This window comes from Sorex araneus, chromosome 3, assembly GCF_027595985.1.
Source record: "Sorex araneus isolate mSorAra2 chromosome 3, mSorAra2.pri, whole genome shotgun sequence".
NCBI lineage: Eukaryota > Metazoa > Chordata > Mammalia > Eulipotyphla > Soricidae > Sorex > Sorex araneus.
The window spans coordinates 150,245,652-150,317,740 of NC_073304.1; the positions used below are offsets into that span (position 1 = coordinate 150,245,652).

At 40.4% G+C, this 72,089-nt stretch overlaps 2 protein-coding genes across 2 annotated transcripts; both read right to left on the reverse strand.

Annotated features, from left to right (window-relative positions):
- Positions 1-8,352: 8,352 nt before the first annotated feature.
- On the reverse strand, positions 8,353-10,740 carry KPRP (keratinocyte proline rich protein). The gene is made up of 2 exons (XM_004618150.2): positions 10,416-10,740; positions 8,353-10,376 (listed from the first exon to the last, which is right to left on the reverse strand). Exons 1-2 carry the CDS (start codon positions 10,738-10,740, stop codon positions 8,935-8,937), a joined length of 1,767 nt encoding a protein of 588 aa, XP_004618207.2. The 3' UTR covers positions 8,353-8,934.
- A 58,150-nt stretch (positions 10,741-68,890) lies between these two features.
- Positions 68,891-69,676, reverse strand: KPLCE (KPRP N-terminal and LCE C-terminal like protein). The gene has a single exon (XM_004618108.2). The coding sequence runs from the start codon at positions 69,674-69,676 to the stop codon at positions 68,891-68,893; it is 786 nt and encodes a 261-aa protein (XP_004618165.1).
- Positions 69,677-72,089: the final 2,413 nt, after the last annotated feature.

The window sequence follows — 72,089 nt, forward strand, 5'->3', positions numbered from 1 at the left end:
AGGGCCACACCTGGTGGTTCTCAGAGCTCACTCCTGACTCTGTTCTCAGGTGGGGCTGGGGGACCATATGGGTGCCAGGGATCAAACCTGAGTTAGCTACATGCAATGCTGTAGCTACCCACTATAATAGTGCTCAAACCCCTACCTTCTGGAGTTTTAAATGAGTTAATGCCACCCTTTCAACTTTCATGAGACCAAATGTAGAATAGGACTGCTGCCTCAGGAAACGGTGTCATTCATCAGCCAGTCTCACTCCCTCTTGAGCTGCACTGTCACAGTCATGCAGTGCAGCACACTCACACCCTTGCCTAGTTATTATGAACAAGATTTCCTTGCTGTGGGCTACAGACAATCTCTCCTTTGACCCAAACTAAGAATTTAATGAACGAATATGTTGTTACGTATGACTCTACATATGCTCATTCATCTACTATGGACAGTTTTTCTTCAGTGTAAATTCTAAACTTCACATTTTATATTTTATTTTGTCAGATTAAGTCTATTATTATAATATTTGTTGAATCACACTGTTCAATTCCCACCAAAACTTAATGTCACCTGACATTTAGGTCAGTTTCTTCACAAGTATTCTTCTAAAATACTTTATTTCTGTGGTCATACAGTATTACAAACTATAATGGGTGGTTAAGCAATAATAAAATACACCTCCCTCCACCAACTGTCTGTCACTAAATCATGTATACTGACAGCATAGCTGCTATTATCTCCACCTATAATGCTCTCTTCTTTACTCCATCAGCTGACTCCTACATGTTATTCTCTGCCTTAGTACCTACTCTAGGTACTTGACAAACACAAACACCCCTACTATGGGGTTCTGTGTTATCTTGTCATGGAAAATCAGGCCCCTAACAAAACCTCCAAAGTTGTGATAGTCCAGGAAAGAATAGACAAGGTAAGGGCAAACAAGTGTGAACCGAGAAAAGGACAGAATAAAACAGTTTAGGATCTTTGAGATGTAGAGGGAAAATAGGCAAAAACAGAATAGGAAATTGTCAGAACTTTAAAGGTGCCTGCCAACTGACCATATGAAATATCCCAGCCTCTGCTCTGAATGTACCAACTGAATTTTGATGTGCTTACTAACTGCCCTTAATGTCTCTGTCAACTTAAACAATGGCTCACTTGTTGGGAGTTAGGGTGGGGAGCAATACTGCATGGAAGAAGTGACCAGCCTGTGAGTTCACTCAGGGCTACTTAGGTGACCTTAAAGTTTGGACTATGCTTGTGTGCTTGTTTGTCTCTGTGTGTTTGTTTGTCTCATTCTCTGCAACCAACCCAATGGATGGAGATTGAAGGTGCCTATTCTAATGGCCTTACCGTGTTAAGTTGCCAAATCCTGTATCTTCCAAGTTGACATTCTCAAAAACTCTATTAATTGTCTCTCAAATTCTATATGAGCAAAACAGTACTTGTCTTGTCCATCACTGTACCTCTGGTTCCCAGTACAGCTCCTAAGAGATAACTGAGTCAATCAATATGTATAAAATTAATGAGTATTTTGATACAAATAGATAAATAATTTTTCCCTGAAAGACATAAGGCTAGAGAACATAGAATACAATACATCAGCTCATGTTTCCTATAACTTGTAGAAACTTTTACTTTACTGTTCTAGATCTACAAGTTTCATCTTTTTGAGGAATAAGTTTAATGGTCCCTAGTCATAAAGAAAATCAAGTACCATCATTTATCACCTTTCCTTCCAAAACAGTCCAAGGTCATTGTCATGTGGCTCTTCTGGTCTGTCAATCCAGAAATCAGAAGAATGCTTTACTAATGGCAAGTATTCTTCACTGCCTGGATATTCTCCTACACTCTAGTCAAGTATTCAATGTGTATTGCCTATCTTCCAGTTCCCATTGTCTATAAACAGCTGAGCTATTCTCTTTTAACTGACAGTTCTATTTGCATATTCATACAACTATTTTGATCCTTAGGACAAACTACAAAATATAGGATATCTTCCTCTTGCTCTTTGGGTAATGTCTAGGTAAAGTAGAAATAGATCAAAACTGGGCCTATTCTCGTCTAGTAAAATTATTTGTAGCATAAGCCAGACTCTCTCTTTCTCTCAGCTAAACCATATTTTTAGGGGTAGCGGAATTGGATATTTAACTGAGAGAAGAGAAGAGAAGAAATTACTCAGTCTTGAGATATTTCAACATGGAATAATCGAACTTTTAATTCCATTTACATATAAAAACACATGAAAATAATCACCTCCATTTTTGCATATGCACATGTAACCCATGCCATGGCCATATTTACCAGTTTTAATCTTCTTTTAGATAAAGAGTATGCTTACACATGATTGCACACATGATTTTCACTGATTAGAATAATTTTAAAAGGAATCTTGGGTTCTCTTTTTGGAAACTCAAATTTAATAGTCTGAGATTGATTTCACAATTCTGTACTCTTAAGTTATTTCCAGATCATTTCCCCTGTATGGTTCCTGTGAAACTAGGAAACATTCCTCTGATCTATGTGGTTTGGAGAAACCTCTGAGAATTTCTAACATGATTTTCCCATTCTTCAATGAGAATGTTTATATCAGGACAGGAAGATTGGAAAGGCAGTGAGAGTGAAGAATTTTATAAATGTTACCTGAATTTCAAAGTGGGAAGTATTTATTTTAGATGCTGCCTGTGTCCATTGAATTAATTAGCCTCTCACTTCTGGCTATGAGGCCCTTTTAACCTAGAACTCCTGCTTCACACTCACAACCAGTGCAATGCTTTGGCATTTCTGAGCAGTAGGCCACCAAACAGAAATGTGGACAATGTTATGAATATGGACATGGCCTCAGATTTGTGTGGGGTCCACAGGTGAAGCTTTCTTGAAGGTTTTGAGAACTTTTAAATAAATTTACAAAATGTCTTTTTTTTTTTTGCTCTGGAATTTGAATCTTCATCCCTACGACTGAGGATACTTTAAATTTGGTTAAAAACACTGATAAAAATGAAAAAGGAGAATGCATGGTGGGAAAGATGTTAACCATGAAAGGATGGAGGGAAAGAGAACAGAAGGATCTTTCAAAGCCAATATTGAAGGTTATTATCTTAAACCACACTATTAAGATTATAATTCCCATTGTCAAATTCTTTTGCTTTATTTTTTATATTTTGGGTTAGGGTGAGGACTCACCTGGTAGTGCTCAGGGCTTACTCCTGGATCTATGCCTAGGAATCTCTTGTAGTAGTGCTCTAGGGACCATGTGTGGAGCTGGGGGTTGAACAGGTTTGGCTTCATGCAAGACAAGTGACTTAAACTTTGTATTATCTCTCCAACCTATTAAGCTCAAGCTTTTAAAGCACCCAGACATAGAATAAACTCTCATGAACTCACAAAGAAGTATGAAAATTCACCTAAACAACATGTGAGTACACATCTTCCCTTCCCCCTTGATGTTGATGGACCCCACAGGTGGCTCATATGGAGTGGGGAGGAGAAAGACGGTCACCTTCTCCCAATCCGCCTCTGCCACCCGGGACCCAGGGTTACTGGGTTCTTGTCTTACTCGCAGAAAGAAATTTCAGGAGTAGACAAACAGTGAAGTAAAACAGATTTTATTTGGAGGTTTTGAAGGTGTGGAGGGGAAGAGATGGGGGCGGAGGGAGAGAAAGACAGAGAGAGTAATGCACTCAAGAGAGAACGTGGGCCTCTCCAAGGGTGGAGAGAGCCCCTACACACATCCCAGCATTAGACACGAAAGCATGAAAGTACACATCTCAAGAGAAGAGATGCAGGGTACACATGTGCTGGGGCACCACATGTGCTCGGCCATGTGGGCACAAGAAGCACATGGGCCAGGGCAGCATATGCCCACCCTTCCTCTGTTCAAGGGGGCCTTTATAAGGTTTCTCCAACATTTGCCCACTTGGGCTTCTACCTAGGTAAAAAGTTCATTGCTAAGGAGATTGCCAGAGAGGTTGGCAACGGTGATAGTCTTCTTTGAAATTCCTTTCCTGGCCTTTTGTTCATGCTGGAGCTTCTTTAGATCTGTTGCTGATGCCAGGTGAGGGTCTTACCAGGCCTTAGTTCCTGTTTCTCCTGCTTTCTGCAAGGTTGGCTTTTGCCATTGCCTTGGAAGGGGGCCCACCCTGTCTACCTGCCTACATCACCCTGAGCTGCTACAGATGAACCCAGGTTCATTTTTATTTTGTTCAAGGTTGAGATTGTCCATAGCATATTGCAAGGATCTCCTGCTCATAATAACCACAGTTTTTCATAGTGGGGTGGAGTTATGACTAGTGTCAAGACTGAGCATCTTGTCAGATTGTGGAGGATTGTTGAGGCCGCAAAAATGGAATAGAGCTGGCTTTCACCTGGCCCTAGTTTGTGATGCAGCTTCAGGCAACTGAGGATTCCCTAGCTTGGTCCCAGCTGACTCACCCAGATTCTTCTTTTTATCACCGTCATCTACTTCCATATCCATGACTAAGACCTGCATTGATTCCTGAAGAACAGATCAGATCTATCTATTCAGTGTGGCAGCCCGTGCCCTGCTCTGGGGTGAGGGCTCAGCATCTTAGGAGTAAGTGCCTTTGTCTCTCTATAAGCCAATGTTCCTTTTGTAACTTCCTGGGATTGGCTGCTGCACATTCATCCTCCAAATCAGGAGGTTCCTTGTCTAGCCATGAATTTGAGAGAACTAGGCGAAAGACATTATAAGGGTTCTCATCTTGGACTCCCAAGTATCTCCTAATTCTGTTTTTCCCACACTCAGGAGTCTGTGTTAAAAGACACTAATGATGCCCATGGACATCATTTGGACACAGCCAGGCCTCTGAGGCCATAGCTTACAGAGGACCTTGGATTTTAGTAGAGGAAACAAATGCAGTACTGGTGAATATAATCTGCGCAGTAAAGAAAATAACTCGGAATTGTATTGGAAAGATGACTAAAAGGCAGAAATGTGACCAGAATAAAGGCACCACATGTTTTGGGTTTGTATTGAATCTGACAGAATGGTTTAGGAAAATCTTATAGATCCACTCTGCTTACCTAAGACATCAGAGTAAAATGACAAGATAATAATACTTGTGCGATGTGCCCTTGAAAATTAGGCATAATACTCATATTCCTGTTTATGTTCTATCTATTCCAGGTATTGACACTGAAGAGGAGGCAGGTTAAGGGTTAAAAACTCGCTTCTGTTGACCGCTAAATTTGCCTTTGTAACTGCTTGGCTGCTTTGAAAGATGTTTTCAAGACCTATCGCTGGGCAGGAAACAGTCACCAAATGGGCCAACAAACTGCTCTAGGAACTGTAAGCAAACATTTTCGCGGAAACAGTTAACAGTTAACAAATGTTGAGACTAGCAAATTAAGTGACATATGTGTGATCCCCTTTGATCCAATATGTGTGATTCCCTTTGATCAAATAGATGTGATCCCCCTTTTTTTTTTTCAAAACGGTACAAAAATTGTTTGCTTTTTGAGTTCGGGGCCCTCAGCCCTGCCGGCTCTCAGGCACGCTGCAGGGTCCCAACATGTTGGCTTGAATAAACCCTGTGTGTTTGCAGAAAGAGTTGTCTCAGTCTCGTTCCTTCACGCCTCCCCCGGTAGAGGTCTGCTCGACCCTAACAACACTAAGCCTATAATGATCAAATGATCAAATATATAATGATCAAATATAGGGCACCAGAAACACCTGGAATCCTCAAGTGCTTTCTAGGCCTCACTCCCAGAGTCTCTGCATCAGTAGGTCTGAGATGATGCATTTGTGTCTTTCAAAAGATTTTAAGTGAATCTAACGTGCTGGTTTGGATGTCACATTGACAGCTAGTATACTAGGCTATAAACACTCTGGAAGCAATCAATGGTTATGTCAATAGATGCTTGACAATTAAAAGAAATTAATGGATAAATTACACATAAAAACCCCATTGTTTTCTGTGAATTCACAAAATAAAATGTGGGTGCATTGGGTGCTGGCCCAGAGCCCATGCCTCCCCAGCTCCTCAGACCTCCCCAGTAGAGAGGGGTTGGGGGAGGGGGTCACAGACACAGCCTGAGGGTGAAATGGCTCATTTAATGCAGAGTTGATAGCATACTTACAGAATGTCTGAGGGGACTAGAGGAAATAGTGTGATTGATCATTTACATACATAAACATCTGAGGAAGTCTCTTGGGGAAATTAACTCAAGGAGACACTCTGTCTCCCAGGGACATCTACATTGCTTTTATCTTTTCCTCTAGTTGTATATTATCAATACTTGCTGTTGTCTGGATAAACACACTAAGAGAAAAGGATCCTAAAACTTACTTCTCTGGGCTATGAGAGGAAGTAAGCTTTTTTTAATACTTAGTTCTCTGGGTTCTGAGTGAGAGCAAGTAAGGCTTTTACCTTAAAACCCAGACTAAGTCCTCAACCCAGTTCTCTTGTCCTTCCCCACGAGCATTCTGTCTCTTAAGTCAAAAGCTTGCATCAAGATCATGTGTTTATGCTTTCTAGAATGTCCCATTTTCAATGCCAGGGTACCTTTGCCATTCACCTGAGGTCCACCCCACCCATGGTGGAACCTCCCTTTTGGGGTGTTAGAAACTGTAGCAACTAAAGCCTGAGTCAAGTAATTATGAGCAAGTAATTATGCCCAGGAGTAGATATATTTTAGACTCAACACAAAGGAAAGGTGAAAGATAAACTTCAACTAAATTAGGGATGCGAGTGAGGGCTGGAGCAATAGCATAGCAGGTAGGGCATTTGCTTTGCATGTGGCCAACCCTGGTTTGATTCCTCTGTTCCTCTCGGAGAGCCCGGCAAGCTATGGAGAGTATCTCGCCTGCACGGCAGAGCCTGGCAAGCTACCCGTGGCATATTCGATATGCCGATATGCCAAAAACAGTCATAACAAGTCAAATAAACATTACTAGTGCCCACTCGAGCAAATAGATGAGCAACAGTATGACAGTGATACAGTGAGAGCATGACAAGCTTCTCTGAGAGGAGGAAAAGGGGCAATTCACTGATGAAGCCTAAGACACTTAGGGTTAATATCCAACATTTTCTGTATACAATCCACAGTTTCTCTTGATGATGTTTCTAGCCTTCATCATTAACATCCGAGAGGTTGATCCCAGGGATGAGAGAAAGACCTTGATAGAGTCAGCCCTTGGACCTAGAGTTTCATACTTCAGAGCTGAAACTGTGAGACCTCTTGGAGGGTGAGGAACTGTTGCCCAGAGTAGAGCCGTCTCCTTATTTCCTCCTAAAAGGAATCCCTTCATAGACTCTATCATTGGTGGTAGCCTCTGAGCACTTTGTATGGCTAAGGAAGGATCCCTTCCCAGGAACACTCATTTGCCAGCCACACAACCTGGCAGTGCTCATCTCATCTTCTCGTGATAGAAGAAAGCACTTCTTCTCCTGCCCTTCCAAGCCTCATCATTATGTAACTGAGACCATCCATGTCTAATGAGATTTGGGAGCAACTGAGGAAGACAGTCAACCTCAGGTGCTCCATTTTCCGACATGCAAAATAAAATAAAATAAAATAAAATAAAACAATTATTTCTTTTGAAAAAGAGAAGGATGTATAAGGGACCAGAGTGATAGTATAGTGGGTAGGGCATTTGCCTCATGTGCAGTCGACCAGGGTTCAATCCCCAGTATCCCATATGATCCCCCCACTGCCAGTATCACCAGAAATAATTTCTGACAGTTGAGCCAGGAGTAGCCTCTGAGGATCACTGTGTATGGCCCAAACCCCTCTCCCCCCAATGGGTGTCACTTGCACAGGCTAGCCCAGAAGGCCTTCGCTACTCCAGGGATTCCTTCCCCCAAGCCGTGACTCCATAAAAGTCACCCCAGAACTAGGTGACAGACCCAAGCCAGGCCTGAAATGTCTGGCCCTAAATTGAGAAACAAGAATTAACTTCACAGAATTATTATATGAATATTATTATTATTCATATAATATTATTCATATTATATGAATAATAATGAGGATTATTCATATTCTTTCTTTCACCCATTCTTTTCCTTCAGGGGCCAGAAACACTGAGGGGACATTGAATATCCACAAGTCAGGCCACTCTGTCCAGTCTAAGGGAAGCTTGGCGCAATAAATTCAAAAAGTTAAACTAAGTTTTTAAAAACTCCCAAAAAGTCAAGAAAGTGATATAAAGATATCTCATAGGATTTAATTCCAAAGAGTCTAGAAAGTGGAGTTAAGACACCTCACAGGACTTAGTTGCGGAGGTAGAATGACATTTATTGTTCTATGACTTATTGTTACATGACATGTCCAGGGCGCTTGGGTTTCCATCACGATATGCTATGGTTCAAGCTACCAACACACAAATCTTGCTAAGGAGCTTTGCATGCCAGGAAGTGCAGAGGATTTTAGGGATATTGTGACTCCATGCAACTGGACATTTTCAACTTAGTGTGCCGAATGAGACAAACATTCCTGGCACAGGAAACAATTCCAGAAATGTTGCAAGACAGTTGCCTAATAGTATAGCGAATTCTTTGAGTTCTAGGAAATCCATACACGCTCCTGCGGTAGGTCTGGGGGTAAGGAAAATGATCCCAAGAGGAGGCTTTGAAAGATGGGCTGGATTTCTGATGTATGAACTGGCGATGAGGTGGCCGTGCAGGGCAAAAGAGTGACAGAAGCTCCGGAGCAGAGATTCAGAAGGCGTGTGCTGGGAACACCCAAGAAGTGCTCTGCTGGTCAGACTGGTCTGACTATGAGGAAGGATATTTGCCAAGAGCAGTCTGATGAGAGCCAGGAGAGAAGCCTGACATACAGGTGGGATGGTATGGTTCCTGGGATGGTATGCAGAGGAGTTGGAACCTCACCTCTGCCGCAGGGAACCTCCTAGTGCGTTTGAACGATCAAACAAGCACATTGGAAATTGGGGCTGCCTGTCACGGGAGGGTTTCTCGCCAGCTTCTTTTAGAAATAGGCTCCCTTCGCTCTGAAACCGGCTCCGCCTTTCGCTCCGAAACTGGCACCTCCTTGGTCTCCACAACCGCTCAGCCCCCGAGGCTCCGGAAAGTCTTCACAGGGTCCGAAGCTACCACTCCCCTCGTGCCACTGATTATAGCCACCGGAGCCGCAGCTGGGGGCCTCGGTGTCCAGGTGGCACGGAGTGGACTCCCGGCAGCCTGCATCTCCTGGGCGCGGAGATGCGGCGGGGCCCGAGCACGGGCTGGAGCACCGCCGGGGCTCGGGGCAGGGCTCGGGGCTGGAGCAGGGCGCCGGCAGGGGGACCGGCTCCGGGAGCGAAGGGGGCTCGCGGCGCTCGCAGGGCTCCGGGAGCGGGAACGGATCTTCGGGCCCACACACCACCGGGCGAGGCCGCGGCCGCGGGGCTGGGCACGGGGCCGGGCGGGGAGCGGGCTCGGGATACAAACAGGGCTCCGAGAGGCGCCGGGGTGGCGGGCACGGGCGGAACTCTGGGCTCGGGCACCGCTGCGGGCGCGGGCGCAGACGGGGCGCTGGAACCGGGCCTCGCTGCACCGACGGCTCCGAGCACTGCTGTTGCCCCCACGAGGGACGGAAGCTCGGGAGTGGCCGCGGCCCTGCGCACGGTCTCAGCTCCGGGCAGGAGGTGCCCCAGGAGGAACGTGGAGCACAACTCGCCGAGCAGCGTCCGATGGGCGGGATCTGAGCTGGGCACCTCCTGGGTGGCACCTGCTTGGGACAGCACGGGGAGGAGATCTCGATTCGGCACTTGGGTCCGCATCGCTGAGAGCTGCCCTGGGAGGGGCGCTGAGCACAGCCACTGTGGTAGATAGGCTCGGAGCGGCGGGGTGGCGTGCAGTAGTTGGCGGAGGAGCCCGAGGAGCAGCCGGGGGGCAGGTAGCTGCCGTAGCAGGGCTGAGCCCGGCGCGGCGGAGAGCAGCTGCGGTAGGGGGGCTGCAGCCGGCGCGCGGGGAGGCACCTGCTGGCGCTCTGCGAGCGGCGCTGCTCGGGGTAACCCGAGTACTGGGGTGCATATGTGCCGCAGGAAGCCCGGGATGCGCGCTGGGGGGCGCAGTTGCTGTAGGAGCCTCCGCACCCGAACTGGGGGGCGCAGCCGTTGTAGGAAGGCCCGGACTGCAGCTGGGGCGCGCGGCTGCCGTAGGACGCCTGGGGCTGGCACGGGGGCGCGCAGTTGCTGTAGGAAATCCGGGATGGGTACTGAACCCCGCAGCCGCTGCCGCCGTAGGAGCCCTGATACTGGCCCTGAGTGGAAAATCTCCCCTGAGGCTGGCACATCGGGGAGTATGTGACGTAATTCGGGACCGCCTGGGGAACTGCGTAGGGCACGTAGGTCTGAGCTGGACATTCCACGAAACACGTTTCTGTGTAACAAACTGGAGCGCATCCCACGTAGCAGGTCTGCAGAGCTCCTGGAGCTCCACTTGGCACGTAAGACATTCCAGTCCCGCCAGCAGCCTGGCATTGCACGTAGGAACCTGAAGGCTGGCACTTCCCTTGAGCTGTCATAGACTGGCCTGAGGTCTGGCCATTCCCCTGGGTGGTCTTAGCCTGGCCTGAAGACTGGCATTTCACCTTGGTGGTCCCAGCCTGGCATGGAGCCTGGCATACTTGAACAGGGCATGGTGCAGGGCACTCCATCACTTGCATCTCACACGGAGCTTGGACCAACACCTGGCTGTTGGCGTAGGGGGACGGGGAAGGGTAGAAGTAGGAGCCCTTCACACAGCACTGGGGCAGCGGCAGGCAGCACGTAACCTGCTGCTGCTCACACATGGTTCTGATGGAGGCGGGAGAACAAGACCTGCGAGTGAAAAGATCAGGGTTAGAACGCGGGGTGGTGTCGGGGGAGGAGGGTCCCGCGGGGAAGGCTGGAAGGCATTCCTCTTCTTCCAGATCCTTTCCTCCTCCCCTCCCGGACCCCAGCCCAACCTTTCCCCAGAAGTTCTTACTGAGTTAACAGGACACAAGATTAGTCATCACTGCCCAAAGACCCCTGTCTTGGACCTTCCAAACGACCAGACAGAGTTGATCTGGGGACTTCAAAGGCACAGCCAGGGCTGCTGGTTAACCTGGGTGATGGGGAGGGGTGGGGCGCAGAGGGGGAGATTCCAGAGTTGAGCATAAGAGGGCGCTGGTGACAAGCGAATACCAACACTGCTCAAAAATCGAAGTACTTGTTGAAAGAAGTCTCAGAAAAGTAGTTAAGACCCTGCTCCAGAGTTTATGGGTAACCTAAAGTGGGGACTCAGCACCCATGAGCTTGGCTATTCTGCACACATACTGGAAGGGCACGCATATGTGCAAATATGTAAAATGAGAATCCCATTTGGGCACCTTTTATACTCAAATTATCCACTGGAAACTAAAAGATCCAGTCAGTTACTGAGCAGTCCTAACCCAACATAAAATGCTCACTTCTCTATATTCTATTTTTCCTAAATGAATTTGATTAGATAGATCCCCAGAACCTTATACAATAAAATAAAGCAAAACAGAAACCATACACAAGCAAGCAAACCTGCCTTGGCAAAGTTCCAAAACAACATGGCAACTTGCCAAAACAGGTTGCTGGTATTAGTCACCAGGAGTGGAACAATGTCTGCTACCTCAGGAATGTTCACTGCAAGCCTTAGAGAGGCAGTTTGGTGTTATAAGATGGGATAAATTCAGAAGGTGCCAGCTATCTAGTCAGAGTGACTTCTCCACAGCACGAACATCAGTGATACATTCCTGTGTATCCATGGGGAACAGAGGCCAACCTCCTCACCTGTGTGTTCCCTAAATCCTCAGTTTGTATTAGCAGTCCAAAGAGAGCAAAGTAAGGGATTTTATTTAAGTATATTCTCCTCCGGGCTGGAGCGATAGCACAGTGGTTGGGTGTTCACCTTTCACGAGGCCGGCCCGAGTTCGATTCCTCCACCCCTCTCGAAGAGCCCGGCAAGCTACCGAGAGTATCGAGCCTGCGCGGCAGAGCCTGGCAAGCTACCCGACGTATTGGGTATGCCCAAAACAGTAACAATAAGTCTCTCAATGAGAGACGTTACTGGTGCCTGCTTGAACAAATCGATGAGCAATGGGATGACAGTGACAGTGACAGTGATATTTTCCCCCAACAAATCACTTCTCAATATGCTCCTTAAATATTGAAAATACTTCAAGTGAAAGACAAATCCATTATCCAAGAGAAAATATCTAAATATATATGGAAATAGATCTTATATATAATAAGGTATACTTTGTATATGTATACTTTATTAGTTTCATCTCCAAAAATCATAAAGGTGGTAACATGATGATTCAAGGGTATATATGCTCTTTGGCATAGTAATCTCCCAGAAACAATTGCTCACCAGAAGGAAATTAGTCTGAAACTTTTCCAGAGAGAATTGTCAAATGAGCTAAATAATGCCTCAGGACGGGACCAAGTCAAAGGCAAATATATTTAGCCCCAATATCCAGATTCCTCACATGATCTTCACAGATATTCCCTAAAGGATCACCAGACTTCCCTCAGACACCACTCTTCTTCCTCTTCCCAATCTTCTCCCCTAATTGTCTCAACTTTGTGAATCTGGTCACTGCTTGAGCATCATTGCCCTCCCCACAACTCCCCAGTCCCAAGACCAAAAATCCTATACTCACCCTTCTCACAGGTAAGCAGTCATTCAGGCTAAGGAATCTGGACAGAGGGAAATCTTTATATAAAGGCTCCTGGGCCTGGCTAAGACCATGAGACAATCAGTTGGCATCTGTCTGGTTCATCACCCAGGTTAACATTCCAGCAGGCAGCTCCCTCCCTGTGTGCCTGTCCTTGTAATCACCTAGGAAGTGTGGGAGTGTCTTGCTTAAATGTCTGCTTCTGGACTATGAAGAAACATAATCTTATTCTCATTCTTTCTATATACCCTATTAATTTCATCCCCAGAAAATGTGAAGATGGTGGAAAAGATAATTCAAGACCCTACCGTTCTCTTTGCCTTGGATTCTTATCAGATTGTTCATAAAAGAGGGCTGTTACCGTAACTTAAAGTAACTGAAATCACCTCAAAGAGAGAAGTAACTCTACACCATGAAGACAAGGTTGGTCAGAGTTGACTCAAACATCCCAGCAACTATGTGGCCCTTATAACCAATTTGAGTATTAATTTACTCATCTACAAAATGGTGATAATTGAATCTTTCCTGCATTGTTGGGAGGATTAAGGTCATCATTTTTTACAAAAATATCCAGTGAAGAATAATATCCAAAACATCCAAAATCTGCTTAGTGAATAAAAGATAGCAAGAAATGAACTATAAGAACAACTGGATTAATGCTTTTTTTGCTACATTCCTGTCATGAGCTCAGCATCCTGATGACCTTACAGCACACGCTCAACTAACATGTTGGAGTTCTTGAAGACAGTATAATGTAGGGCAGAAATATTACTCTAAAATCACATGAGGTACAGTCAAGTCAAGAAGGGCTATCTTTTGCTTACACAATGTTTTCTTACATTGTATTGTAAGCAATGATTACCATTTAAAAGCAGAGATGTTTTTCTAAGATTTTATATATATTCAGATTTTCTTCTAGCCAAAATATCTGGTGTAGGTGAACCAACCCACAGTCATGAATAACAGCTGTAAGATAGGACATATACTTTTATGTTCTGCAATTTTTCATCATCTTTACTATATACACAATGCTTCTTTTTTATTACTATGTGTGCCTTTTGGGGGTGGAGATAAGATTTTAAAATAAACAGTGGATCCTTCTGGCTGTATTATTTCACTTGTTTCTGTAGCCCTCACAGTGTGGGATCAAATAATCCAACTATTCTTCTTGTGGATGTTTACCAGAAGCATACAGACATAATAATTCAAAAATATATATGCATCTTATGTTCATTGTAATGTGTTTTATATATATTATAAAGGAGGTGAAACTTTAGAAATGGTAAAATGAACCTATAGAGACATATTAAGTGAAATAATCTAAGAACAAATATCATATGGTTTTACTCCTCTATAGAAACTAGAGAAGCAAAGCAAATAAACAAAATGAAATAAAAACTAACTCAGATTCTGACAAAAGAATAGTAACTACCAGAAAGGAGGATTAAAATTACCTTAAAATGATTACAGGCATGAATTGTATTGTGGTCAACAGAGACTAGACTTTTGTCAAAATTGTGATCCAAAAATAATACATACAATAATTCAGTATATGCAAATGCAAAAATATAAATCTCTCCACCTGAAACTTATAAAATGTTATGAGTCTGTATTGTTTTAATCAATGTAAACTAAAGATAAAATAGTAAGTAAAAAGAATAAAAGGAGGAGAAAGAAAAAGAAAAAATAAAATAGAAAGAAAGGAGAACTTTTTGAAAAGTCATAGGACTACTGTGTGAATTAAATGAGATAACTAGTGTAAGGTACTTGATACTTTATAATTATCTATAATCTAATTATGAAATACTTATAGTGAGCTTCCTGGACTTCTTTTGTTTCCTCATATAAAGCTGGGAGTGAAAATATTTACTTCACAAAGGAGTCACGAGTATAAAATCAAGTGTACAAAAGTTCTTGGTGACCTGCAGCACAGACTCCAATAACATCTATCAAATCCTTCCTACTGACAAGTCTCTTTAGGATCTGAGTTGTGGTTCATTTCAAAAAGGTCTCTAAGGTATCTTTCCAAAGCTAAGTTAGAACACAGACTTTCACATGTTCAGAGTAACCAAAAGCCCTCCAGCTCTTCCAGAAGCATAATTATCTTATCCCACAATAGCATTCTACAATGAGGACTCTGAAATCCAAAGAGCTGAACCTGTCTAAATTCTAAAACTAAAAACCTATCTAAATTCCAAATTCTAAAAGGACTTGTGGCAGTAAAGAATGGTGCAGAGGGAATATTCATGGTCTCTCTATTCCCATACCAGGACTCTTTCTTCCACAATGTGTACATTTTGGCAAAGGCACTCTAAATTTAGATAGCCCTGAATTTAACATTGCCTAGACCAAGGAAGTAGTAAAAAAGCAATGAAGAAAGAAAACCATGTCTCTCACATGCTTCTCTATAGAATGTACACTTCTTGGAGTGAGAATTTCTTAATAATCTTTCTATTGTGATTCTTTATTTAAATAGTGGATGAATGAAGGGATGGATGGATGGATGGATGGATGGATGGATGGATGGATGGATGGATGGATTACATGAAACTTGGTTCATATATCATAAGAGTTCAATTATAGACCAAGGAGTTCTGTAACTCTTGTTACTTCTTTTTCACTAGGGGGATAAGGACCAGGGGATGGACCCAGAATTTAAGTTAGAGATGTCAGAGTTTTCAATCTTATCTATAGAAAGGGATGAGGCTATTGATAAATATTTATGTAGTTTGAAATATAAAGAGAAATAAAATCATAAAACTATATCAGGGATGGGGCTAGAGTGATAGCACAGCGAGTAGGGCATTTGCCTTGCATGTGGCCGACCCGGGTTCGATTCCCAGCATCTCATATGGTCCCCCGAGCACCACAGGAGTAATTCCTGAGTGCAGAGCCAGGAGTAACCCCTGAGCATCGCTGGGTGTGACCCCACCGCCCAGAAAAAACTATAACAGGGATATGTTTCCGACATATTGGAGTAAACAATATCAATGCAGTGATTTATGATATTGACATAAAGATGTAAAAACATTAAGTACATGGATGTCTAAATATATTAAGTATATGTATAGACAGAACAGAGATCAACTTATATATTTTAAAAATATAAGGATAAAATCAGAAATTATACAGGGCTTAATATACTTAATTTACATGCAGTTGACCCCAGTTTGACCCCCAGTACCGCATATTGTCCCCTGAGCACTGCCAAGTGATCTGTAACCATAGAGCCAGGAATAATTTCTGAGCACAGGCAGATGTGGTCTCCCTACCACACACACACACACACACACACACACACACACACACACACACACACACACAGAGAGAGAGAGAGACAGACAGACATACAGACAGACAGAGACAGAGAGAGAAACAAAACAAAAAATCTGGAAATATATGGTACAAAATGTGATAGAATAGATTTTATGAAAAAGATAAAGGTACAAAAAGAACTTGGACAATATGGATACTTTGGACAATAATTGTATATGTGTTAGGTCTCCTACAATATTTAAAATAACCCTGTGGGGTCATAGCTGTGATTATTTCATAAACAACAGTGGAGAAGTTTAATTAGTAATTTTTGCAAGTCTCCAGCATGAAAATTGCAGAAATAGGATTCAAGCAATAGGGGCCAGAGGAATAGTACAGTGAATAGGGTACTTGCCTTGCACACAACTAATCCAGGTTTGATCCCCGGCATCCCATAAGGGTCCTCAAGCAAAACCAAGATTAATTCCTGAGTATAGAGCCAGGATTAACCCCTGAGCATAGCCAGGTATGGACCCAAAATAACAAGGAAAACCACAAACAATGTTATCTGTTGGGGACTGCTCAGGACCCTGAACAAAAGAGGACCCTGAAACCTTTACCCTGGACAAACCAGAAAATTCCATTACCAGCTTTGCTTGACCTGAGGCACAGGTGCCCTTGTGACAAAGGAAATAGCCAAACTCAAGAGGTAAAAGTAGCCCAGGGCAGTTAACTAAGAGACGCCATTAAGCCCCCCATTAAGTAGAATACCTTCCTCTACCTTGTGCATTCCTCCTGCCAGATGCTCCTGCCAGATAGACCCTTGCCTTCCCCTCCCCACTATTTCTCAATCTACTCTTGAAGAATGTTGTAAGCCCACCTAATACACCCCGAACCTTTCCTTATTTGGTCTGAGAAGACACTTCCCTGATGATTGACAACTTATGTACCAACCCCCTGCTAAGAAAAGTATAAAACCAGCGTGGCAGTTAATAAAGTTGCCCTTGATCGGCATGTGTCGTCTTGGGCCCCCTATTTATTATCCTCACTAGTTTTATTTCAGGTCGGAACCGCTCACAGAACCCACCCAATTAGGAGCGCTTTCCACTGTTGTCTCTCCGCGGGCCAGAGAGATCTCCAGGGGAACGCGCAGTTATCTAGCATTTGAGGCCTTGGAAGCGACTATATAATGAGATGTCATTACCTCAAATTACAGATATACAGAGAAATATTCTGTTTTATTATTTAATGAAAACCTTTTCTATCAGAACTTTTAAGAAATTTTGGTGCCCCAGTTCACTGAACTTTAAAAGAATTTACTGTTTTAGTATTGCCATAATCATTCATAAAGGCTAGGACGTATATAGGTTTTCAGTGTTTACAAATATGTCATTCTAGAATCTTCTGTTCATTTTATTTAGTCTACCTCCCATCACCACAATACCTGGACCTATGAGTGAGATTCACCTCTGAAGTGGAAGCAACATTTGTCATCTGAGTATCTTTACTTTTTTTTAATTGAATCACCATCAGATAGTAACAAAGCTTTCATGTTTGAGTTTCAGTCATACAATGATCAAACACTCATCCCTTCACCAGTGAACATTCTCCACCATCAATATCCCTAGTATACTCCCCACATTTTCTGACCCTCCCCTGCCTCTGTGGCAGACAATTTCCTCCATACTCTCTCTCTACTTTTTGGCATTATGGTTTGCAATACAGATACTGAGAGATCATCACATTTTGGTCCTTTACCTACTTTTCCTACACATCTCCCACCTCGAACAATTCCTCAACCATAATTGTCATAGTAATCCCTTCTCTATTCCAGCTGCCTTCTCCCCCAGTTCATGAGACAGGCTTCCAACTATGAGGTTATCTTCCTGGCCCTTGTGTCTACTGTACTTGGGTGTCAGTCTCCTATTATGTTATTTTATATTCCACAAATGAGTTCAGTCCTTCTAAGTCTGTCTCTCTCTTTCTGACTCATTTCACTTAGCATGATACTCTCCATGTCCACCTACAAATTATACAAATATTTACATTTTTATACAAATTATTAATTTATTTGACCTATTTCCCCAAGATCTAACGTAGTCAGATTTTACCAATCATCAGAAATCCTCTTTCTTAAAGCTTTTTATCCATAGACCTAAATTCAATAGCTCTTATGCTAAGTTAACATTATGCTTAAACCTCATAATACCTGTATGTTAACGAGGAAAAAGGTAAAGGCAAAAGGCTTGCAATAAATTGCCACAATAGGCTATTTAAACAATGAAGAAACAAGGCCTCCTCAAGCTTTGCCAGAGGGAACAAAGCCAGGCTAACACTCAAAAGTGGAAGAACTAAGCAATTCTGTTTGCAACCATCCTGAATAGTAGTATGACATATAAAAGAGGAAGCAAGAACAATAAGAAAAGAGGCAAAGATCATCAAATAGATGAACAGGCAGATATAAAGTTATAGAAAGATACAAAGGGGAGAAGTTGGGGATGGAAATGCATAAATTTAAAAAATGAAAAAAAAACCCAGGGGTACAGCAAACATTAACACAAAGTAGAATCGTGTATTTATTTTAACGATTTTCCATGTTTTGTAAATCTGATAATGTTGCCTTCATTAAGATAAATGATACAGAGCTGGAGTGATAGCACAGCGGGTAGGGCGTTTGCCTTGCATGCAGCCGACCTGGGTTAGATTCCCAGCATCCCATATGGTTCCCTGAGCATGGCCAGGGGTAATTCCTGAGTGCAGAGCCAGGAGTGACCCCTGAGCATTGCTGGGTGTGACCCAAAAAGCAAAAAAAAAAAAAAAAGATAAATGATACAATATGTTTCATTATACAAGTTACACTTTTGCATGTAAAGAGAGCTGCTGGCTTCTGAAAGTTTTGCATCAAACAATAATTCTAAGTATAGAGCATAACAAATCCAACTACTTCTATTTTTTATTTATTTTTTGTTTCAGTGCTACAGGTGGTGCTCAGGTCTTACTCCTAGCTGTGCACAGGAATCACTCCTGGTGGTGCTCTGGGTAATAATAAGGGGATGATAAGGATCAAATCCTTGTTGGTTCTATATCTGGCCCTTACATTTTGAAATTGTAATACATTCCCAAGCAGCTGTTGTCATGGCTAATGGAGATTTCTGAAAACATTTGATGAAGTGCTCAATCTCATAGATGTTAAATTTTTGGAGAGAGTGATGGGAACAAATTTTTGGAGAGAGTTATGGGAACCCATTGGCAAAGGTACACAACAAGCACAGCTTACTTCAGTTATGGGGAAAAAAGCCTCTTGTTACATTTTGTTCCTCACAGTTTCTCCTAGTGTGGACTGATTTAAAATATCTTCATTTAAAATATCTTATTCTCAAAAGATTTTCCTCTCCTCAGAACAGCCTTTTCTATCCTTCTCACCCCACCTACCTTTCCTCCCCTACTAGTAGATATATGCCAGACACCTGACACTTCCATCACATTTAGCTCGTACACTAATATATTTATCAATCTTACAAGGCTCTCCCCAACAAGGTAAAGCAGGGGATCTTGGTACTCCCTACAGTATCTCCTAATAGAACTTACTGATGCTGCTCTTCTTCACTGATATAATGTTTTTTTTTCAATTCATGGTGACTTTCTAAGTAGCAAAAGATTGTGCCCAGAGGAAAGCCAGGTTCCTAGACAGTGCCGATTTAAGAGTGATTGAATTAAATTATGAAAGTCAGTCTAGTAATGTGGCAGGTGTCAGTGAGAGGAGGTGGTTGTCTTCTGGGACATAAAGCACTTCAGTAAACATACTTGACTAGAAAAGTTCAATTTTACTTTTTAAATTGAGTATAAAGATATAGGCTAATTATATTTAAATGATTTGTTTGCTTTTAGTTATTAGTTACAAGATAAACTAATTTTTTGAAGTCTAGAATAAAGCTAAACCTACTAAGTAGAGCTAAATCCACCTTCCCCCCTTAATTTTAGTACATTCTCAGGCAATTGTCACAAGGTCAATAGAGATTCCTACTTGATCAGATAACCTCATAGAGGGTAAATTCAGGTTTATCCTAAGTACATTCTTGAGACTGTTATCAGTATAAAATTACTCTGATCATTAATGTTTTATATCTATTTATTGGTTTGGGTGTCACATATATATTTTCTTAATGTTTACATCTGGCTATATTGTCAGGGATCACTTCTCATAGGACTCAAGAGACCATATATGATGCCAGGGACTAAAATATCTATTACGATTTGGTGATATATTATATCACCAAACGTGATTTCAGTTATATGCAAGGCAAGTGCCTTACCCATTTTACTGTCTCCCTGCCCTAAGGTCTTTTATTAACAGAAAAAGTATGTTAAAATTACACGATATCCACAAAAATCATTTAAATTCACTACTGGATTGTCTAAATTCTGAAGTTATTCTTCAGAATAACTTCTAATAATATCACATTGAAATTATAGGAAGTGATATGGAAACAGAGAGAAGACTATATATTGATGGTTATAATTAAATATACAATTTAGATATTAGTGCCAATATAGAATAAGATATTTATATAATAAAATAATATATATCATTCAAAAAACATAAGTTAAAACAATATTAAATAAATGAAATATACAATTCTTCATTCAACATACAAAATTAAAATAGATCAAGATCAATGTAAGAGCTAACACTATAAAGTTATTAGAACAATATAAAGATATAAATCTGATAGTCATGGGCTGGGGAGATAGCACAGTGGGTAAGACACTTGTCTTGCACAGTGCTGACCAGATTCTAGCATCAGCACCACATGGTTCCCTGGGCCTCACAGGAGTGATGTTTGTAAATCTGAGCACTGTTGGGTATGGCTCAAAAACAAATACATAACCCTTATGATCTTTGATTAAGCAATGGTCTTTCATATTTATCAAAAGCTTAAAAGACTATTAAAAATGCAATGTGAATTTCATTAAAAAAAATTGTGGGGAGGCACACCTAGGGATGCTCAGGGGTTACTCCCGGCTCAGCACTCAGGAATCACTTCTGGCTGTGCTTGGGGGACCATATGGGAAGCTGGGGACCAAACCTGAGTCTACTGCCTATAAGACAAGCACCTCACCCACTGTACTATCTCTCCAGTGCATCACTAAAATGTTTTAAACTTTTGAGCTACAGATGGTAACAAAGGCACGTATCTTCAAATCATATATCTGAAGAGGAATATTTATCTAGAATCATAAAGGAACTTAAAATTCAATAATAAAAGCTATGACAATCTCAGCAAGAACAATGAATTTCAATAGACATTTGTCCAAAAAGACATATGAAAAGATCCTCAATAACATTAGTCATTAAGGAAATGCAAATCAAAAAATACAATGATATACTACCTCACGCCTACTGACATGACTGTACTTTTTTAAAAAAAATAAGCAATGAAAAATATAGGGGAGGATAATAAGAAATTTGAACCCTAAGTACCTTAATAATGGGAATTTACATAGTTTAGCCATGAAAAAAGTTTGACAGTTCCTCAAAAGTTAAACATATAGTTACCACATCCTTCACTAATACCATGTCTAAAAAAAATGCTAACCTGGGGCCCAAGGGATAGAACAGAGAATAAGATGTTTGCCTTGCATGCAGCAGACTCATGTTAAATCCCTAGCACCCAGATGGTCCCCGCACCTACCAGGAGTGATTCCTGAGTACAGAGCAAGGACTAAATCCTGAGCACAGATGGGAGTTCCCCCATGCCCAAAACTAAAAACCTACAAAGAAACAAAATGAAAACATCAATTTCCTCAAAAACGTGTGCCTGAGTACCAATCTTAGGGGGTGATATATTTATACTATATATATATATGTGTGTGTGTGTGTGTGTGTGTGTGTGTGTGTGTGTATATATATATATCACTGTATCACTGTATCACTGTCATCCCATTGTTTGTCACTTTACTCCAGTGGGCACCAGTAACGTCTCCATTCCTCCCAGCCCTGAGATTTTAGCAGCCTCTCCCTACTCTTTCCTAATGATTGGAGTCTCTTTCAGGGTCAGGGATATAAGACCTATCATTACTGTTTTGGGCATATCAGATACACCACAGGTAGCTTGCCAGGCTCTGCCCATGTGGGCGGGATACTCTCAGTAGCTTGCTGGAGTAGCTTGCTGGGCTCTCTCTCTCTCTCTCTCTCTCTCTATATATATATATATATGTATATATATACAAGAGATATGTGTGTATATGTATATATATATGTGTGTGTGTTATGTAATATATATGTAACATATATTATTTTTTATGATTTGTTGCCTACTGTCTGAACTCCATCAAATATTGTGTGGTAATTATGGAAAATGGGTAGGAAGTGTCTTAAAATGTGTCGCGTGGCCATGTGGTCCAGAAGCCACCTGGAGCATGGTGGCGGTTGGGTAGTGAAGGTCGGCTGCCAGGGCTGGGTTCCTTGGGGAGGGGAGGGTTCTCACCCGCCCCCCTCTGGGGCGCCCTGAGTGAAAACAGAGCCTGGTATATATATATATATATATATATATATACATATATATATGTACATACATATATATATGTCTTCAACAACATGTTACTAATCCCTTATAGAAGGACTTAATGGTTCCTAGATGACATACAACAATCTTCACACACTTTCCTCTAAGAAACCTTTTTGTCTCATTTTTAACGAATTATTCACAACAAGCAATACAAAATAAATTATTTGGGTTCTACTTGGGTTTGGGGTACAGGATGAAAATATGGTAGTTGGAAAGTGTAATGATGGTGGAATTGGTGTTTGAATATTAAATGTAATTAAATATTGTGAATAACTTTATAAAAATTTTTTAAATAAAAAATAAAATAAAATAAAATAAATATGCCTGAATATGCCATAAAAGTAACAACCCAAGCACCCATCAATTGATGAATGGGAAGATACAACGTGATATACTAATACATGGAATATTAATATGCAAAAAATATAAGAATCACACTGACATAATACCACAACATGAATAAATCTTTAAATAAGCTAACTGATATAATCCAGTCACAAAAGGCCACATACTGCATGATTCTATTTATAGAAATTATACAGAATAGGCAAATCTTTTTGTTTGTTTTTGGTCCACACATGGCTGTGCTTAGAATTTACTCCTGGTTCTGTTCTCAGGGATCACTTCTATGGGTCTCTGGAGACTGTATCGGGTACCAGGAATCAAACCCAGGTTGGCTGCATACAAGGCAAGTGCCTACCCAAATACTATCTCTCCAGCCCAGGATAGGTAAATCTTTAGAGATAAAGTGTATAGCTGCTAATGACTAGGATATCAGTCTTGATAACAAACCAGTCTAAGTAGAGTGTAATAAAAATAGCATAGCTTTGTGAATACATTATATATGTGTATATTTTCATGCATATGAGTATGTATGTGTACATATATATTCTCTGCATACAATGAAGAACACATATAAGGGTTTAGCCCTAAACCTTGGTTATATTTAAATCATATGCATGCAGCATAGACTCATGGTTTCTTGAGATGTAATCATTCTGGCACACATTATATTATTTATAGTATCCCTAGAGATCAACCTCTCTTGAGCCTCAATCCTATCTTCCCTGGGCACTTTGAGTATGAATCATCCAGACTAATACAGTCACTGGATGCTAATCTGTAAACCCAGGAAATAGGTTTTTTTTCAGTGATGACTTAATAGATATAGATACAGACATACGCTTATACTCATTAGTAGCCATTATTTTAAATACTCAGTACTAATCAGATTAGATTGTAGTTTATAAGTTGTTGTTTATTAAATACAGCACACTCAACAGCTATTTATAAATCATCTATGAAATTCCCAGAATTGGATTAACGATATCATCCATTCACTCAACACTCAACAACTATTTACACCTTCCGCCCTCAAAGTCCTTGCAACTCGTTAATGAAAACAATGATAAACAGACACGTGTAATATAAGACTTTTTGATGGATGCATGTACTGAGTGGGAACATAGAAAGGAGGCATTTAGATAAGAATCAATGTCTTCCAAAGACTTTACCTCCTCACTCTGGAGAAAATACCATAACTATAAGCCAGTGGGAGAATGGAATTCTGAGCCTCCAAATACAAAACTGGATGACACAAAACAGTAAATATCAATGGTAGAGTAGCTAGATGATATAAATAAAAGGAAAAGATGTTCAATTAAATTTCAACTTAGGCTAGATGATAAATATATTTTAGTACATGTATGTCACATGGTGAGAAAGCAATTAAGAATATTTTAATACTCATGCACAATGAAAGGATGATGGTTATGATGATGATAGTGACACTAATTCCATCTTCCTTCCATGAATGCATTTATTAATACATATATTGAATATTTATTTTGTATAAGATCTGTATTATGGATCAGTGACCTAAGGATCCCTGGGTATTCATTAAGGAATATAGAAGAATCCCTTTCCTAGAGAACTTTTTATTGAGTGGAGAGACAAAATTAATCAAATGGCCATACAAATAAATGGTCAATGGCATCATACAGATAAGTGGTTAAATCTATCTCTGATAAGTATTTGGCAGGAGAGCACAGAGCAATGAGACGAAACCAGGAAAGATTTCTGAGTATGCAAATTTGGGTCTGAGATCTAAAGAACAAGGACAAACAAGGGTGTGTGGATAACATACTAGAATAAGGGAACAGTGTGTGTGAACGGGTAGCATAGGGGCAGGTGGGATTGTAGCACATTCTCAGAACTAAAAGTAGTCTATGCATGTGAGCAGAAGGTAGGGGCCTTCAGGGTCGCCGTCTTCAGATCTCTAGACACTCTTAAGCATAAGTGTAACAGGGCTGGTTTCTAGGAACCCGATGAAGGATGGTGCCAAAAACAAGCACAAAGGGTGAGAGCGTGGTCCTACCCTTGGGCTCTCTTCTAATGTTAGGCACAATTGGACACAGCAAATGCTCATTGAGCTTGATCTCAAGACATAAAACCTGGCCCCAAAGAGTTAGCCCAAAAGATACAATGTTTGCTTTGCATGCAGCACACCCTTGCTCAATTTCTGACTCTGCATCTGGTCCCCCTACCACCACAATGAGTGATCCCCAAACATGAAACCAGGGTGAATCCTTGAGCACTGTCAGATGTGGCCCACTAAATTCACCTCCCACTGCAATAAAAAAAAGTTGGGGTGAGCAATTAGTACACTTGTAAATGATAAGATCTTAGGGATATGCAGACCTGCCTGGACTTATCCTCCGAGTCTGACTGCTGTGACAGAGAAAATGTTTTCTTACTGTCTCTGAACCTTAATTTTATCATGAAGTTTAAATAATATTTATCTCAGGCTATTATAAAGGTGAAACAAGAGATATCAAGGGGTTGAGTCATAAATAGGCTCTCAATAAAGACAATTATTGTCATTCTATTATGATTACAGCTGTCCTTGATCACATCATGATGCAAATCTAATGAATATAATTGCCTTGGAAATAGTTTACAATGGACCAGAGTTCTATGGAGAGTGCAATATTGCACTTTATAAATAAATGAAAGAATAAGAGACTGCTGCTTCATGTTCTGATCGCACTGCTTAGATGTCGCATTTTTATTTTTTATTTAAAAAATGTTTCAATTTTATTTTCATAAAGTTGTTCACAGTAATTGATTGCATTCAATATTCCAACACCATTCCCACTACCATTATTCCCTCCCTCCATCATTATCATTTGCTTTCTCACCACCACTAAAGCCTTCCCTACAGGCAGATGCTAAACAATTTATTTTGTATTGCTTGTTATGAATAATATAGGATGTCATGAGGCCACAAGCTCCTAGATATACAGACCACCCAGGACACGAAATGGGTGGGGAGATGGGGAGGGACAGTCCATCCCCATCTCCATGTGTCTTGGGGTTTCCAGTCACTGGTCCCATATACCTGAGTTTTTCTTCTGGAGGTTTGTGGCTGCAGTGATTCATTAGGAGTATGCAGAGAACACCTGCTCCATGTGAGGTGCCCTGGTGAAATCAGCTTGGCACAGGGTCCGGAGTCATCTCTGTGGTGAGCTGCCGCCCTCTCAGATTCATTTGTGAGTCTCAGACATTGCATTTTTACATCACTACATCTTATGTCTTGATCCTGCTGTGATTTTCTTGCTTAGTTTGAAAGTAATATTATTCAAATGAAATGTCATATATATACAAATTAAAATAGATTACATGGAGTATAGAGCAACTTTCCCTCTGCATGCATTTATGGTTTTCAATCTTGGAGTTAGCAGAACAGAAGACCTCTTTTTCAGATTAAAGGAGAGTATCACCGAAGTTTCTCTTGGGTTTTGTCCTTTAAGGTTGTTTGGCCAAAGTAATGAACTCCCAGGGATACTTGGAACCTGAATTGGGAAAGTCACATGAATAGAATAGGGTGCTGGAAAGCATGCAGGAAGGTTATGCCATGTGTAAGACCATCAAAGGCAAGAGCAGGGCTACTGATAAAAGATACTTAATTTTTCCCATGATAGAATTGAAAAAAATTATTTTAAGTTCCATGTTTACAATACTATTAATGGAAGCACTTCATGCATAACAAAATCCAGCACTACAGCCTCCACATGGTGTCTACTTTCCTATACCTTTATTCTAATTTAGTCCCTCCATCCTACCCCTTTCTCCCCTGCTCTGGCAAGCTTCCTGCTGAAGACCAGTTGTCAGTTTCTGTTGCTTTCGGGCATTTTAGGTATTGTGGTTTGCAATATACGTACTGAAAGGTTATCATGTATATGACCTTACCCTCTTTCAGCACTCAGTTCTTGCCCAGAGTGAACATTTCCAACTATCATTGTCATAGTGGTCCCTTCTCTGTCCCAGCTGCACCCCCTCCTACACTTGTGGCAGGCTTCCTACCTCCTGACCCTCATTTTTACTGCCTTTGGATATTAGTCTCATCTTACTTTTTTAATATCCTGAAAATGAGCGCAACTATTTTATGTCTGCCTCACCTCCTCTGACTGGTTTCATTCAACAAGATACTCTGTGTCTATTCATGTATAAGCAAATTTCATGACTTCATTTTTCCTTGCAGCTATGTAGTATTCCATTCTGTAGATTTATCTTAGTTTCTTTATTCATTCATCTTTTCTCAGATCCCATTCCTTCTGATTAATTTCACTCAACATACATGGATAGATTTGGAAAGTATCCAAATACTTTCCAAATCCATCCATGTAATAATAAATTGCAGCATTTCATCTTTTCTTATAGCTGCATATTGCATTGGGTATATGCACAAAAGGAACACAGAAATGAGCCCTGGAAGAAACTGTATTTCATACTATTAATATTTGGAATAAAAGAAATGGTGAGGGGAAGGAAAGTTTTGAGGGCCAGGTACATGTTCCACATTACTGCTTCTTCATGGACAAGATCCAGCTCCTGTTAAAAGTTTAGACATCAGCCCTCGGAACCAAAGCAATCGACTCCAAAGATGGGATAGCAGCTGGCACCCTTGGAGACCCACTCTTGCATCGGTTAAAGCTCTAGAGCTGGTGCCAATGGAAAATCCGGTGCTTGAGGTATCTCCAGCAGTTTCCTTTGACTCTTAAAGCCAAAGCAGCCTCTTCACCAGAGTTGGAGAAGCCTCCAGAGCTGGGGCCACGACAGAAAGAGAGGAATGTGACATCAGGCACTGAAGTTGATGTTAGCACTCATTTTGAGAGAAGAACACTCGCTGGTTCTGCTGGTAAGACAATTTAAGAATCTTAAGAACCTACTTAAATTAACTAGAAAAGAATGCTGGGAGAAGCAAGGCTAGGCAGATTTCAACTCCCTTCACATCCCCACTCATGGAAATTCCCTATTTTCTCTGACATTCCCACCTCCCTGTTTGTCAGATGTCGTCTGCTTGAATAGGCACTCACCTAGTTACTAAGATGCTGTCACTGACAGGGTTGAGGACAAAAATCCAAACTATGACCTTTTAATCTTGGTCCTGGTGTTTCCCAGAATGAGGCACAGCCATTGTTCACAAAACAATGTGATATCTCACATATCACATTCAAAGTCACGAATGAGTTGATGCATCACATTTTATCTTCTTGCACTGCACTGAGTGTGATCTCAGATACCATAGACTATATTGATGTCTTGTCTCCAGTTTCATGCATTTACACTTTGATTAACCCAAGATTATGCATTGTCTATACATTGTAAATTTGTCTATTACAAATTTCTTCTAAGAAATATTTATTAAGGACTGGAAAGATATTTCAAAGGTTATAGTGCATGCTTTGGAGACACAGATTTGATCCCTAGCATGTTCCCTAACATGTTTTTCCAAGGACATGATCCCTAACATGTTTTTCCAAGGACATCTGTGCATGACCCCTAGCAGAGTGCATGGCATAGACCCCAATTACCACCAGGTATGGCCCAAATTTTAATAAAGGAAACTAAATATTTAAGGATTTTCTGAGACTATAAATAAACATAACGCAATAAAATACATTCAGTATATGCAATAATATCGTTCTGTTATCAGCTCAGAACAGATCATAGGCATCAGTATACCTTTCTACTCATATAAATGGAGAATCTGTTTAGAAACAAAATTGTGCTTGATTTTATTTTTTGCAGTCCTTCTGAAGTTCCAGACACAGAATGGTAAATGTGTGGAAGAAATTAATTTTAAAGAATGAATGAAACCCCCATGCTGCACCTCCTCCATCACCTGCATGACTCTTTCCAGGGCTAGAGCGCATACATTATCCCCATCCCTGCTCCCCATCTGGAGCAGCTGGACCACCACTTTTGAATGCTTCTCTCAGATGTGCTAATGGGATCTGGGAGCCCTCTCTTCTGCCCTAAGCAGAGGATACTCCCCTTCAAACCCAGTGGCCCTGCCAACATGATGTGTTAGTGTCCAAGCTACTGTCATACTCCATCTCACAGACTCTAGTCGCTGAAGGGAAGCTACAGGGTCTGAATTCAGAATATCCCCATAAAAACTAAAAGGTAGAAACTAGATCTACGTCTGCCTGTGCCACTAAAATACCATTACATGGCAATGAAAACAGAACAATAGAGGCATAAACAATAGCTTGTGAGTGTAAAATAATGAATCAGGTCAGTATTCAGAGTCCATTGTTAGAACCCACAAAACTCTAGGAACAATGGGAAAACAGAGGAATTCATATTCACGGGTTGACAAGAATAGAACTCCAGTAAGTCCTCAAGTTCATCACAATTCTTGAGCCCAGTCATGGAGCACCTCAAATATACAGTCTATGTGATGGAAGTGGAAACATATAATAACTAAAAGGGAAAATCAAAGAGTAATTGATTCAGAGTACAAAATATCCATACAACATAATCAAAGGAGTTAAAAATGCAATAGCAAGCACAGCAACAATGCAGAGAAGCCTATTAGTAAACCTGGAGACAAAACACAATCTAGGAACAATAATCAAGTGGCAAAAGAAAAAATAGTGGAAGCTAATGCAAAATACCTACTATAGAATAACAATATTTGGAATTATAGGAATACCAAAAGGAAAGGAAAAAAGAGAAAGGGTAAGAGCAACTAGTGGAAGAGAAAATAGCTCAGAACTCCGCCAGTCTCTGAAAGGAGACTTCACAGGTTCAAGAGGCTCTAAGAGTATTAAATAAAATAGACTCAAACAGAACAACAACAAATTGTGATATTGTGATAAAATGGCAAGAAGAAAGAGAGAGATAGACTACTTAAAACATCAAGAGGGAAGAAATACCTCAAACACAAGATAAATAACATAAGAATCACAATGGATTTCCTATAAGCAAGGAAAGAATGGAATGACATATTCAAGGTACTAAATAAAAAATAACCTTTCGACCAATAATCCACTATTCTGCAAAGTTATAATTTAGATTTAAGGGGGAAATAAAAATTCTTAGACAGAAACGAGCTGAAAAACTTTGCTATAACTAAACTAAACTTACAAGAATTACTGAAAAGCTCCTTAAGAAAAGAAAATGTCAATTGTAAAAACAAATAAACCCCACACAGAAAAGTAACACCTCAGTCTCTATATCAATAATGTCTCTGAATATCAATGGATTAAACTCTCTTATGAAACACATAGAATAGCTGGATGAATCAGGAAAAAAATTCACCATTTTATGCTTATATAAAACACACCTAAATTCACAGGTTAAATATTCAGAGTGACAGGATAGAAAATAGTTATACAAGCCAATAGTACAAAATGTTAGGGCAATCATACTTATATCACAACAATTAATATTAAATTTAAAGAAAGTAATTAAAGACAGGGATGAACATTACTTAGTGGTTAAGGGAAGAAGAAGTATTAACTGTTATCAACATATTGCTCCAAATTAAGGGTCAGCAAAGTTGAAAAATCTTTTGCTCACAAGGTATAAAGAAACAAACTGACAAAACACAACAGTAGTGTGAGACTTCAACTCAACTTTCTCTACTAGACAGATTGACCAGACATAAATTTTAAAATATACAAGATCTCTAAAGAAATGTTAGAATAACTGGGATTAATGAGCATATACAAGGTTTTTCATCCTCAAAAAGTTGAATACACATTCCTCTTGAGTACAAAATGAATGGACACTGCTCTGAAGAAGTCAGGTGAATGACCAATAGGCTCATGAAAAAGTGTTCAAAATGGCTTATTATCAGGTAAATCCAAATCAAATGACAATAAGATATCATCTTACACCAGTGAGAATGACCCTTATCAAAAAGAAAAACTGGCAGGGCTGGAGCAATAGATAGAACAATGGGTAGGGCACCTGTGACCAACATTCAAGATTTAGTCCCTGGCACCCCATATGATCCTTCGACTTCTGCCAGGTGTAATTCCTGAGAGGAGAGCAAGGAGTAATCCTTGACCATCACCAAATGTGCCCACCCAGGGAAAACAATTTTTTAAAGAAAAACTGGGAAATAATCGGTGCTGAAAATGAAACTCTCATCCACTGCTGCTAGGAATGTTGTCTGGTTCAGCCTTTATGGAAAACAACATGTAGATTTTTTTTAAATTTTATTGAATCACCGTGAGATAGTTACAAGCTTTCATGCTTGACTTACAATCACACAACAATCAAACACCCATCCCTCCATCAGTGCACATTCCCCACCACCAATATCCCCAGTATACCCCCCCTTTCCCACCCTCCTCCTGCATGTATATTTTTAAGAAAAGTAAAAATAAAGGTACCATATGACTCAGCAATTCCACTTCTGGGTATCTGCCCCCAGTATATGAACACATTAATTCAAAAGGACACATGCACATCATTAGTTCTGCAGAACTTAACTCAAATAGCTAGGATATGGAATCAACCCAGGCATGCAACTATAAATGAGTGGATAGTGAAGGTGTGGCATATGCACACAACATAACACTATGTAGCTAAAAAAAAAAGGATGGAATCATGCAATTCACTGGAAGGTGGATGGAACTAGAAGATATCATATTAAGTGAAACAAGTCACTTGACCTCAATTACCTGTGGTATATAGAATAACGGGACAAAGGAATGTAAGATAACAAAGGATATCCTTGATCCTAGATTATACACATGAGGATAGGGAAAGAAAGAAATCAAGGGCGATGCCAGAGTGATAGTACAGAGTGGGTAGGGTGTTTGCCTTGCACATGGCAACACAGGTTCAATCCTCGTCACCCCTTTTGATCCTGCCAAGAGTGACCCCTGTGTACTGCCAGGTGCAGGAAAGAAAGAAAGAAAGAAAGAAAGAAAGAAAGAAAGAAAGAAAGAAAGAAAGAAAGAAAGAAAGAAAGAAAGAAAGAAAGAAAGAAAGAAAGAAAGAAAGAAAGAAAGAAAGAAAGAAAGAAAGAGAGAGAGAAAGAGAGAGAGAGAAAGGAAGGAAGGAGGGAGGGAGGGAGGGAAGGAAGGAAGGAAGAAAGGAAAGAAGGAAGGAAGGAAGGAAGGAAGGAAGGAAGGAAGGAAGGAAGGAAGGAAGGAAGGAAGGAAGGAAGGAAGGAAGGAAGGAAGGAAGGAAGGAAGGAAAGAATCAAGGGGTAAGAGAAGGTGGATGGGAGATAACAGGGGTCAAGGGGCTCAGGCATATTGTTATTGTAGAGCTGTGGTATAGATCTATATATAAATCAGAGAGTCAACAACACTGTGAGTGAGAAACCAAATTACTATAAACAAACTTGAAAATGAGGCAGAATGCAGGGTGGTAGGGAACCTGGGCACACTGGTGGAGTGAATTTGACATTGGTTTTAGGATGGGTGCTGGAACATTGTGTTCCTGAAACTTTACTATTAGTAGTTTGTGAATTATGATGCCCCAATAAAAATTTAATTAAAAATAATCAATCAAGGTTTGCATTATAGAATCACGACAGCAACTTATCCCCAGCTCATTCTTCTTCTATAAAATTTTTAAAATTTTATTTTCATAAGGTTGTTCACAGTAATGGATTACATTCAATATTTCAACACCAATCCCACCACCATTACACCTTCCCACCACCATTATTTTGAATTTTCCCACCACAGTTCAAGCCTGCCTGCTATAGGCAGATTCTAGATAATTTATTTTCTATTGTTTATTATGAATATCATGAGAGGTCAAGTGGTTGCAAAAGTGGCCACATGCTCCTGGAATTCTAAATATGTAAATGATTGGTGTCCAGAGACATCTCTGTAGGGAGCTAATACATTTTGAGATTCATTTGTGAGTCTCTGAATCAAGACTGGTGATATGCTTAAATATGGCTCAGAGGCAGTTCGTGGGTGTGACAAATAGGACCCCAAGCTGGGAAGGGCTGAATCGTCTCTGCTGCCATGTGATCTGGCGTCTTCAGACCCTGTTCCCGCATACCTGGGTTTTTCTTATGAAAGTTTGTGGCCACTGGTGGTTTATCTGAAGTGGGTGGAGCTGGGACACACACTCCATCTGAGGAGTCCTGATGAAACTGTCTTGACGTGGGGTCTGGAGAGATCTCTGGTGAGCTGCTGTTTACCGAGAGTCACTGCTGTGTCTCTGGCTCAAGGCCAGTGGCTCGCTTAAATATGGCCCAGAGGAAGTTCATGAGCATGACAGTCAGGATCCCAAAGGGGCAGGGAGATGGGAAGGGATGAACCATCTCCACCACCATGTGACCCCAGCTCATTCTTGAGCTCCAAAAGTTCCTTGATGAGGCACACACTGGGTAAAATATGACATGAATGTGATGTCAACATATACTAGTAGCTAGTGGAGCAGAGGCCATGTAAATGAAATTCATATAGATTGAGGAGATGTAAATAACCAGGAAAAATGGTAAAATTCAAATCAGTATTTAGAGAAAGAGACTCAGTGTACATCAAAACAACAATAGGATGGTGGCTTGAGGGATTGTAGACTCACAAACGAGTCAACACTGCAAGGCTATTGAGCGTAGACTAGGAGGAAAATAAGTAAGTCAATATGCTACCATTTGGTCTTGGGCATTCTAATAGCTACAATTTTATGACTAGTTTATAGGTAGGAAATACTTCTATATGTGTAAATACATAATTTTTTCTAGTTGACATGTTTGCAATTACCAGCAAGACAAGATTTATTTAGAGAGATGCATGCCATGTTCTCCATTACTATGAGCAGCATGATCAATATTCAAAGCACAAGAATAATTTTATCTACCTTAAAGCTCTCACAAACAGTGTGGATAACAAAGAAACATGTGATGTCTATTTTGAATGAAAACCCTGAGTTCTATGATGTTCTATGGTGGGAAATTAATTATAATCATTAATCCAAAGGAAATTGGGTCTCAAAGTCTTCATTGATGGATGTGAAAAAGCAGATAAAAAGGTATAAGACAGTGCATTAAAATGGTCAGTATTAAATGAAGAAATGAAAATATTACTTTAAAAAGACTACATGGTTTTTCATAGAAAGAGAAGGTGATGATCATTGCTATCAGATGTTCCAATAACACCACTCTATTTTGTTGTTAGGGCAGTATTGATGTAAGACACACTGATTTCAGAGTAGATGTAGGAGCAGAATTAAATATTTAATTTAAATAAATAATATTAAAATATAAAATGTAGAAAAATGAGAATAACTTCTTGAATAAAAATGGAAATGAGGAAGAAAATTAAAATGATTGGTTGGAATGAATTTATTACACTGTTAAACAGAATAATGGACAAGAAATATTGAAAGGAATCACAAGTTTTATTGAAGATTTCGTTCAGCAGCTGAGAGTGAAGGAACAGAGGAACAAAAGGAAGAACAGCAGCTGAGGGATGGCCTGAGGAGCTTCAGCTCTTCAATCCCTGATGATCAGAAGTCCTCATGGTCTAGTTCAGCAGCATGCCCCCAAGACCAGCTCAAGACACTCACGATAGCCCAAACACAGACAAAATCCCAAAGCCAGTCCTCACAATCAGAGCGCTGGAGTCAGCAGCAGTGGGGGGAGGGGAGTTCAGGCAGCAAAGCCTCCCTTAGAGCTGCCTTTACCCCCACCTGCACAGCTACAGCGGCCCCCACATACACAGGGACAACCACATCTACACCCACAGGAGCAGCCACATTTACACCCACATGTGCAATGGCACCCACAGCCAGAGCTGCAGGGACACCCACACCCACAGTTGCAGAAGCCTTCAGAGGTGGGGCAACAGCAGGGGGTGGGAAGGTGTGGAGCACCTTTGGGGGTACCCTTGGGAGGGGGTTGGCATTGTTGTTGGCTCTGCTGGCAGGACATTTCAGACAGGGATTCAGTGAACCTGGGGAGAAACGGAAAAGGTCATCAGCATTCAAGGGACAGCAGATGTGTTTTAACCCTGGTGGCAGACTCTCCTCAACCATGGCTAGATACATGGGAACAAGACCTCATGGGGGACTTGGCTCTGGAAGGAGGGAGGCTGACTGCAGGGGGACTGCCTTACCCTTTCTATTCTTTCCCTTCAAAGACATAAACCTTCTTCCTACATGGGTCCTTACGTCATCCCCACAGGGATGACATTAGAAACACAGACATTAGAAACACACTGAGCAGAATTCCAGAATCCCTTCATGCTGGCTAACTCCTTGAAGAGCTGTCTCAGTCACTGAGGCAGGTCAGTGAATCCCAAAACCTGACAATCCTTTGCCCCATTGCTGCCCCCACCACCCCCACACACTAGTTCAGTCTCTGCTGCTGCTGCTGCCACCCTCATCTGTCATTTGGTCTTCTCTTTCCACCCATTTTGTTACTCTTTTCTATAATCTAGAATATAATCAATCAGTTCATACCTTGTTTATCCCCATTTCCAGGTAGACAAAAATCAACTGAAAGATAGTCCTGCCTGGCTGTACAAAGAGAATTTGAAGAACATGTCTGTGGACATTGAGTCCCTCATCATTTCTGCTCCTTCTCAGTGACTTCCTTGTTTCCCTGACCTTCTAACAGGGCTTTGTCTTCAGTTTCCTTAGGCAAACACTCACCTTGTCAGTGAAGAATCAGGAGCTGCCACTGAACGGACTGATGATGAGGAACCAGCACTGGGGCCCTTATATCCTGGGCCTCATAGCTCCCGGGGCGAGACAAAGCCCTTTTATGCAAAATAGTCACACTGAAATCCTAGGACTAGATGACTCTTCTCTTACTACCAACCCTGAAGTTCCAGGATATCCTGCATAGTGCCAAGAGAAACCCCGGAAGCTATGGACTGCTACTGTCCGTTCCCCAGTTTCTTTAGGGCATCCATTCCAACTTCATGGCATCATGTACTCATTAATTCAACAACAATGAATTGCCTATTGAGCTCAGATTTTTTAAAAGATTCTTGTACAATAACAAGTCTCACAATGGAGACGTTACTGGTGCCTGCTTGAGCAAATTGATGAACAATGGGACGACAGTGCTACAGTGCTTGTCAGATTGAGTGATCAGGTTTTCTTTTGTTTGTTTTGTTTTGTCTTGCAGCCAATTCTGGCAATGCTCAGGATTTACTCCCGTCTCTTCACTCAGGACTAACTTTTGACAGTGCTCAGGGCACCATAAGGGATGCCAGGGTTGGCCACATGCAAGGCAAGTGCCTTGCCTGTTGTATTCTTTCTCCGGCCCTGATCAATGAGGTTTTCTGAGACCATCTGTGCATACAATGTACTGAAAATCAATTTACTATGTGCCATGAGAATGGATGGCTGTTAAAAGCTCTAACCTCTGGACAATGTCACAAACATTAGCATGCCTGTTTACTCTTCTAAGTGGAAGATTTATTGAAAATGAATGTTTGCGCTCAATTGTGTTCATCTCAACTTCCCCTAAAGTCTCATATATAAAATGATAAATGTGAGGAAGAGATAGCTGCCTGCAGAAAATGAGAGAGGAACTGTTTTGCAGAACCATGACAGTCTGTGACTACTCCATTTGGGGGCCATAGATGTTCCCTGATTAGAGACACTCTAGGGCCAATGTGGCATGACTATGATGTCATCATCAGTGACTTTGAGCACAAGGGCTATGAGCAAGGAAAATCAATGAATTGAAGGGCTGTAAATACCCCAGGAAATGATATGAAACTTGAATCACTAATTTGTGAAGATATACAAGGGACAGCAAGCCAACAGCTGGAAGGTGGCCTAAGAGATTGTACAGTCACAGATTAGTCACTGCTATGACAGGCAATGGAACAAAGACTAGGAAGAAACTTAGTAAGTGATGATACTGACATTTAGTCATGGAGATTCCTATGGCTATGTTTATAAAGCCAGGGCAGGAAATATCTGGATATATGAAACAGCATATTTTTTCCAGTTGATGGATCTGAAATTATATGCAAGACAGTAAGGCGATCTAAAACTTATATAGGAAGATATGTGCTATGTTCTCTATTAATATGTGTGGTATAACAAATGTCCAAAATTCGAGAATAATTAATTCCCTCGAAGCTCTCACACACCAGTATTGATAACATAAACATATAGTATACAAAAGATTATCTATAGTATAAAGAAGAATATCTATTTCATGCACAAAAACCTTAAAGGTCATTATCAGTGTATTCTCTTTATTGTGAAATGTGTTTACAAGAACTGAATGTTCAGAAAGGAAGTGAGTTTTATGAACTGGACAGGTTATAGACATTGGCATGAAGGCCCACCATTAGTGTTGGGAGGAACCTTTCGGGGCAATGATGCTGATGTTAACTCTGGAGATAATCTTTGTCCCGGAGGCAGAATAACCCCCTCATGGATTGTTCCCAATATCTAGTCTGCAAAGTAAAGGTTAAGCATTTGAGAGTAAGAGTGAACTGAGGATAAACCGTTCATATGTTTATGCTTTGGACAAAAAGTTGTCCTTATTTAATATTGATCTTTATCCCAGTTTGATATGCAGATAATAGAAGACCAGTAGTGTTCTGAAGGCATATTTATGTTGTACCTGCTAAAGATGAGCAAGTGGGGGGGGGCATTCAAGCTATGTAAGAAAGAAAAAAGAGAAATTGATGAGAACTGGGTTAGAGAAGAAAAAAATGATTATGGATGCCTTCACTCTCTAAGCACAATAGGTAGTGATTTCTTTCACTGAAAAGAAATGAGTAGTAGGGAGCTCTGTGTAGTTATGAATTAAGGGTTAAATTTATTTCATAGTTGAAGACATTTTGCAGTCCAAAATTAGAATAGAATGTTTGGTGACACTGTATTTGTAACAAATGCATCAATCAAAATATCAGGAAACAGATATGAATTAAACACATTGCCTGGGAATATAATTTTTGAATGTTTAGAAATATCCACTGTATCACTGTGTCACTGTCATCCCGTTGTTCATCGATTTGCTTTAGCGGGCAGCAGTAACATCTCCATTTGTCCTAGCCCTGAGATTTTAGCAGCCTCTCTTTACTTGTCCTTTTCAATGGTGCCACATTGGAGGCTCTTTCAGGGTCAGCGGAATGAGACCCATCATTCTTACTGTTTTGGGCATATGGAATATGACACGGGGAGCTTGCCAGGCTCTGTCTTGTGGTCAGGATACTCTCAGTAACTTGCCGGGTTTTTCGAGTGGGAGAACTGGACAATAAGAGAACTGGACCAGAGATATCTACAGTAGCCAATAATTTTTGTTTTGTTTTTGGGATACACCCAGCAGTGCTCAAATATTACTCCTGGCCCTCCACTCAGAGATTGCTCCTGGCAAACTCAAGGAACTATGTGAGGTTTAGGGTATCGGACCCAGGTTAGCCTATTACCCAACCGCCGCCCTCCTGCCATAATATCCAATGTTATAGGTGAAAGATGGCATGTTATCTAAACTTTGATTCCCAGGAAGTTTAGATGAAAATGAGAAGAGACAGACAAATTTAAGTCAATACTAAGAACTCATTTGTTGGTGATCAGTAATGGAAGAATATAAGACTACCTGATGCGATTGAATGACCCATTCAGAGGGTCACTTCTGATCTCTCTGAGAAGGGTTTCCTTGTTTCCTAACAAGATGGTTTATGTGATGTCAATTGTGTATGAGGTGCAGAAGTGTTAATGGAAAAGAGTGTGCAGGTGGGGAATGACTCAGATGCTGAGAACATGTTCAGGTTTTGTTCTTCCTGTGTGAACTCAGATAAATTCTTCAGCTTCCTTGAATCTTAACTTATGTATAAAGTTAATTAGAGGACCAAAATTCTAAATTCTTAAAAGTTGTGAGAATTACTACCTCATATACAATTAAGTTCTTATAAAAACATGTTCAAAATATGACCTTAGTTCTATAAAATCTGAGAATTCAGAATCTTAAATTGTGATAAATTACCATTGTTTCCTATAACTGACATGATTAATAATTTAATCATTTTGTGTGCCTATTTAACCATTAACCATTATTATTTTAATAATACAAAGATAATAGCATCCACAATATGAAAACTTAAATGTGAATAGCAATAAAAACAATCAGATCACATGTCACTACACCAACCACACATATAATTCTTAACTCCATTTATCACTCAAAATAAGTGTTAATTCACATCTGTTTTTTGGTTTTATATAATAATAATTCTTATTATTGGCTTTACCACATATGTATTATTGAAAGTCTCTGCATGCATATGTCTTTGTATGTACTGTAGAATCACTTAACACCATAAAAATGTATTCGCTTAGAGCTCTAAAAGACAGAGGGGTACGATCAGTATAGGAAGCAGACTTCAGGTGAAGGTCACATCTGACAGATTCTTCTTACCTCTGGCACTGCTGGTGGTATTCTTTATTTCTTGTTTGACTTTTCATCTTGAGTTTATGATGTGTGTGTACATGACCTGTGTTTTGCTCATATAACAAGATCTAGAAAGCTTTTTTTATGTTCAGTCTTATGGTAATGACATTGATAAGGGAATCTCAGCCTAGGTATGTGTAGGGTTAAAGTTCTTCCCTTTCTCCTCATATATGGGTAGGTTTTCCCCTAGACTCTTTGCTGTCTTATGCCAAATATGTGCTCCTGAGTCTCCTCAGCTTGTCTTGTTTCTGTGTCTCGGTGCCCCCGTCATGGAAGAAGCAAACTGTCCTCTCTAGACCCCATCTGTTGTACGGGTTGCCAGAAACTCTGCTACTTGTGCCCTTGAAGTAAAACAAGTTCATGGTAAAACAAACCAGTATAAATAACTGATTAATATAAAATTGTGCATATCTTTATTAAACAATGTGATAATAGATTGAACCACAAGTATACCTGGGTACATCAGTTAGTACTTAAAAATCTTAAAAATAAGATTATTTTTTGAAATTCATTTAACTTAAAGTCAGTTTCCAGAGGCATTGTTAAAAATAAGTGAAGATTTACTGTAATGGCATCAGTGATTGGTTTCAAGCCTCATACATCTGTGGGGGATAAACTTTGCATCTCTGTGGGTAAAATGAAGTGAGGATTTACTGAAATAACACCAGTAATTGGTTTTGAGCTTCAGGCAATTCCCAGGGATAAGTATTCTAACTCAAGAATTTTAATGTAATCATCAAAGCCTGGATGTTTTCCATGTAGGCATGTTCACAGAGGTTCCAGAGATTGTTTCTGATTTATTGCTATAATTATTATTATTATCTATGATAAATAATCTGGATGCATTCTGAGAACCAGTATTCAGGTAGATTTTCACTCATGTTGAAGGTTCCATTAGTGTTCATGTAAAATAATATTTGGTTTATCTCCAAATTTTCCTTACTGTGAACTTGATTTTTGTATTGAAAAGAATTATCTTTGTTATTATTTTAAAATTGTATATTATGCATTATATATTTCTTACTAAATGTTAGGGCTGGAGCATAGCACAGCGGTAGAACATTCACCTTGCATGCAGCCAACCCGTGTTTGATTCCTCCGCCCCTCTTGGAGAGCCTGGCAAGCTACCAAGAGTATCGCGCCTGCACTGTAGAGCCTGGCAAGCTACCCATAGTGTATTCGATATGCTAAAAACTAACAATAAGTCTCACAATGAAACATTACTGGTGTCCGCTCAAGCAAATCAATGAGCAACGGGATGACTGTGACTGTGAGTGACTGTGACTAAATATTACATATTATATGTCATGGACTATTGCTGGTCCACAGGTATAGAAAGGTTTAAAAATCATTGGTATATCCACTTGATTATACCAGCTAGTCTATGTTTGCAGGACAGGGGTTGTCAGCAGATGAGAAAAGGTTGTAGAATGCAGTTATGGGGGAAGTGAGAGAAATCATTTCAGTATGATTTCAGTATGAAGAGGACAATCAAGAGACAGGAGCCTGAGAGTGGATCTCTCCTTGGCAGGAAAATATCTTCCTGCACAATCAAAAGGTTGTCACTCTGAGGTGACCATGCCTATTGGACACCCACTGTTGTTAACAATGATGTGTGGATATTGCTGGGAAACAGTAGGAAAGAAGATGTCTTATGACCAACCAAAGGTTTATTATTCTATAACTCAGAAAAAGAGTGAATCACAAGTCTTAAGGGGAAATCTTTCATTGAAAATTTCATTCAGCAACCTCAACAAGAATAAGTGAAGGAACAGCCCCTAGAGATGATCGTGAGATCTTCAACTTTTCTGTCTCTGATGGTCAGAAGTCCTCATGGTAAAGTTTAATAGTTTAGCAGTACCCCCCCCCAAGACCAGCTCAAGATACCCACAATTGGTTAGCATAGCACAACCCCAAGGTCAGCCCTCAGCAACAGTTGGGCCTCTGGTGACTACGGTGCTTGCGGGGTTCAGGCAGCAGAGCCACCCTTAGAGCTGCCTTTACCCCCACCTGCACAGCTACAGCGGCCCCCACATACACAGGGACAACCACATCTACACCCACAGGAGCAGCCACATTTACACCCACATGTGCAATGGCACCCACAGCCAGAGCTGCAGGGACACCCACACCCACAGTTGCAGAAGCCTTCAGAGGTGGGGCAACAGCAGGGGGTGGGAAGGTGTGGAGCACCTTTGGGGGTACCCTTGGGAGGGGGTTGGCATTGTTGTTGGCTCTGCTGGCAGGACATTTCAGACAGGGATTCAGTGAACCTGGGGAGAAACGGAAAAGGTCATCAGCATTCAAGGGACAGCAGATATGTCTTAACCCTGGTGGCAGACTCTCCTCAACCACCGCTAGATGCGTGAGAACAAGACCTCATGGGGATCTTGGCTCTGCAAGGAGGGAGACTGACTGCAGTGGGGCTGTCAAATGTTTTTCCTTCTTTTTTCTGATTGTTTTTGTTTTGGAGCCTCACACCTGGCCTTAATCATAACTTACTCTTGGCTCTGTGCTCAGGGACTACTCCTGGCAATGCTCAGAGGACCCTGTGAAGGGCTGGCGATTAAATTAGGTCTGTCCAGCAAGTGCCTTAACCCTTGTACTATCTCTCTGGTCTTTTTCTTTTTTTTTTTCCCACCCAAGACACAAACCAACTTCCTAGGGGGCCCTAAAATCTCTTTCTCAGGAGCTTCCCAAACATGGAAACAGTGACCAGAATTCAGAATCTCTCCATGCTGAAGGATGGAGGGATCATCAAGTCATCACAGGGTATTTCCTGTGAATACTTGTCACTATGTAAGCATTTATAGGAGAGAACAAGCAGGCATGTCACTGGGGCCTCATTGTCTGATATCCCATGTCCTACCTATATGTCCTGCACATTGACCCCCATCCCTGCTGCTGCCACCTCTGCTGCTGTGCCCTGTCTGCTTTTCGGTCTTGTTTCTCTTTCCACCCATGGTCATTTTGTAGGCATCTGGTTATACTCCCCAACCTAGAACATGCTCTGCTCACGGTTTGCTTCACCCCATTGCTTATCTGGATAAAAAACACCTGAGAGGTCGTCCATTCAGATCTATGGATTTGTGGGTTTGGACTTGTGGTTGGTGAGTCCCTCTCTATTCCTGCTCCCTCCTCTGTGGGGCTCTCATCTCTCCGACCTCCCGCTTTGCAGTACTGTGCCTCAGTCTCCTCCACTTACCTGGGCAGTGCAGAATCAGGAGCTGTGCCTGGAAGGACTGAGGTTGAGGAACAAGCACTGGGGCCCTTTTATCCTGGGCTTTTTCACCATCTTCCAGGATGAGGCACAGCACTTATATGCATGGCGGCCACTTTCATGTCTTGGATAAGATGATTCTTCCATTCTATCATCACTGGGAATCTGAGTTCTCCTGCACAGGGCTGAGCAGATTCCCAAATTCCAGAGACTGCTGATGTCTTCACCCCAGCCTACTCCATGGCAGCAATTCCTGCCTGTGCATTCACACAGTCATTTTTTCAGTAGATATTGTATTGTCTCACTTGTGACCTGGATTTTGCAACTTTGAATGACACAAAGTCTTGTGATCTTTGTCTTTTGTACAAGTCTCTAGACCTCCAATCTCATAAAAGCATCACAAGTTTTGTCACAGTTTTTATACTGAAAATTATTTGAGAGCAGGATTTGACTTGTATATCTCTGAATTTTTTCTGATGGTACAGTATGTGGCATAATAAACTTAGAAAAGAGTCTAAGGTCCAGGAGAATGGTAGCTGTTTGCAAAAAGAAAGTAGACTCAGATAGGTGTACAGCAATCCATGGGCTTCCAAATTCCCTTATACTAGACACATTCCCATGAGGCACAGTACTATTTCCACTAATACTTGAAATTATTTTCTGAGAAATTTATTTCTTGGTAGTTTTTCTCTATGTGACTGTAATGCATTATGTGGACCAGAAGAAATCTACCTGAGCATGAAAGTGAGGACTTGAGGAATTGGATGATGTTTCCTAAAGAGCAGTGGGTCCAAGGAGGGGATAGGGCTGTAATCTGACATGAAAGGGGTTTGTGATATCATAGAGTTAAGTTAAGACCAATAAGAGTTTGATCCTGGAAGTTCTAATGGATATTTTGCTTCAGAGTTCAAGGCACCAGTTGGATGCACTTGAAAATTTAAATAGTATTATTAAGCTATTGCATTAATTAAAAGATATAAAAATAAGCACTTAGGTCTCCTTGGGTTCTCATTAGTAAAAGATCTACTAGTTGGTGAACTTAGAGTTAAACTTTGAAAATAGGAAACAAACACTAACTTTCATGACCTCTCTTCATATTGAGTTTTTTATTTTTTTTTAAACTTTTTATTAAATCACCATGTGGAAAGTTACAAAGTTCTCAGGTTATGTCTCAGTTATACAATATTCAAACACCCATCCCTTCACCAGTGCCCACATTCCACCATCAAAAACCCCAGTATACCCCCCGCCCCCACTCCCCACCCCCTACTGTATAACTAATGAATTTCACTTCATTTTCTCTTTACCTTGATTACATTCCATATTTCAACACAAAACTCACTATAGTTGTTGGAGTTTCCACCCAAGACAGACATACCTACTACCAAGGAAGCATTTGATAATTAGTTTTCCATTGCTGGGAATGAAGAGATATGTAGCCCCACTGCTACAACTCTTTTTTTTTCTTTTTTCTTTTCCTTTTTTTTTCCCCTCGTCCCCCTTCCCGCGCCTCATAGTATGGTGTACACCACGCCGCATCGGCCAGCATGGGGCTTTTGGTTAGTTCACAGTCCAGAGAGGTGGCTGCTACATTAATAACCTTCGATATTTCAACAAAAACTTACTGTTATTATTTGGAGTGTCCCCCCCAAGTCAGACCTGTTCAAAAGGAACCGTTTCACATTGCTGACAATTATAAATGTTAAGGTTTTGGATTTCTGTATAAAGTCCAGGGAAAATTCTGCCAGAAATTGCATAGCCCATCTCACAGTCCCAGTGCATTGCTGTAAGAAGTCTCTGGAATCAAAATCTTTAGGCTCAGAGGTTCCACTTCACTCTCAGCAGCTCCGAATTTATCTGGTCCGAGGGCGTGCCGGTTACACCCCCTTCCCATGAGTCCCTGGGAGCCCCAAGTGTAATAATCGAATACCTCTGGGTTAGGATTCTTAGAAGATGGCGCCTGCCATGTGGGTGCCGCCAAGCCGCCATTTTCCGTGCAGGAAGACAGGATAGGGAGGAAAAAATCCACCCCCGGGCAGCACAAAGTTGTAGCCCAGTTCGAAGTCCCAGTGCATTGCTATTAGATGCTGCGCTGGATGCCCGAATGTATTAGGTCTCTGGAATCAAAGTCTTTAGGTGCAGAGGTTCCATATTGAGTTTTTTAAAAGAAAATAATTTTTTGGTTGAAGGAGGGGAAGAGGATTCCAAAGTGGTGATTGGAAGATCCAGGGCCTCACCAGCAATTCTCAATCAACCAGGCCAGGATCAACGCAGTGATGCAGAATGGGGGCCTGCAGAATGGGGGCCTGCAGGGCTATACCCAGGGTTGCTGTGGCATCATGTGGTACTTGGAAACAAACCTGCACCCAGTGCATTCTATGCATATACGCCCTAACTGCTGTACTGCCTACCTGCAGCTCCAGAGTGGGGCATTTTTCAGAAAACAGAACACCACTCTGGGGTTTGCCAGGATTAAATAGCACATACAGAAGAGCACCACCCAGAGCAAACTGAATTTCTTACTCTCTCTATTTTTTTTCTTTTTGGGTCACCTGGCTCATGCACTCAGTAATTACTCCTGGAGGTGCTCAGGGGACCATATGTGATGCTGGGAATCGAACCCGTGCCAGATATGTGCAAGGCAAACGCCCTATCCACCGTGCTATCATTCCAGTCCCTCTATTTAACTATACATGAAGACATACAAATAGATTAGGTTGTTATAGGAGACTTGGTTTGCAGGCTCAGAGCAGGTATGCACTTGTCTTGCGTATGGCTGACTTGGGATTAATCTCCAGCACCCCATATGGTCCACTGAGATACATCTGATCTAGGCCAGAAATGATTCCTGAATGCAGAGCCAGGAGTAAGCCCTGAGCACCATTGAGTGTGGCAAAACAACAACAACAACAATAACAAAAAGTTATCATGCTGAGAAAGAAGAGATCATGTCATTAAAGCAAGTTTCTTATATTTCTAAGCCAGAATTTCATTGTATGTATAACAGTGATCATAGTTTATTTGAAGAATAAAAGAAGGTTTTTCTAAAAAACACAGAGTATAGTAATACCTGTGTGCTTGGAACTTAGAGTGGTAACTACATGTACAACTACTATGATGCCAATGCCAATTCTGGTTTGCAAGATTCTGCCTTGCGGTGTTGAAGTCTCCCACTAGTATTGTGTTGCTATCGATACCCAAGGACAGTAGATACAAGGGCCAGGGTGATTGCCGCATCGCTGGAAGACTGCTTCATGAGCGGAGGGGAGAAGGCAGATGGAATAGAAAAGGGATCACTAAGAAAATGATGGCTGGAGGAACCAGTTAGGTTGGAAAATGCATGCCAAAAGTAGATAATGGACCAAACATGATGACCTCTCAGTGTCTGTGTTGTGAGCTATAATGCCCAAAAGTAGAGAAAGAGTATGGGGAGTATTGCCTGCCATGGAGGTTGGGGAGGGTGGGAACGGGGAGGGGGTATGACTAGGATGTTGGTGTTGGGGAATGTGCACTGGTGGAGGGATGGGTGTTTGATCATTGTGAGATTGTAACACAAACATGAGAACTTGTAACTGTCTCACAGTGATTCAATAAAATTTAAAAAATTTAAAAAAACGATTCTGCCTTGCAAGATTTCTTTATCACACAAAAGAACTGATAGTACTGTGTCTCATTCTAGTTTTTTGGTTGGATTCCGCTTAGGTCATTGGCAGATACTTTTGAGATAAAGCCATCAAAGAATGAGGGTTGGGCAGGTTTCATTTACATCATTCATGAAACCCTTTCAATATGCAAAGCATTATAGTACTAGCTAACAGGGAGGAGAGATTCAGAATGATTTGCAAATCACCCTTATCTTGAAAGATGGTCATATAAAATGTTCCATCTAGAAATCCCAACAAACAAGTAATCCACCAGGTATAATAAGAGGCAAAAACAGAAACCGTCCCAGACAAGGCTATCCTCTGTGAAACTAAGGTGTGACTGCATTGGAGGGAGAGACTGAGCAACTCAAATGAACAGAGGTGGAGCTGGAAAAGGTGACCCAGAAATGTGGAAACCTATGTTGATAACAACATTTTGTAACATTGAGAAATAAGGATGTACAAAGTGAGAGATTTAGGGGAGTCAAAAGTTTCTGCTTAATTAGAGGAGAATCATCAATGAGAGAAAATCTTTTATTGAAGATTTCATTCAGCCTCCTCGACAAGAATAAGTGTAGGAACAATCTGTGGTGATACAGCAAAGAGATCTACAAATCTTTGTTTTTAACAGATTTAAAAGGAGCACCTATTTCTCTAAAGGAATTATTGATTCCATGTATTGTGAGGTTTCAGAGAAGTAGACTATTACTAATGGTTAGAAAAATTAAACTTGTTTTATGAGGAGTATAACAAATAAAAATCACAATAGAATTAGTATTAGCACTGATTACATTCCATAGCACATTAAATTCATCAGACAAAACTATGTACAATGAATCTGTGTGAAACAAAAGTCTACTATATGCCTTTCAATATTAATGATTTATTTTCAGCTAAAATATAACTTCAACATATTCACAATTAAAATGTAATAAAGGTGTTTTTAAATTAATTAATGATAATATTTTATAATTAGAAGGAATTTTATTGTCCCTGATACAAGGAGGGCTATCATGTCCTTTTAAAAACATTTGAGGGCAGAACAGGAAAGATAAGTACCAGGAGAATTACTCCACAGCTTAGAAGCCGGCCTTGCATGCTGGGGAAAAAGCAGCTCAGATAGAGAAGGAACCACCAAGTAAAGGTGCTAAAAAGGGTCCATTTGGGATGGGAGATGCGGGCTGAAAGTAGACTACAGACCGAACATGATGGCCACTTAATACCTCCGCTGAAAATCAGAACACCCAAAAGGAGAGAGAGAGAGAGAGAGAGAGAGAGAGAGAGAGAGAGAGAGAGAGAGAGAGAGAGAGAGAGAGAGAGAGAGAGAGAGCGCAAAAGGGAATGCCCTGCCATAGAGGCAGAGTGGGATGGGGGGAGGATGAGGTGGGGGTGGTGGGAGGGATGCTGGGACCATTGGTGGTGGAAATGGCCACTGGTGGAGGGATGGGCACTCAACCATTATATGACTGAAACGCAAGCACGAAAGTTTGTAAGTCTGTAACTGTACCTCACTGTGATTCACTAATAAAAAATTTAAAAAATATATTTGAGGGTGCTGCTAGAAAGAATGCATAGTGAGTAGGGCCCTTGCGTTGCACATAGCCAACTCAGGTTTAATCCCCAGCAACACATAAAGTCCGTTAAACTCTCCAGGAAATCCCTGAACACAAAGCCAGTAATAACTCCTGATCGTTGGTGGGAATGGTCCCCAAACCAAAAATAATTAATTTTAAATGAATAATATTGCCACATGAAACAATTTAGTAGAATTTGAGAAGTTAAGTGAAATAGGCTAAATTATGTCCCCATAGAAGCACAAATTATGCATAATTTCACTTATATATGAATAATAAAAAGCTGAAGTTATAGAAACAAATAATAGAAATGTGGTTGCCAGGAGTTGAGGGGTCGTGAAAATGGGGAGGAGTTAGCCAAAGGGCCACAGACTTTCAGTTGTAAGATGAGTAAGTTCAAGGGATCTAATATGCATCATGGTGACTATTGATGATTATTATAATCACGGTAATATGGCTAATAATACAGTACTGTTCACTAGAAATTCACTAAGCATAAGTATAACATTTTCTTTTTCCCCACATATACACAAACTCTCACACACAGGGTAAGTGAGGTGATAAATGTATTAATTATCTCTATAATGCTATTATTTCATAATATTTATGCATATATAAGCACCATGTTATAAACTTTAAATATAAAATTGTTTTTTATAGATTATACTGAAATAAATAGGAAAATAAGTTACTATTTAAGACGCCAAACAGAGATTATATGACGTTTTAAGTTTTCTGGAAGCAATTTTAACCTTAGAATCTGATCAAGTTTGACAATACAGATTACTAGGAAGAAGTTTGCATTCATCTAGAGCTGCATGATGTATTCACAAGGGGTTACTCTATCAGGGTTGCTCAAAATCCTTGAGGGCATTAAAGAGATTTTATATGGTCTGTCATTGAGTCTTCTTTTGCTCTATTTCCTAAGTCCCCCATTATATGATGAGGGGTTTGACTGCAGTGATCTTTTGCTATGACCAACTAACAGTGAAATTCATCCAAAAATTTCAACTATACTTAAAACTATTAGTGTAAGTAATCTATACCAACATTTATAATTAGGATTACTTATTGTGTTCTCATTTATCTAAATATACCCCCATCACTCTTCCTACCCCCAAAAGAAAGGACTTTGGGGCCTGAGAGATATTACAGTGGACAGGGTATACTTTCCTTGCACATAACCAAACCCAGGTTCAATTCACAATACCATATATGGTCCCCAAACATCACCAAGCATGATCCCTGAACACAGGTCCTTGGAATAAGCCCTGAGCACAACTGGGTATAGAAAAAAAAAACAAAAAATAAAAGAGAAGGGAGTTTATTACTATAGCTTTATGGTACAATTTATAGTTGGGCAAAGAAAAGTCTCCCTCTTCCACACCTGCCTCCAATCCCACTCCCAGGCCCTAGGACTCGTTTGTCTATGCGAAGTGATTACTACTCCATATAAATGTTTACAGCATGTGGGAAAAAAGTTATAGATGTTTAAAGTTACAGGCACTGGAGGGCACTCTTCATTTCAGCTTCCCAGCTAGATAATTCCCCATCCAGATAATCTCTGCTTCACTCCAAAGCCATGTATTTCTTCACCACTCTGTTACTCATCCTACATAGACAAATACATCCCAAATTAGGCTCCTTACCACACAAAAACACACAGTTAACAATCCTAAATGACAAAGGTTACAATGGGAAAACAACGCAGAAATCCAACAGACTGAGTGAGTGAAGAAGCTAGCCCTGATAACCCAAAGAATAATAGTAGCTATATAACCTATCTGATAAGGAACTTAAAATGGAATTGTTAACGGTGCACAAGGAGTTCAAAGAAACCATGGAACACACTAACAATAAAATATAGAAGGATATGAGAGCAGAAATGAGGAAAATGCAAACAAAAATACAAGCAGAAATGACAGACCTGAAAAACATGTAAGGTGAAATGAAAAATTCAGTGGAAGGCCTCAGCAGCAGAGTAACAGCTGCTGAGTACCAAATCAGTGAGCTCCAAGATGAAGTACAGAGAATCTCCAGACTACAGCAGAAGATGAAAAAATCCTCAAAATAAACCAACAGATGAGATGAGAATATCAGGGTGATTCCAAGAGAAACAACATAAGAATCAGAGTTCCAGCAGGGCAGAAAGAAACCCCTGATGAAGAAGCAATTGTCAAAGCTATCATTGATGAGAAGTTCCCAGAGCTGAAGATGCATACACCCAAACGAAGAAACCCCAAGGGTACCAGCTAAAAGAAATCCAAATACCCCAAGACACGTCCCAATACCCCATGACAAAATCAGAATAACAAAAACCACAGATAGAGATAGAATACTGAAAGCAGCAAGGTCAAAAATAGAAATAACTTATAATGTAATATCCCTAAAATTCACAGCAGAATTTTCAGATTAAAACCCTCCAGGCCAGAGGACAATAGTGGGCATAGTGAACAAACTCAATGAAATGAACGCCTCATCAAGAATACATTACTCAGCCAGACTCTAACTCAGGTTTGAGAAACAATACACAACTTTACAGAAAAATAACAACTCAGGCACTTCATAAGAACAAGACCAATGTTACAAGAAGAATTAAATGGGTTACTTTAAGACAAGATGAGTCCCACAAGTACACCAAACTCCTAAATAAAGATGGCACAAATCCCCATCACAATAATCTCTCTCAATGTCAATGGACTAAATGCACCAATCAAGAAGCATAGAATGGCAGGATGGATTAGAAAATTAAACCCAACATTCTGTTGCCTACAAGAAACAATCTGAACAATCAAAGCAAACACAAGATCGAAGACAAGATTTGTAGAACAATTCTCCAAGCAAACAGCCTCCTTAAAAAAAAAACAGGGTGCAGAATCCAAAATCTCATCAAAAAGATCATATACAACGACCAAGTGAGATTCATCCCGGGGATGCACAGATGGTTCAACATTCAGAAGTCAATCAATATAATCCATCATATCAGTAAAGAAAAGATAAAAACCATATGATCATATCAATATATGTAGAGAAAGCATTTGACAAGATCCAGCACCTGTTTATGATGAAAACTCTCAGCAAATTGGGAATTGAAATAGTCAAAGCCATCTACCATAAGCCTATGGCAAGCATTATCCTCATGGGGAAAAATTAAGAGCCTTCCCTCTAAGATCAGGTACAAAATTCAAAGATACCCACTCTCACCACTACTATTCAAGTACTGGAAGTACTTGCCATAGCAGTTAAGCCAAAAAAAAAAAAAAAAGACATCAAAGGCATCCAAATTGGAAAGGAAGAAATCAAGCTCTCACTATTTGCAGATGACATGATACTATATTTACAGAACCCAAAAGCCTCTACCAAGAAGCCCCTAGAAACAATAGATTTGTGTAATAAAGCCACAGGCTATAAAATCAATATCCCAAAATCCATCGCTTTCCTACACAAAAGTAATCAGAGAGAAGAACGTGATATAAAAAAAGGCAATCCCATTCACAATCATACATCAGAAAATCAAGTGCCTCAGAATTAACTTAACCAAGGAGGTAAAGGACATGTACAAAGAAAACTACAAAATGCTACTTCAAGAAATAAAAGAAGTCACGAGGAAGTGGAAACACATCCGCTGCTCATGGATGGGAGAATTAACATTGTTAAAATGGCAAATACTCCCCAAAGCATTATACAGATTCAATGCGATCCCCATAAGTGTACCCATGACATTCTTCAAAGAAATTGATGAAACATTCCTGAAATTCATATGGAACAATAAGCTCCCATGAATAGCTAAAGCAATTCCTGGGGGGAAAAAGATAGGGGGCATCACCTTACCCAACTTCAAACTGTACTACAAAGCAGTAGTAATTAAAACAGCATGATATTAGAACAAAAGCAGATCCACAAACCAGTGGATTAGGGTTGCATATCCTTACACACACCCTCAAGTATATGATCATATAATCTTTGATAAGGGATCAAGAAATATGACTTGGAGCAAGGGAAGCCTCTTTAACAAACGGTGCTGGCAAAACTGGACAGCTACATGCAAAAATAATGAGTTCAGACCTCTACCTAACACCATGCACAAAAGTCATATCAAAGTGGATTAAAGACCTCAACATCAGACCAGAATCCATAAGGTACATTGAAGAAAAGGTTGGCAAAATTTTCTATGACATTGAAGCTAAAGGTATCTTCAAAGATGACACACCATTGACCAAACAAGTGGAAGCAAAGATAAACAAGTGGGACTATCTTAAACTAAGAAGCTTCTGCACCTCAAGAGAAATAGTGACTAAAATACAAAGAAAGTCTACAGAATGGGAAAGGATACTCACCCAATACCCCTCGGATAAGGGGTTAATATCAAGGATATAAAAGGGACTGGTTGAACTCTACAAGAAAAAAAATCCAACCCCATCAGAAAATGGGGCGATGAAATGAACAGAAAATTTCCCAAAGAAGAAATCCGAATGGCCAAAAGGCACATGAAAAAATGCTCATCACTAATCATCAGAGAAATGCAGATCAAAACAACAATGACATAACATCTCACACCACAGAGACTGGCAAAAATCCAAGAAAAAAAAAAAGCTACCGATGTTGGCATGGATGTGGGGACAAGTGGACTCTGCTTCACTGCTGGTGGTAATGCTGAATGGTCCAGCCTTTTTGGAAAACAATATGGACGTTTCTAAAAAAACTAGAAATTGAGCTCCTATTTGACCCAGCAGTACCACTTCTGGGAATATATCCAGAGATGCAAAAAAGCACAGTAGAAATTAAGTCTGCACTTGTATGTTTATTTCATTGCTATTTAAAATAGCCAGAATCTGGAAAAAACCTGAGTGCCCGAGAACAGATGACTGGTTTAAGAAACTTTGACATATCTACACAATGGGATAGTATGTAGCTGTTAGAAAAGATGAAACCATGAAATTTACATATAAGTGGATCAACATGGAGAGTATCATGCTAAGTGAAATGAGTCAGAAAGAGAGGGATAGACATAGAAAGACTATGAACAGAGAGAAGGACAGAACTGAGGAAGATGTAGATTTTGAACTCAGTACAATTCTGAATCTACATCTGGATGGATCACAGGATAGAGAAGAATCTTTAGCTTTTGTTCCAAAGTCCTGATCTTCCTTTTTCTAGCTTCAGGCACTAAATAGAGATAACATCACCTGGCACACCTACTGTTCTCCAGAGTTTTTCTAAGTATTTTACTTGTTAAACCGCATCTAATCCCTATGAGTAGCTTGCATTTTAAATAGCATGTCATTAGCTTTCAGATTGTGCAAGATGAAGTCTGAAGGAAAAGAAGTTAAGTAACTTCCACAAATAATTAATGATGGAGGAGATTTAAACCCAGGCATTCTCTCTATACCCTGTACACTGAATTGTAAAGCAGTGCTACCACCCAGAACTTTGCCTGCAGCTTTATTTTTACTTTTTTCCAAGTCTCTTTATAGAAATATCAATTTAGTATACATACTGGTTTTTGGTTTGTTGTTTTTTTTTTCAAGGTTTGGGGCTATGCCTAGAAGTACTCAGGATTTACTTCTGACTCTGCACTCAGGGATCATTCCTGATGGGGATCAGGGTGCTGGGGATCAAGCCCAGGTTGGCCATATGCAAGGCAAGAACCCTTTCATTTTGCTACACTATGTCTCCAGACACAAACACATATTTTTAGAAGCAGATATATAAATTCATCCTATTCTGAGAGAAATGCAATCATTGGAGAGCTACATAAATCACACCCCAAGGGCTACACTCAGATATGCAAGAAATTTTCATGGGATTTTGTTCTTCAAAAATCTAAGAGAAATTCTGTCTGACTTTCCCCAGCCCTTTCTTGATTCCTAGTCTCAAATATCTCCAAAAGCATTTATTCCCACACAGGCTCTTTAATAGTCCAGGTGTAGCCTACCCCTGATCTAAAGCATGAATGGTACTGTTGAGCTGGCACAAGTTCTCGTCCCCTTGTCCTTGTCTCCTAATCAAGATTGAAAGCAAGGGATTGATGATGAAATGGCCAAATTAAAAAGACAACATTTAAAGGTAGAGTAGGAGGGGAAAAGATTGCAGGAAGGCACACAGATTGTGGGACGGGAATCCTAAGGAAGGATTCCTGAGAAAGTCAAAGGTTTTCTATTTTTATACTTTTTAGACAAAGGAGGGTGGGTTGGTATTTCTTTATTATGTTCCAAGAATGTGGGCCACTAAAACGGGGGAGAAGAGGCTGAGATGATTCTCTTCTGGAGTCCATACCCAGCAGAGTCTAAGTCATTCAGGTAGTCACCACTTCAGCTTCCTGTGACATTCCATATCCTTTACTGATGGTTTCCTCCTCTTTCTCTTCCTCTTCCTCTTCCTCTTTCTTCTCTTCTTCTTCCTCTTCCTCTTTGTTTTCTTCTTCTTCTTCTTCTTCTTCTTCTTCTTCTTCTTCTTCTTCTTCTTCTTCTTCTTCTTCTTCTTCTTCTTCTTCTTCTTCTTCTTCTTCTTCTTCTTCTTCTTCTTCTTCTTCTTCTTCTTCTTCTTCTTCTTCTTCCTCCTTACAGTTCCTTTATTGATCTTTAATGTTCTTCTCTTAACTATGGGTATTCTACTATTTTTAATTCTAAGATAATTATTTTGCATAGAGAAAATAAGAACTAAATGCAAAAAGTGATCTAATTAGGCTTATTAAAAATGGTAAATACAACTTAGTCCACGATTTATTTTAGTGCTCGACCATTCTAATCTAGTTGCTTTGTTATATTTTTATTTTTCCCATGGGATTCAAATAATTTGCAATTTTAACTTTCTAGAAAATCTGGTTTTTGTTCACCTCTGAAACCCCTACTTGTTACTCTTAGTCAATCTCCAATTTGCAATATTGTGTACTTCATGGTTAGATCAGTTTAAGGATCCGAGAGAAACATGTAAAATGCTAAATTAGAACACATAAAACAGTACAGTGAAAGTTAAAATTGTATGCACTACATAAAAGCTTTAAGCCTTAAAGTATTGCCCCATTAAGAAAGGTCAATTATTAAACACAATTCTCATTCTTCCCTGATGTCATTAGATGAATGGGTTGACAGAATGGAAAGCTAGTTTGATTCATAGGAGCATGTTCTTTTTTTTTTTCTTTTACTTTTCTTTTTTTTCTTTTTTAATTTTTTATTGTGGAAAGTTACAAAGTTACAAAGTTTTCAGGTTTAAATCTCAGTTATACAATGCTCGAATACCCATCCCTTCACCAGTTAGGAGCATGTTCTTAATCTCGCCCTACTGTCCCCCTTTTGTCTGTATTAATATCTCCATGCACACAAACATATATTCAAGCATTTGTGCTTACATACACACCAGGAGTGGTGCCCATCCTGACAACATCTGCAGAACAGATATCCTCATCTGTCAGTTCACAGAAGATGGCAGGTATAACTTGTTATAGATATGGTTCATCCCCCACCCTACAGAGCATGGAGTATACCTGAGAATCTGCATAATTTTAGGGTACTGATCCCTAATAATCTTTATACCCTGAGGACCTGGATTAACATGCTTGCAGAGTCTTCCTAGCCTAAATTTTAGGATGATCTTACTCTTCTTTTCTAATTGCTGATACAATTTTATTTTCAGTGACCATAAACATTGTTCAAAAATTCTTAGAGGTTAATAATAATGATGTATGATAAAAGTTCATTGCTTTGTGAAATGTATAGATTCTTCAGAGATTGCCAGAATTAGAAATGTCTGTGCTGAATTATAAATGGTCTCACTAGATTTTCTAATAATTCTCTTATTATACTTACATTTGGGAGGCTGGAGAAAGTTCAGGAGTTATGGCACTTGCTTTTCAGATGGCTAAGTTTGACCCCTACCCCATATTTCATTACTTGAACACCACTAGGAGTGATTCCTGCAAACAGAGTAAAGAGTAAACCCTGCAGCTGAGTGTGACTCCAGAAGCCTATATATACTGTATACATACATGTATATACTTCAAGCTTATAATAGTTATATATAAGTGCATAATAGTTATACATGTATTATACATATGTTCACTTAATCTCTCTTGAAGAAATTACTTTCCTTCCTTTTATTAGTGACTGTGAGAAGAGATATGATTAGGAATCATAATATAAAGTTTAAAAATACCCCCCCCCAGATGAAGGGCGTGGTGGCCGCCATATTAAGACGACCACAGATGGGGTTTTCAAGCCTGCAATTATCTAATATCTGGAAGAAATCTCCCTGGACTTCTTGTTAAAGTACAGAAATTCAAAACCGCGCGGCCGCTATTGCTATTGCGGCCGCGCGACCTTATTTGTCTTCACAGTAGGTCTGAATCTAGTGGGGTACTCCTAACAACAATAGTGAGGTTTGTGTTGAAATATTGAATGTAACCAAAGTAAACAGAATGTAAAATGAAACTTATCAGTTACAAGGTAGGGGGTGGGGGGGCGGGATGGGAGGTGTACTGTGTGGGTTTTTTTTTTTTTTGGTGGTGGTATATGGGCACTGGTGAAGGGATGGTTGTTTCAGCATTGTATAACTGAGACCTAAGCCCAAAAGCATTGTAATCTTCCACACGGTGACTTAATAAAATAAAATTAAATTTAAAAATAAATAAATAAATAAAAATAAAAAAAAAATAAAAATACCCCCTAACTTACACTTTTGTCTTTGATGGAATAATTATGCTTTCTGGAAAACATGAAGGGTCAATAGATAATCAAAGATCTTTTGTTCACACTTAAAATTCTTACTCTAAAGGTCTCCTTTCCTTCAGATAAACTCTTCACATCCTTCAGCACTCCACCCTTCTCTCAGCCCCATTTTCCAGTTCCCACATTTCTAGAGTGCGTAATCATACTTTCAGGAATTCATGAAATCACATGTCCTGAGTTACACACATCCAAGAAAATGGTTCACTGATGATGCCTCTAATCCCAGAGCACAACAAAAGCTCAAAAAACAGCTCCTACATTCTTTTCTTAATCCTCAATTCAAAGTGAAAAGAGAAGACACTGGATTTATTAAAAATAACGGTACTATTTTAAAGATTAGGGGACTTGGAAAAAAGGGAGTAAGGAAAGAGAATACAAAGTAATTGTTGCTAGATAATTCTCCTCAGGATATGAAGCTCATTTCTCCTCAGGTTTTAGTCTCTTCATCGTGCTCTATGACATGGCAGGGGCTACCTTACCCAATACTCAAGAATGCTCTTTAAATATACATTAGATTTCTAAAGGCTACAGAGAGCAGAATTACCAGCTTCAGTAGTTTTTCATGTTCCCATTTCCCATCAGAATATCTGTCTTATCTGACATTATTGACACTAAGAATATCTAGATTCCTCATAGGTAAGGATTATAACCACCCTTGGCCGCTAAGCACACTTCCTGGACAACCTCATGAGAGAGAAGCCCAGTATATGAATTTCGCCACACAAGTAGCTGAGGCAGTAAAAGAAGACTCGTTTGTTTCAAAGTTCTGTTCCTTTGGCCCTAAAAACATGTACTTTACAGATTTTAGGAAGAAAATAGTGTCATAAATTATATTAGAGACAGGAAATGACCGCCAGCGAGGGCATATAGGGCAGAAGGAAGCACAATTTTGACACAATTTTGAGTTTCACAATGCTGCAGAGTCTCACTCTCACTATGACTTGTAATGAGACGATAAGGCTGGCAACAGTCTTCCTGTTTTACAAATGAAGATGTTAGGCCTCAAAGAAATTGATTGTTCATCAAAGTTCATTGAGCTAGTAGAGTTTAAGGATATCTCAGGGGGCACTAAACTCTAAAACCATGTTCTTTCTACTCTACCACACTGATGGAACTTGAAATATGAGCCTTGTCTAGTAAAATTCATATTTTAAAGAATAATATAATACCATTCTTCCTGCACTAACATATGCCTCAGTCTTGGGCCCTATGCAAGCAAAATGAGAATGCTATTTGGGTATTCCAAAGAGGAATCAAAAGAGCTATGCTTGGAGTATCACGTTTCACTCATGTGAGAGAAGGAATCCGGAGTCTGGACCTCTGTCGAATATTGAGGATCAGGGACACTGCCTCATTTGCCAAGGCATCGAAAATCAGAAGGGCTGGACACATAATGCGATTTGGAGATGACCGCTGGACTAGAGCCATTACTGACTGGATTCCATGGGATATCAAAAGAACACCTGGCCGCCCACTTATGAGATGGTCAGACTTCTTCGTCAAGACCCTGAAAAAACAGTTTGATGCTCCTCATGTTCCTGGAGTGAGCAGATGCCATTGGGCTACACTAGCACGCGACAGGGACAAATGGAGACTTACTGGCCCATTCGGGCAAATTTATGAGCACCAGGATGACAGGTGATTATAAAGGATTAGTATTTGCATATGTAATATTGGTAAAATATATGTCATGTGTCCTTTTTGAAAATTTTGTTATTTATAATTAACTAAATTAATAGGAAAATACTAATCCAATGTATCACACATTCAGTGGACTTTGTAACTGAGATTAATATAAGCAAATACTCTATTGCTTTCGTGAGATGGTTCCATCCAACATGAAATAATGTAAGTATGCAAAATTTTATTCAAATGTCATAGCATTGGAAGTATGTCACTTGCTTTTCATACCTTTTTGAGGAAGTAGCTTAGATCTGTAGAGATGATGAGTTTCTGAAGCCTTATTTCTGAGCAGTATGAGAATGGGAACTGTTGGAAACATGAATGTCCCATTTTGAAAAACTGCTTCATTCTTATATTAGGCGCCAAGTGTCTGTGTCTTTTACATCACACTGTCAGCAATAATCTGCATGTGTACACACACTAATATTCTAAGGCAAGAATAATTTATAAACGTGAGGCCTTATAAAGTGTAACTGCTTCCTCTGTAACAAGACTTTTCAATTCCCTTTATTATATAACCACATGCATAGATATGCATTGAGATCATTACCGTTCCACAACAGTTTCAAATACCACAATGCTTCCTAATGTTTTTAAGCATGGGAACCATTATGGGATTGTCAGAGCTACTTTTGCACTAAATGTAGCATCTACCTAATTTAACTTTCTCTTTTGTTGACTTTATAGGGAACAAAATTAGTGTCAGCACCACAGGATTGGAAATATAACAGAGGACCCTCCCAGAAATAGCAGGATGACTCATTTTTAAAATTCTTTTTTTTTGAGTCATTGTGACATACAGAGTTACAAAGCTAATCATGGCCCGGTTTCAATAATACAATGTTCCAACTCCCATCACTCCATCAGTGTACATTTACCACCATCAATGTCCCTAGTTTCCCTCCCACTATCCACTCCCCAGCCAGTCTTTATGGCAGGCACTTTTCTTCTTTCTCTCTCTGTTTCTTTGTCTCTGTCTCTCTGTTTCTCTCTCTGTTTCTCTGTCTCTGTCCCTCTCTCTCTTTCTCTCTCTCTCTCTCCTTTCTCTCTCTCTTTCTCATACACACACACACACACACACCTTTGAGGCATTATAGTTTGAAATACAGGTACTGAGAGGTAATCATGTTTGTCCCTTTACCTGTTTTCAACACATAGTTCTTATCCAAAGTGATCATTTCCAACTTTGTCATGGTGGTCCCTTCTCTATCCCAACTTCTCCCCAGCATTCGAGGTAGATTTCCAACCACGGATCAATCCTCCTGGCCCTTGTTTCTACTGTCCTTGGGTAGTGGTCTCATATAATGTTTTCTTTTTTCATATCCCACAAACGAGTCCAGTCACTCTATGTCTGTCCCTCTCCTGACTCATTTCACTCAGCATAATATGCCCCATGTCCATCCATTTATAAGCAAATTTCATAACTTTGTTTTCTCTAGCAACTACATAGCATTACATTGTGTAGATATGCATAGTTTCTTTAACCAGTTATCTGTTTTTGGGCACTCAGGTAGTTTCCAGATTCTGTCTATTATGAATAGTGCTGCAATGAACATAGACATAGACGTGCATATATCATTTGTGCTTTGTGTCTTGGGGCCTCCAGGGTATATTTCCAGAAGTGGAATTGCTGGATTGTATGGAAGCTCAATTTATAGCTTTTTGAGGAATGCCCATATTGTTTTCCAAAAATCCTGGGCCAGTCAGCATTTCCACCAACAATGAATGAGTCACTTTCTCCCTGCATACATGCCAACATTGGTTACTCCTGTTCTTTTTGATGTGTGCCAGTCTCTGTGGTGTGAGATGATACCACATCTCTTACTGTAAGTCTGAACCCAAAAGAAACTCGTAGCACAACATAGTCTTGCCACTTTATTCCAACTCCAGAACCAACAAACCTTATCAAAGATGGTCTGAGAAAAGGAGGGACCCTTGCATCAATTATCTCTGGAGGAAGCATTTGTATCTTGTTGTCAGTTGTCTCTGATTAGTTTCTAGGTTAGTGACCCCTCTTTCCCTTCTGTATCTCTGGCCTAAATTTATACTAGGCTTTTTTCATAGGTTTGCCCACACCCTAGCCTCTCTACCTGTGTTCCCTAAATACCTTATTATCTGTATTTATCATTTTATCTTTTGTTCCTAAACACATTGGCTCAACCAAAAGACTGAATGCAAAGGCAGAGAGAGATCATTCTTTCTTTTCTCTGTTATGTTCAGCGCTTAACACCCTTCCAAACACCCAGCACCCAGTCCAGAACATTTGTTCAATAATACTTATTTAGTGAGTGAATAACTCTGTACAAGAGTGTGAGAACTGGAGGAGTTACAGTGAGTTTTATCTCAGGTAATCCTAAAATAAAAAGTTCCCACCTCTACCTTTGCTTTCCAGAGATGCCCTGGTTTATTCCCAGGCCATAGCCTCCAATAGTGCAAATAAAATAATTTATTCCATAAGGATGTTTGTCTTAAAAACAACAGGCTTATTCTGAATATTTTTTACAATGTGAACAAATAAGGGAATCAAGGAACAGAAGAGGAGAAAAAGAAGGGAACAGGAAATAGAAGGACCCAGGAGGTCAACAGGTGCCATAAAAATGAGAATGGTTTACAAACAGCCAAAAGCAACAGAGCCTTGAGTATTGGTCTACAGAACTGAGTTAATCATGGTTGAAGCCATTGTTGAATCATTATATGCATGAAACCCTGTTAGTCATTGTAAATCATGATGCCTAAAATATTTTTTGAATGGAAATAGAATCTCTATTTAAAAAGTACCTGGCTCTAGGTGCTACCACACCACATACTAGCCATCTGGATCAAGCCACTTAACCTCCTCAAGCTAGTTTCTTAATGTTTCATCAGTGTAGTGACAGTATCAATACTGTTATTTATGGCTATTTTTCAAATGAGATCATAAGCTTGAAATTACTTTGTAATTCAAATAACATGTAAAATCAAATTTGTATTGTGGTATTTAATTGTTATTGCTAGTAGTTTTTTTTTTAAAAAAAAAGCTCTGGAAAGTAAATGAAGTACAAAGCAAAAGAAGTTGAAGACAATCAATTGATGAGAAATTTGCTAGATTGTCTTTCAACTGTCATGAATCAGCTAACTTCTCTTTGGGAAATAAAATTCCAATACGGAAAGCAGAACTACATACTGGTTGAGACCACAAGTTCTGAAGCGCAAATGAGTGGAGTCTGAGCTGCATTACTATGACTTTTGAACAAACCTCAGAAAACTCACTCCCCTCAGCTAGAAAATCAGGATAAAAATGCATTTAACTTCTCAAAAGTACAAGAATGTTCAAATTTATAGAATGCATAAATTGTTATTATCAAAATGCATAAAGAATAGACAAAATAATTTTAAATGCATTTGCTTTTATTTGAGAAAAAATATGTTAAAATTTTATGTCATCATGGGGCTAGAGCAATAGCACAGCAGGTAGGGCATTTACCTTGCATGCAGCCAGCCTGGGTTCAATTCCCAGCATCCCATATGGTCCCCTGAGCACCACCAGGAGTAATTTCTGAGTTCATGAGCCAGGAGTAATCCCTGTACATTGCTGGGTGTGACCAAAAAGCAAAAAAAAATATGTCATGAAAAGAATGAGATAAGATTCAATTATTCTGTCAATAAATTAGTCCTATTTGTATGCAGCGGACATTGCATAAAGAGACAACAGTGAAAAGTTCTCACAGAACTCTTGTCTAGTGGGTCCTATCAAAGTAGTGAGAACTCAAAATGGCAAATAAAGGAATGTGTGACATCATACAAGGTAGTAAAATGATACAGGAAGGAAAGTAATGCAGAATAGAGAGATAGATAAACCATTCTCAGAGACTGGTGATGGACAGTGTACAGTGTGCATTGCTGAACACTGTGCATTGCTGAACACTGAGACAAGTTCAATGCATAGTTATGAAGTAGAAGATAACATAAAGCTTGACATTTTTCTGCCCATGAGGGTGATAGAAATCTTCCCCGGAGTTCCTTCAGTAATCAGACTGGAATCAAATAATACAGGAAATTCCTGTAGGACAGACATATACTGGGTGGAAAGACTAATTTCTTTATTTAACAACAATGTACATATTCTTACCTTCTTCTAGACTCAGGAATTCCACTAGGATCTTCTCACCCCCCACCCCCAGTTCCTGCAGAGCGAGTGCCTAGTGTCCAGATATCCTAGCAGAATATCCATGTGGGTTGAACAGGCAGACTGGACATGAGGATCTCTGTGTGTATGACTCAGTGTCTGCCCATCTCAGCCCTGAGGAACTATCCATACTATTCTGCCCCCTCTTTTTACCCTGGTGGCCCAACCCATCCCAACACCCTCCTGTCTCATGCATAGACTGGATAATCAGGTCACAAACAGCCATCAACAGGGCAGGGATGCTGACACCACTGAAAAGAAACGATCATCTGATTGTGACACTCCCCCCCGCCAGCTTCTGGCTCAGGGCCTGGCCTAGATTCCCCCTTCTTTCTGAGCCTGGGGTACAGGAGAGGAGTCTTTATCTGAGTGCTTCATTCCCTATGCCCCTTTATGGATAAATCAATTATCTGTCCGACCATAATTTCTATTTCTATGTAAAAACACTCTATGAACTTTGAGGAAGACTCAGAATTTGAAGTACAGAGATTGTCAGAGCTTAAAAAATCCCTTGACTCATAACTTCCACATCCCACTTTTTCACTTATAGAAAAAACTGAGGTCTAAAATCATGGCAGGTCTTTTTCAATTGCAAAAAGAATTTTGGCATAGCTGCATAGCTGGGAGAAGAACCAAAGGGGCAATAACTGGGAAACAAGAATCATTTGTAGTGTCAATTCACCATTTTCATTTTATTCATAAAGTCTTTTCTCCTTCTGTTTTATTTTAGACTTAAACCATTTCAACCTCTGATTATTCCTTAATACTTTTCATCTGATATGATTGTCACTCTCTAACTGTCTGTTATCTTTTGAGTTTGTGGACAAAGCCCCTTCCTAGGCTTAGGAAAATGGTTTACCTTGTGTGGGATATTATTGTAACAATTATGTGAGATGCAAGTTCTCTGAGTGGAGAGATCATATAACTTGTTTCAAGTCATGTCAAGATCAGCAAATGAATTGTACAATTACATAGTCCTGGGGACGGAGAGATAGTATAGCAAGTAGGGCTCAAAAAGAAATCATCAGAGTAGCCCTTGAACATCACCACACACAAAAAAACTTACTTTACACAGTAAAGTGTAGTTAAAATTTTACTCAGTAAATATTTTTTTCTATTCCAGAAAATTGGTAGGGAGCAGACTCAGTAAAACCCAGGAGAACACTGGCTCGACCTTCCCTAAGAGACTTCTTTGTGTCCAGGGACTTCGGCCCATGTTTTAATCTGTCACTCTCTTTCACTGGTTCTCAATGAACCTTCTATCAACATTGTAGAGAAGTCAGAAAATCTGGATTATTTTACAAAATAGTAATTCACCATTTTATAAGTTATAAAACTCTAGATTTGATAAAACTTTTGATTAGCCTTAAAATGTCCTCCAGTGGAATGTCCTGAGCTTTTCTAACCCATGTGACACATAGCAAGAGTTTTAGCATTACACTGTATGTGACAACCGTGCAGGAGGCCCAGATCACCACAGCTGCACCTCACAGGACTTTCCTCAGACTAGAGCCCACTCTGTCCTTTGATGGACATGTAAAGTGCAGGACTAAGAGAAAATCAGGTCACGTGATGTTACTGGAAAAAATTTTTTTTAATTATCCCTGTTGTGTTCTGCAGCTACAAACATCTTTCTTTAGAGGAAAATGAACTTTGATTGACACAGATCATAAGACATCCCCTGCCATAAACCTCACAATGGTGGTCTTTGCCTCCACAGGCAACTGCACTAATAAACTCAGCAGCATCCAACAGGTCTAAATTTTCCTCCTCCTCTTCACATGTCTCTCTCTTGTTCCTGTCAGTTCCTTCCCCAGGTCTGGAGTCCTGTCCAGCCTGGGTAAGTCAGTTTTCCCCATACTCTACAATTAGCTCCTACTCAGCCTTGGGAGCTAACCAAACTTTCTCAGGGAAGTCACTCCTAATCTCCTGATTAGACAACACTTGTATATTGCAGGAGATTCAGATCACCTGGCACTTCTCCTGATCCTAGTTATTTACTGGATTAATGGGGGATTTTTTTTACTATTTGCTTTAAACTCTAACAGAATGAAGATGAATGGTGCTGAAATAAACTAGTTGTCTAATTATTCTTAATTCAATAATAGATCTATTTGATTTTCAATCATAAAAAATACTTTTAGAACTCCAGAATGGATGGACATATGGATAGAGAGATCTAGATATAGATGAAATAAATATAGTTTGGGGATCAAATGCTGCTGTGCTCTGGGATCAATCCTAGTAGGCTTGGGGAACTATATGGAGTGCTAGAGATCAAACCAGGTCATCCACAATCAAGGCAATCTCCTGGCTCACTGTACTATCACCCCAATCCCCAGCCATATTATTGAGAGCTTCTCAAGTTCTCATCTCAGGCTCCTGAGTCTCCTGAGGTCTGTGCATGGGGGCTCTGTGTTAGGGTTGATTGAAAAGTGCTCTTGCATATTCCTTCTGGATGTCTTGAGTGCCACTATGTCATCAGCAAGTGCTTCTCTTGATATCATTTTCTCTATACACACACTTAGCACATGAGCAGGGCTCTTCTGAAGATGCTATAGAAAACATATTTCTGTTCAACTCTATTCTATGCTTTTAAACTTAGCCACAGGAGCCAGTGCCTTTATATTTTTTTAGTGTAACATTAACTTTCTGGGGTTCAGGCAATAATTGGACAGGTCTGTTCATCAAACAATACACTTAAAATTTGTTTATTTTTCAGTGTTGTATTTCAAAGATTCAAAAAATTTTTAAAGATATAATAGAGGGGCCGGAACGATAGCACAGCAGGTAGGGCGTTTGCCTTGCACGCGGCCGACCCGGGTTCGATCCCCGGCATCCCATATGGTCCCTCAAGCACCGCCAGGAGTAATTCCTGAGTGCAAACCCAGGAGTAACCCCTGAGCATCGCTGGGTGTGACCCAAAAAGCAAAAAAAAAGATATAATAGAAATTCATAATAACAGATAGGATGAGTGAGACAGAACAAAATAGAGAGGTGAGGAGGAAGAGAGAAATAACATATATGTTATAAAGGGCAATAAGATGATAATTAAACAAATTATTGACAAATGACATTATAGAAATGGCAGTAAAGAGACATAAAAAGAAAAGTATATAATTATATACAGTAGTAAATATGGATGTTCATTAGTCATTAATTATATGCATGAAAGATAATCACAAAACAACATGTACTGTGCAAGATATAATTAAAAGGGGAACCATTAAGTTTGTAATTGTTTGGGATTTTTTGAAATATATATCTATATATGTGTACATATATATATATATATATATATTTCCCTTTACTCTTCTTACTACTCATACTTCATCAATGTATCACTGTATCACTGTCATCTCATTGTTCATCAATTTGCTCAAGTGGACACCAGTAACATCTCTATTCGTCCTACCATGAGATTTTAGCAGCATCTCTTTACTCATCCTTCCCAACAGTGCTGCATTTCAGGCTCTTTCAGGATCAGGGGAATGAGACCCATCATTGTTACTGTTTTTGGCATATCAAATATGTCACGGGTAGCTTGCCAGACTCCGCCACAGAGATTCTGCATCACTCTCTTCCAGGAGCTTTGTTTTATAGTCTCTGGATCTTGGCTGTTGATAGGATTACATGGTGCCTGGGGGCAGTTTGTGGGTGTGATTACCGAGCTACTAGAAAATAGGGGGTCTGAGTAGAGGAAGCCCAGACCCGATCTGAGCAGGCTTGGAGATCTCAGTCCTGGGTCCCGCACACCTGGGTTCCTCTGCCAGTTCCTTCATGGGCGAGGTTCATCTGAGCATGTGGAGAGTGGCCTTGAGCATGGCTGTGTCTGTGTTCCAGAGGTTTTCAGCTGCTGGGGCTCTGCTCAGGGCGGGGAGGGAAACTCAACCTGCCCCCCTCCAAGGGGCCCTGGTGAAGACAGCCTGGCGCAGGAGCAAGAGACTCATACTTCATATCAAGAATAATATTGTATCTTAAGCTTTATAATCTCTTCCTTGACCCTGAAAGAGCCTCCAGTGCAGCACCATTGGGAAGGTTGAGTAAAGAGAGGCTTCTAAAATCTCAGGGCTAGGACAAATGGAGACTGCTGGAGAAATTCGATGATCAACGGGATGATGGTGATGATGATGATGATGATGATGATGATGATGATGATGATGATGATGATGATGATGATGATGATGAATCTCTTCCCACTTTCACATAGAAAATCAGTGAACAGTTCTTGGGAGAGAGATTAATAGCTCAAGGGGCAAACTAAGAACTGGAGGGAAGGAGTTTTTACTTGGAGGGAAGGATCACTTGCGCTGAATAATAGTCAGAGACACTAGCTGCACAATCAGGAGCAGACCCCAAATGAGATGTGAAAGAAGAGAGAAAACTGAGAGTAAAGAGTAAAGTATCTTAGATATAAAGATACATATATCTATATATGTACACCCCCTATTTTCTAGTAGCTCGGCAATCACACCCACACATGAAGAAGCCATAATGTGTGAATATTATAGAGAAAATATTAGGGGCATTTAATAAAGGGTTCCAATGTGGTCTCATTTAGAAGAACTAAAGATGAGAGAAAATGGAATATTTATAAGTATATTGAAGGGTGTGAAATGTTTGCTTGTTTGTTTGTTGGTTTGGGGCCACACCCTGTGGTGTTCAAGACTTACTCCAGACTCTGAACACAGGGTCAAGGGTCACTCTTGGCTCAAAGGATTATCACAGAGTATCAGAGATAGAACCCAGGTAGATCACATGCAAGACAGATCTATTTAACTATCTCTCTTGCCCCTCTACATTTTTTTCTTGATACATCAGTACTGGAATGATCTTGAAGAATGTGACTTTTTCTAGAAAGTAAGTTAAGGGGAGCTTAAGGAAAATCTTTCAGCTTAGATGTGATTTATGCATAAGCAATGCCTAGACAAAGGTCTAACCCAGACTTGGCACATTTATTCTTGAAAATAATGTGCAACTGGAAGTCTGAAAGTAGCTTTTGACCTTTACCCATAATTGCATGAGCTATTACTTTTATTACAAAGGACTAGGGATACAACTTAGTGGTAGAGCATTTTCTTGGCAACTATGAGGCCCTGGGTTTGATTCCAAAGCTGTGAAATTTTCCTATTGGCAATGGGGATATAACTCAACAATAGAGCACATATTTTTTTATGTGAGGCTCTAGGTTCGTGTTCAACACTACCACCCCAATTGTTTTCAACAGTTTGTGCTATTTACCTCATTTTAAATCATGAGTTAAGAACCATACACCCTCAAATCCACTGAGCATTAGCAACATTTTGACTTCACACATCTCTCATAATGAGACAGTCAGGGATTCTGCAAACAGTTCTGGTCAGAAGTATTATGCCTGCTTCAAGACTAGGGGCATTTAATAAAGGGGTGTGTGTGCTCTGGAACTCTCACATTTATTATCTAAGGACACGTGAGCTTGATCTGAATCTGACAGCAACACAGATGTATAAGGCACTCTGTTTGTGTCTCAACGTGAATCAACAGATATTGTGTAGAAATAATCACAAACTTCCCAGCTCTTAACATAGACACACTAATACATTTGCCAAACATTGTCTCTTATGCTTATGCACCTGGAGTTTGGGGGCTGCTTTTTCCTTTATTGTTTTTGTTTGAGGGCACATACCCAGTGGTCCTCAGGGTTTACTTCAAACTTTGCACCAGGGGTTACTCCTGGTGGGCTTAAGGGACCATATTGGATTCTGGGGATTGAACCCTGGTCAGCCATGTGCAAGGCCAGTGTCCTGATAGCTGTATTATGGCTTGAGTCCTGGGGACTGCTTTGAAAGCCCTTATACCTCTACTTATTATTTAATATGTGTTGTTTACATTTTTTGGTTATAAAAGTAGACCCAAACACTTCCAGAATCAGTAGAGCAATGGACAAGGAGGTACTAATAATAAAACACAGGTGTTCTCGGCACCCGACACCTGACCCATGAAACTCCTTCCTCATGGAGAGGCCTTGCCCACTCACACGCTCCCTCTCAGAGCCAGGATGGATAGTGGATACCTGCTTCAGAGGGATCCTCCCCTTGACTGTCAGACCTCTTGTGAGCGAGCCTATCAGATGAGGAAGGCCACCATGGATTCGTCACTCTCACAGCAGAGGCATAATGCTTCTGACCAGAACTGTTTTCACAATCCCTTCAACATCCAGAAACAAACTCTTGAGTTTATATACAGCAGTCATGCTCCCATAAGGAACTTGTTATGGTCAAAACACTCTCCTGGGACTAATTAGAGGTTGGGAAAGAAGCATCCTTTGGCATCCAAACCTCACAGCCTCCCACCTACTCACTTGTATAGAGAGTTTATTTACAACATTCTAGAATGCACAGGGATTCACAGCTGGGGCTGCACCAGAAAAAGCTTCTTGCTTTTGTCCATTCAGACCATGATTTTTCCTGAGAAACAAGAATAGAAGAGGAAGGCAGAAAAACTTTTTACAGAAAATCATAAATATAGAGAAAATAAACAGAACAGATGCCAGTGGGAATTACATTCAGAGCTTTATTCTTGCCAAAGTTTGGGGATGCATGAACTCTGGCAGGATGCCTTGATCAAGAAGCAAAGCGTTGAGGTGAAGCAGTGAGATACATCAATCACCTGGGTTGGATGGATGGGCTAGAGGCATGGGGATATTCCAGAAATTAGGGAAGGGAGCTGAATCCTGGCACAAGGCTGTTGTTGGTTTAACAGCAACAGTCATCCCCGCGATCACAGCATGCAGGACCTCTGGATCTCATGGGAATAATTCCCAAACAACAGCATCCAGAGCCACAGGAACTGGAGCCGCAACACCCAGAGCCACAGCCGCCAGAACCACAGCCGCCAGAGCCACAGCTGCCAGAGCCACAACCTCCAGAGCCACAGCCACCAGAACTACAGCATCCAGAAGTAGCACAGCAGCCGGATGATCCTGAACTGCAGCCCTGAGGTCGTTGGACCCAGCGTCTCAGGGGACTCACCCCAAAGGTCCTGGGAGCCAGGCAGCAGTAGCTGGTGGAGCAAGGAGCAGAGCAGGGGTCAGGGGCATAGCCACTAGCTGCATAGCCACCAGTAGAGACAGAGCCACTAGCAGGAACTTGAACATAGTAGGTCTGGCAAGGGGTCTGGACATAGCATGTCTGAGTCTGGCAGGGGACTGGGCACTTCACGTAGGTTGTCTGGCATGGAGCTGGGCATTTCACATAGGTTGTCTGGCATGGTGCTGGGCACTTCACATAGGTTGTCTGGCACGGAGCTGGGCACTTCACGTATGTCTGGCAAGGAGTTACATATTTCACACAGGTTTGCGGCTGGCAGGGAGCTGGGCATTTCACGTAGGTCTGAGTCGGGCATGGAGTAGGGCACTTCACAATGGTTTGGGTCTCGCATGGAGCTGGGCATTTCACAGACTTGACAGTTTGAGCACCTCCTGTTCCTGAACCTTTGACACAAGATGGAGGGAACTGTACCTGCTTCTGCTGGTCACACATCTTTCTGGAACTTTGCAAAATCTTAAAAGAAAAAGTTTGGTCAGATATGAGAAGGTTTCCAAGTAACCCCAAAGCATTCCCTTTAGATGGAATAGTCCAGACAAAAGAGTATTTTCCAAAAGGGGATGAATACCCAGACCTGGCATCAGGGTGAACTCAGAGTCGAAGGTCTTAGACTCAGCTCTGGTGTCCTGCGTTGTGTGAACTGACCATGTGCCTTTGCACACACCATATATCTATATTTCCACCCAACTTTCCTTGTCTCTTCTCTTCTCTGTCAATGTCTGCACTATGAATTGCTTGGGGGATACTGATATTTCCCAGATAATTTTATCTGCCACTCCTTCTCTCAAGAGGCTTTCATTCTTCCTGGCTCCCAGACAAGCAGTACCCAGAAAAAAAGCAAAATTAATTTTTCAACAAACCTTGATCCAATAAGAGTCTTTATTGGGTCAGAGTTTGCTTTGCACATGGCCAATTCCAATTTGATTCCAAGCACCCTATGTAATCCTCCAAGCCTGCCTGCCAGTATGATCCCTGAGCAAAAAACCAGGAGTAAGCCCTGAGCATGACTGGCTGTGGCCAAAAACGAACAAACAAACAAACAAAATACTAAAAGGCTTACCTGCCTGTCAGAGCCTGACAAAGCCAAACTGAAGTAAACTTTCTTTATTAATTCTTTGGATTAGCATGGCTGTCACCTCATTCATAGACCCATTAAAGGATTGAAAATCTATGCTTGGAGAGAAAGATGCTGGTGACCTAAAATCCCTCTTATACTCATACCCCTTCCTCTCCTCCTGCTCCAGCTATGCCCTTCCCACTAAGTACAACCATAAGTCTCCAGCACTGTCCAGTCCTGACCACTTCCTTCCACCACTGTGCATACCAACGTCTCTAAGTCTTTCTCATCTACTCCACTGATTCCCCAGGCATAGACTTACCTGCTTGGGTGATAAGAGCAAGACTGGAAGAAGTCAGTAATCTGAGGAACTGGCAACTGGGGAGACCTTTTATAGGGTGTCAGTGAAGCAATTTAATGACATCTGAATGAAGCAGCGATCACGAGGACAAGGGCCAGCCTTGCATTGATGAGATTCCTCCCCAGGATGCAGGCTCTCCAGTCAGAGGCAGGGCATGTCTCTACTTGACATTCAGTTTCCCAGAACACGAGATAAATTAGCCCTGGTGATCCTTCTTGAAGTTGGTATTCTTTTCCCAGAAGTTAGAAGAAGTGGTATCTATGGGATATGTCCTTATGAAATTATTTCCAGGTCACTTGAGTCTTTGAGAAAGTGCCCAAGACATGGTTTAATGTCACAAATTTTCAAACACTATGTCAAAGGTGATATTGCATCTCCCCAGCCGAGCTGGTATTTACTGGCTCCCAAGGTGTTGGTGTGGTTTGGGTTGCTGATCACCAGGTCTGAGGAAGTGTCTCTGCCTCCATTTGGCAGCAATCAAAGCAATCTTCCTCCAATATAGGTTTTATCTTGAACTGAAAAGTTATTCCAATTTAATTTGGATGATTAATAACTCTAGACTTCTTATTGAGGTTGTCTTTCCTCATCTTCTTATGTCCTTTGGCCTCTCCATCCTTACCTTCTCATGGCCTATTGCCTTCCTGAACCTCACTACCAGACCTATGTCCCTAAGAACCCATTACAGGAGCAAAACCAACCAAATGAACAGTATGCTAACAATGGCATCTAAATGGCATCTAAAATTTTATTGACAATTTTTATGTGCCAAATAGTTCTCGAGGCACTTCCATTTATAGATTGCCCTGTAACTAAGGTGTTACTGAGGCTCTGAAGTATTTAATACTCATTGCATATCCTAGTATTTAATACCCATTAGTACCCATTGTCACTAAGCCATTACAAAAAGTGGCTAAAATTCAAATCCAAGCAGTCTGCTAAGTCTTAGTTTTCACAAGCACACCTTTTCCCCTTTTATTTCTCTATACGACTGCTGCTGAAATTGTGTCCTTTTGTTTTCTATGTGTAATAGAGCAGACGTAAAGGATTGAATGTACTAAACGTTGGCCTAGCCTATTTACCTGTGTTGCTTCATGTGGTCTTCACAATAGCCCAACGAAACAGCAGGTGCCTCTATTTTTAGAGATAAGAAAAATGAGACCAAGATCTCTAGTTTAGAGGACAGTCCTGTTTGCAGTCGATAGAGTATCTTTTGAACCTAAACCTATATAACTCCAAAACCTACATTTTTCTCCAATCCCACGTGTCACATTACCCAGTGCAGAAAGTCACCCTTGATCCTGAATGAAGAATTCGTTCTAAACAGCTCCCCACTCAAGTCAGCAAGTCCAGGTCCAGAAATGTCACCTGTGACATTTTAGGTAAAGGGTGCTTCTCCACTTGTCTGTATGGATCCCAATTTCCCTGAGATC

What these genes read in the sequence shown, in the direction of transcription:
- KPRP (XM_004618150.2), bottom strand. Translation starts at nt 10,740, where the DNA reads ATGTGTGAGCAGCAGCAGGTTACGTGCTGCCTGCCGCTGCCCCAGTGC. An exon ending in CGTGCAATGCCAGGCTGCTG is followed by an intron (nt 10,377 to 10,415) that starts GCGGGACTGGAA and finishes GTGGAGCTCCAG; the next exon opens with GAGCTCTGCAGACCTGCTAC.
- KPLCE (XM_004618108.2), bottom strand. Translation starts at nt 69,676, where the DNA reads ATGTGTGACCAGCAGAAGCAGGTACAGTTCCCTCCATCTTGTGTCAAA.